The sequence below is a fragment of the Rhea pennata genome, chromosome 1 (assembly GCF_028389875.1).
Source record: "Rhea pennata isolate bPtePen1 chromosome 1, bPtePen1.pri, whole genome shotgun sequence".
Classification (NCBI taxonomy): Eukaryota; Metazoa; Chordata; class Aves; order Rheiformes; family Rheidae; genus Rhea; species Rhea pennata.
Genome location: NC_084663.1, coordinates 63,080,336 through 63,138,386, shown reverse-complemented (window position 1 = coordinate 63,138,386; position 58,051 = coordinate 63,080,336). Strand labels below are relative to the sequence as shown.

The 58,051-nt window shown below is 43.5% G+C and overlaps 3 protein-coding genes across 12 annotated transcripts in view; all 3 read left to right on the top strand.

Annotated features, from left to right (window-relative positions):
- Window positions 1–5,758, top strand: part of LOC134137185 (cystine/glutamate transporter-like) — a 17,298-nt gene extending 11,540 nt beyond the window's left edge. For 2 of the 4 annotated variants that reach the window (XM_062569865.1, XM_062569875.1), the window contains 3 exons: window positions 140–289; window positions 3,237–3,411; window positions 4,410–5,758. In XM_062569865.1, coding sequence (XP_062425849.1) covers window positions 140–289; window positions 3,237–3,411; window positions 4,410–4,474 — 390 coding nt within the window. In that variant the 3' untranslated portion in view covers window positions 4,475–5,758. Of the gene's footprint in view, window positions 1–139; window positions 290–3,236; window positions 3,412–4,409 lie in introns of those variants that run through there. The other 2 variants (XM_062569892.1, XM_062569884.1) reach the window with 2 other exon arrangements.
- Window positions 5,759–8,198: 2,440 nt separating this feature from the next.
- Window positions 8,199–17,065, top strand: LOC134137173 (protein mono-ADP-ribosyltransferase PARP12-like). Of its 3 annotated transcripts, XM_062569833.1 has the most exons (9): window positions 8,199–8,318; window positions 8,551–8,672; window positions 9,822–9,969; window positions 10,750–10,870; window positions 11,966–12,077; window positions 13,274–13,352; window positions 14,151–14,281; window positions 16,033–16,184; window positions 16,723–17,065. In XM_062569833.1, exons 3-9 carry the CDS (start codon window positions 9,910–9,912, stop codon window positions 17,001–17,003), a joined length of 936 nt encoding a protein of 311 aa, XP_062425817.1. In that variant the 5' UTR covers window positions 8,199–8,318; window positions 8,551–8,672; window positions 9,822–9,909; the 3' UTR covers window positions 17,004–17,065. The 3 variants fall into 3 exon arrangements, with proteins under 3 accessions (XP_062425817.1, XP_062425825.1, XP_062425835.1); XM_062569841.1 differs by lacking the exon at window positions 8,551–8,672 and having other exon boundaries at window positions 8,199–8,495; XM_062569851.1 differs by having other exon boundaries at window positions 8,199–8,672; window positions 11,987–12,077.
- A 3,392-nt stretch (window positions 17,066–20,457) lies between these two features.
- On the top strand, window positions 20,458–42,573 carry LOC134137155 (protein mono-ADP-ribosyltransferase PARP12-like). 5 transcript variants are annotated; one of them, XM_062569802.1, is made up of 18 exons: window positions 20,460–20,493; window positions 22,987–23,019; window positions 23,975–24,035; window positions 24,560–24,677; window positions 25,883–25,979; window positions 26,641–26,701; window positions 27,435–27,555; window positions 28,424–28,520; window positions 29,630–29,690; window positions 30,468–30,588; window positions 31,674–31,767; window positions 33,120–33,171; window positions 34,246–34,366; window positions 36,522–36,618; window positions 37,803–37,881; window positions 38,750–38,880; window positions 41,182–41,333; window positions 41,871–42,573. In XM_062569802.1, the coding sequence occupies exons 3-18, from the start codon at window positions 23,976–23,978 to the stop codon at window positions 42,137–42,139; spliced, it is 1,731 nt and encodes a 576-aa protein (XP_062425786.1). In that variant the 5' UTR covers window positions 20,460–20,493; window positions 22,987–23,019; window position 23,975; the 3' UTR covers window positions 42,140–42,573. The 5 variants fall into 5 exon arrangements, with proteins under 5 accessions (XP_062425795.1, XP_062425777.1, XP_062425786.1 ...); XM_062569785.1 differs by having other exon boundaries at window positions 24,557–24,677; XM_062569811.1 differs by lacking the exon at window positions 22,987–23,019 and having other exon boundaries at window positions 20,458–20,493; window positions 23,933–24,035.
- Window positions 42,574–58,051: the final 15,478 nt, after the last annotated feature.

Sequence of the window (58,051 nt, the reverse complement as noted above, 5' to 3'; positions counted from 1 at the left end):
GTGACCTCTGAAATGTTGGGGCTGTGAAGTAGCTGCCTGTGATTGCAGGGGGGCTGGAGGAGTTGATCCATATTACCCTTTCCAGTCTGAGGTCTGCAGTAAGGCTTTAATGACTGTATTTCATCTTCACAATGCTCAGTTCCCTTTGGTTACTGCCATGGTGTGTATCGGAGATATCTACCATTTAATGAACTTCTTCAGCTTTTCCCGATGGCTCTTCATAGGATTAGCCACCCTTGGGCTCATCGTCCATCGCTACCGCCACCCAGAGGTGCACAGCCCATTCCAGGTAATGCATAGCAAATCTCTAGAGGCCAGGAACAAGCAAGTTGTTGTGTCTTGCTCGCTTTGTCTTGCTCACTCTCATTTGGTAAGAACTGGAGTAATACGTAGCTGTGATCACATTTAGACTCTGAGGGGTCTTGATTTCTACTATTCAGTAAGCTGAGCCAGGGAGCTCTTGGGGTTGGCCCAACTATAAAAATGTATAGAGCTATAAAACCAGCTCCACATAGTGTGTTACCAATCATAACTATAAGATGACAACTTGCTTTAGAGGAAAGAGTATCAGGCTGCAACCTGGGAGATGCAAGAAAGACAGTTCCTCCACTGATTTCTCATGGTTTGGCGAGGAGAGTGCCTTGTCTGGATGTTATTTTGGTGGTTCATAAATGTCAGCTCCAGCAGGGAAGGACCTCAGGCTTGGGGGAAAAGAGTCATTGTCAAAGAGATCCTGGGTACAAACCTCACTTAAGCCTTACTTAAGCCAGGAGAATTGTCTCCTGGTGCAAAAATGTTGTAGAGCACACAGAGCTTGTGTGCAACCACTGCTGCTGCAGGCCCTGAGGCTGTGCACAGCGCGTGGGTACATAACATGAAACATTTTATTCAGCAGCCAGCTAATAGCAGCTAGTGGACTGTGTAGTTTGTGGTCCCGTGGAGAAGTACTTGCTCTCTTGGAGCAGGGAGACGGAGTTGCTTTGCAAGCTCACAGCCATGCATGAGCTTTGCCCGCCCTGCGTGTACTAAGATCACAGAAGGCAGTGGGGTATAAGGAGCTGCTAGCTCACCAATTGCTTTGCTGGTTGGTGGTGGGACACTGTGTTTTCTGTGATTGTTTTAAGCGCGGGATTTACTGCGCAGGCACAACCCTGCTCAGCTCTTACGTGTTCTGCACTGCTTGTACCTGTGGCTGTGGGCAACGAGAGGCGGTAAAAGTGGGCAGAAGGAGAGGGGGGAAGCAAGAGAGTTCAAATCTTTTCTCCTCAGTGGCAAACCGGAGGCTGCCCTGTCCTCGGATGCCTTTCCCCAGCTCCCTCGCCTCCCCCAGGGCCTCACAAATGGCTGGTGCTCCTCCCATCATAGGCCCCTGGGTGCAGAGAGGAGCTGGTCCCTTGTGTCAGCAGAGGGAGCTGGAGCAGGTGCAGGAAGACCTTCCTCAGCTCCTGCTGCACTCTAGGCACCTTTCCCACAGCTGGATAATCTGCAGAAGGCATTTGGTGAGGCCTCTGCTTAAACCGTGCAGAATTTGTGCCTTTTTCACCTTGTGCCTGTAGGATGCTTCCAGCTGGCTCCTGCAGAGGAAACCTCCAAGTCCGCAGGCACTGGGCAACAAATCGGGGAGAAACTCGGGGGAACAAGATGCTTTTCATGCCTCCCACGTCTCCTCCCCAAGCAGAGAGAGACCTGATGCTTAGTCTGGGGTAATTTTTTTTCCTGGGGTTTGCTGGGGACAGAGTTTTTAGGAGAGATCTTGAAATGTCTCTGCTTGCTGGCAGGTTGCTGTCATGTTTTCATCCAGAACCACCTTTTCCATAAGTACTTTTTTTCTTTCAAACCAGGCTCCTCTGTTAGAGGACATAAATTAGTAAGCAGCACTGGTGATGCTTTCAGTTTCTGTAATTTTGTCTCATTGTATTTTAGACAGAGATTAAGGCTTTTAAAAGTTTCTAAAAGTGGATTGAGTGTGTGAGGAAAATTATGACATTTTGGTCAGCTCCTTCCCCCCCCCCCCCTAGTTTTTACTACCACTTCAAACTTGAACAGTTAGCTGCAAAAATGAAGCACTGCATAAACCTGATGTGTGCATGTGCTGCTCTCTAGTGGTCAAAAAAGTCTATTTATTTTCTTCTTTTGATGCTAGCCTATTTAGCTAGAACAAATTATAAAATAAATATAAGTGATTCTGCTTTTTTAACCTATAAAATTTATACTTAAAAACAGCAAGAAAAATTGATATGAGAAAGAAGCACCACTCTCACATAGCTCTCAAGCAGCTGCATGGCATGAGCATGTGCACGTCAGGGATGCCGGAAGGGAGGCAGCTCTGCTCCTGCTGAGCAGCTCCGCTGGAAAGACAGGGAGCAGCAAGAGCACGCCAGCCTGGGAGCTAGAGAGTAGTCAAGGTTTGAGCAAGCAACCTCTTCCATCCCCGCATGGTTAGCATCCAAAATCTCTGTTAGAAAGAGATTATCATCTGAGGCGAGATCAGGATTTCCCTTACTCTGTTGCTCATGTCGAAGAAGTGACTTGGCTGAGATTGGATCCATGAACTAAGAAAAGGTTTCATAGTTTTATTATTTATTACAGTCTTCCAACAACCCAGACGAATTGGATCTCAGTAGCACTGAGGCTGAGGTGCTGACTGCTGCTTTGTTCTTTCATCAGGATGTTATTGAAAATCATACTCCTGGGGCTGGTGCTATGGAGGTAGAGAGTCTGTTTTACCCTGTTTTGGCCACTTTAAGTCCCAGGCAGGATGGAGGCTGGTCAAAATGAGTCTGTAACATTATAACTAAATAACAGTTTGTTTCAATAATTGCCTTGCTCTAATCTTGTTTCCAGCTATTCCACCTGCAGTGGCCACAAATCACAAGTTTGTACATGTCCGTGAATTCGGGTACATTTAGAGAGCAGTGGGGTATGGTAGACATCTTCCCTCCTGCTCACATCTTGCTGTGAGTGAGGTGGGGTTTATACTCTGAGAAAAGTGAGAGGGAGGTGCACCTCACTGAGGGGCAGAAGTGCACACTGGGCTGCCCTTCCTACGGTGGTATGAGTACATTTTTTGCTACTTGCTAGCAATTGATTGTACAGAAATGGCATGTGGGACAGATATACAATTTTTCTTATCCTCTTTAAGATAGACATTTGAAGAGTGTACACTGGCACCTACGAATGGCAATTTGCTAGAGCAGTCAGTTTTGCCGGAAAGTCATCTGTGCTCTTTTCCCTAGGTTCCCCTGTTCATTCCTGTCTCTTTTACCATCATCTGCCTCTTCACAGTGGGAATGTCTTTCTACTCAGACCCTGTAAATATTAGTATTGGATGTACCGTGGTTTTAAGTGGCTTTCCAGTCTACTACCTCGCAGTCCACAGGCGAATGCCAGATCGTTGCCATAGCCTGTTTTGTAAGTATGCACTTGCCTTGTAGTATTTGGGACCTGAGCATGCTCAAGGGCAGGGATGTTGGTTTGTCTCCAGTGCCCGTCTCTGATACGAATCGTTCCCTGAGCGGTAGACCCAATGAAAGCCAAATCCCACCACACTGACAGTGCCATTCCCATGATACAGCCTCCGTGGCTGAAGAGATGGACAGTGAAGCTGCGCAGCGGGCGGGTGGGTGGTTGGAGGTCCCACAGGTACCGACAGCCAGCCTGTGCTCATGGGCTGGCGGCCCAGTTGGGAATATATGGATCAGCCACTCTGCTGTTTTGTTTTAGAAAAAGCAGGGCTCAGATCTACCAACGGGGGCATGGAGAGGTTTGCTTTCACTACGCAACCTGTTCTTCCCTAAATTTTACCATATCTTTAGGATTATCACCTCTCTGTCAAATTTAGTTGAGACTGAGCAGCAAGATCAAAATTTACTGTGGAGAGATTGATAGGCAGAGGCTGTAATCCCATGCACAAATATGTATGCTGAAAGATTGGGGAAAGGACTGGTGGGAAAAGATGGTGCAACCAGCCAGGAAAAGATGGTGCAGCCAGCCAGCTTTCTATCTGGTGATGAGACATCCCGATTTTGTTTTTTTCTTGCTTAAGAGTATGAATCTGGGTGCAGTAGCAGGTGTGTAAACAAGATGCTTGTCCTAACCATGAAATACCTAGCATAGATTTATTTCAGGTGTATTCTCAGTGGCAAAAATAAAAGTCTAATTTGAATTTATGATTTCAATTGCAAATTTTGACTTCTTTCAATCTGATGCTGGGCTGAGGCCTGTCAGGAACCAGAGACTAGAAGAAAACGTATACAGAAAAAAAAAAAAAAAAAAGGGGGGGGGGAAATAGATGCAGTGATCTGCTTACATAAAAAACTCCATCCATCCATCAGAGCTGGTGCGCTGATTTTCAGCCATAGCTCAATATATCTTCCAGATTAAACCTTCTTCCTTTTCTCCCCCTTCAGATTATCTCACACACAAATTGCAGGTACTACTGGAAGTAGTCCAACAAGAAATCAAGACTTACTGAGGAAACCATCACAACTTAAAGAAGATAAAATATACTTACTGCATTTTTGATACCTTTGGTCCCACCAAAAGCAGGTCGTGCTCTCATTCTTTTAATCACTGCAAATGAAGATGTTCCTGAGCCAAAATCTTGCTGCAAGTGTTCCCAAGCTTGCCACTTGGGATCTGCAGGAGCGTGTCACAGCTGCTCTTTTGCTCTCTCTCTCTCTCTTTTTTTTTTTTTAAGCAAATCAGTCTAGTTCATTGAAATAAGCTTTCTTTACCTCAAGAGTGTACTTAAAACCAAGATCCTAACTTCACTGTGTTTTTGGATTTCCTAACCTGGCAAATAGAGGAAGAGAGCCTGCTGCAGAATTTAAGGAAGTCAAACTCACAAAAGTGAGCTTGCTTCAAGAAGAAACATGGTAGTAGTCATCCAAAATGGTGCTGTGGACAAGTATTATAAAGGGAAGTGAGCATGGAGACAAAACATTAGAAATAAAGTCAATGAACTGGAAAGGAGGAGTGAGGGGAATAAAACTTCATTACCAGAAAGTGCAGATTCAGATTAATGAAAAAATACTTGGAAATCATTTGAAATTTAAATCGATAGCAAAGTAGGGTCAGAATGCTTTGCTTTGAGCATTGTGCAAGTAGAATGGCTTTATTTTTATTTGAAAAAATATTTCACGTTGAGTATTATTTTTCTGAAATGATATTTCGAAGTGTACCAACAGAAACCAGCTGAACACCCAGAAGAATGTGACAAAATATGTTCTCCTCTTCTTCCCCACCCTCCACCTAAACCTTGATCCTACCAGTCAAACTGAAATTCAAGTTTTGGTCCAGCTGCAGTGAAATACAGTTTTCCTTTAATTAGGCAAATTCTTCAATGAAATTTGGGCAGATTCCTTAAAAAAGTGAATTTTTTGGTGTGGTAAGAAGGCAAGAAAAACTTCATGCATGAGCTTTAATTTTAAACCTGTGGGCGAATGATTTCCTGAATGAGCGTTTAGATGCTCATTTGAACTACTGACGAAAGGAAGGTTTCCAGTATTCAATGAACATTACTAATGTTGTGAAGTTATGTCAAGATAAAACAGTAATTAGCTATTCACAATGATTTACATGTTAATCTTCTCTTAAAAGACCAGAAACAGTATATTGAAAATTGTCTAACAGCCTCTGGAGTGAGAAAGAGCAGAATGTGAAGCATTTTAAATATTTTGTATCATACATCTATGTACTTGGAGTAAAACCAAAGTAGCGTTTATAACAATTGATGTAATCCATCCAAACTTGTGAACCGCACTATCAAGATTTAGAAATAAATAAAGGTTTTCCAAAACAACTGAGAACTGCTTTTCTTATTATGCCTAATTCCTACTCTTGTGCTAGACAGAGCTGGGAGAGCAGTGTCTCCCAGCACTGCTTTTTTTTTTCTCTTTTTTTTCTCCTTCCCCACCCCCCCCCCAAGATTATTTCATATACAAGCTGCTGGATGTTGTCCAAAAGGAAATCTAGACTAACTGGGAAAACCACCACAACTTGCAAAAGATGACGCAGGCTTCAAATGATAGTGTGGTCTGAGGTGAGACCAAGCTGATGATAGACTCAGAAACATTCCCGGACTCGTAGGTACAGGTGAGCCGCGCAGCAGGGAGCGTGTGAACTGGCACCGCTTGCACTGGGCTTTGCACTCCTTCCTGAGCACCCCTCAGGCAGGTCTCCGGGCTGGGTGGTGGGGAACTACAGTGCAGAAAATGATGCCGAACAAGAGAGCCCTCATAGTGTAAATGCACCCTCAACCCCCTTAGACACTGGGTTTTGGTTTTTTCCACACCCCGAAGTAGAGCCTTGAGACACTGTTGGCTTGGTCCCGTGCTAAGGGTGCATGCTTTGCCTCAGTCCTCACGTGTCAAACCTTGGAGTTGGCCTAAGTTACAACAGAGCTGCTCTGCGTCTGCAAAAACCCACGTGGAGAGAGCGAAACATCTTTTTTGTTGTTGTTGTTCATTTGTTTCCTCTGAGGAGAAAAAAGAAAAGGGGCTGGAATTTGTGAGAAAAAGCAAGTAATCTTGCTTCCTGGATCACAGTTTGTTTATACATGATAAATCATTGGATAAATGCAGGGAAACCACACTCTGGTGCCTTTGCTGACTGTGCAGTAAAATGATCTTGCAGGATACAGGATATTTGTTCAAAGGCTCTTCAGGCGCTGGAAATGCAGACAGCTATAGTTCCTCTGTTATGTTGACAGTAGAAATCAGAGGTTCAGCAGAAACCACCACCACAGCTCCTGATGCAGTAAAAAGGGATAAAAATAAAATGATCAGAAGCTGAGTATAGTTTTACAATGAATTTAGCCTCCAATTGGTGGCAACTTGTTTGTTTGAAGGGAGGATGGTATGATGTTCCCAGCAAAGCTATGCAAATGTTCTCCACCAAGCTAGAGCATTTCTTCCTAGAACTGGTATCTTGTGTCTCCTGATGCTCTTGGCCTCAGATCAGGAGAATATTTTACTAGAGAGTTCACATATGCAAAAATAAACCTGCAGGATCTGAATCTATAAATCTCATCAGTCAAAGAGAAGCATAAAGGTTGTACGACTGGAGACGAGCGCCAGCTACTATATGGGAGGTCAAAAGTCAGTCAAAAGAGGCCAGATGGGGAATAAACAGAAATTTCAACTTTATAATCACACCGTGGGATTTTTTTTTTATATACCATCTCTATAAAACGTGCTCAGAATGGCAACTTTTCCGGAAACTCAGACAGAGAGCTGCTGAGCTGGTCTGACTAGATCATCAGGAAATAAAGCTGCTCCGGACAATTCAACTACATGTAATATGAAGGAGTGGGGGGAAAAATGAAGAGGCTTATGCATCTGAACAGGTTTATGTGGTTAATACTGCCTGATGTACCGCTAAGCGCGTGCTTCAGTGCTCTTCGAGGAGCCAGCCAGCCTCTTGAATACAAAGGCTGGGGATCAGGCTGGGAAAGCTCCTCACCTCTCTTTGCTTACAGTTGAAAGAAAAAAAAATAGAGAGGAGGCTCTGATTTCAAGGTAAAGGAATAAAAATACTCTTGATAGCCCAGAGCTTGGTCTGGGCTAACTTTCCCCTGCCCTGTAGAGCTCTGCAGTTAGACGGCTTTCAGTTGGTTTGGGTCACTTTGTGCTGTGCTGCAGACTGCAATCTCCCCCCTCGGAAATGCTATAACCAACATGAAGAACACATGTGAAGCATGCATTCACGTTTCTGCTTTGAGGTTAAAGGTTCACTTTGTTAGGAAATATTAGATTTTGGCTTCAAAGGAATGCAGTTTAGTAGAAAATGCTCCTGGCAGGAAATCTCAAAAGGAAAAGGCATGGGGTTTTCCTGCCCGTTTGAAAAATGGGAGGAATCGCAGCAAGGTAACTGTTGGTGCACAGTGGCAGAAATCGAGTGATGGGGCTAAACGAGGCTGGCTCGCAGGAATGCTGATTTTACTGACGCATCTGCCTATGCTGTGAGCCCCACTGCCCTTTCCGCTCACAGCTGGCAAGTGCCTGTGCATCCCTGACAATAACAGGCAGGAAACGCCGTTTAGCTTCGCTTCCTAAGCGGCAGCGGCTAGCGGAAAGGCATCTAGGACTTCTCAGGGAGCGATGCTTTGCGAGAGACCCCGCCGCACGGGCTCGTCGCTAGGAGTTCGTCTGAAGCTCCGACAGGCTGGTTGCAGTGCGTGCCCGAAGGGCACAACGAACACGAGGGACCCCTCGCACGTGGAGCAAGGGTTAAGAGGGCTCCTCTGACTCACGGCCACGTGACTGCCATCCCAGGCTCCCGGAGGTGGTGGCTGGGCAGCCCTGCACCAGGGCTCCGTGAGTAGACGTGCTCAGGAGGACGGCGGGTGCCCGGCTCTGAGGTTTCTTCTTTGCTCAGCGAAGTTAAGCTGGGAGGGGAAGGCAGTGAGGGGGGAAAAGGAAGTAAGAGTCTGTGGTTTGTGGACTTTGTCTTAAGGTTTGCTGGAAGGACACCTGCTTGCAGTTAGCGATACCGTAAGCTGTGTTTCTGACTTCATTAATTCTTTCTTTCTTCCTCCGTGTTGAGCAGAGAGCACACCAGGGAGATCGTGGCTTTTTACGTATAGAAGTTACAGCTATGGAGAGATGAAGTGCAAATTTGCCAGCGAGCTTTCTGTTGCACAGGACCAGATAGTGAATCTTCAGTAAAAGGTGAAGGATGCTACATGTCCCACCAGGGAAATATTTCTGCTGCTTCATTAAGTGCTTCCCCTCTGTTTCCTTTTGGTTGGAGGCAACAAGTTAAAAAAAAAAAAAAAAAAAAAAAAAAAAAAAAAAACCCTGAGGAGAGCTCAAGCTGCTAGCGGATGAAAGTGAAAGCAGCACTTACCTTGTGGTTTTGGAAAGCAAATGGCAACAGCTCAAAGTGGGAGCAGCGGGGCTCGGTGGGGCTTTAGCATGGGTTCACGGAGTGGGGAGAGAGGGAACAGGGGTGGAGGAAAACCAGGGAGAAAAACTTCAAATTCTTCTGTTTTGGCAGCTGTGTACGGGGTGGGGAGAATGGCAGAAACAAATTAGATGAAAAAAAAAAAAAAAAGACAGCTGCCGAGAATCTAGGATTTTGTGAAACTCCTGCAACTGGGATTTGAAAGAGAATTGGGAGCGTTTTTCTAGGAAGGGGCCTGGCTGATACTGTGTCCAAAGAGCAGCAGCAGCCTGGCGGGAAGATATGGAGCTGGCTGAAGGGCTGCACAGGAAACCCGTTCCTCAGTACTAATTGTTGAAACCCAGGTGGCCGCCAGGCCTTTGCGTGCACGAACCTTTGTACCGTGACAACCTCTGGCTGGGAACACCTCTCACTAAACCTCCCTTCCAGCATGACTAGCCTGCCGCGCGTGGATGAGACCTGCCAAAGCGCCGTGGGGTGTCAAAGGCAGCTAAGCATCTCGGGGAGAGAGCGCAAGGGCTTGGACTTAAGCTTGTGAGCGTTTTGTGCCCCCCCCTCTGCTTACTGAGTAACTCTGAGCAGCTGCTTTGCCCTCCCGATTGGTAAGAGAGGGGAGGCTGCGAGCACCCACCAAAAGCACAAGTCTTACTGCTGCTAGGTGGACGGCACCTTTGGCCTTAGTGTAGCAAACAGTTTGCTGTGCCAGTTGCATTTTCTTCAAAAAATGTATTCTAGAGAAGAATGGTGGCCAAGGTCCAAGCTACAGAACTGGTTGCAGTTGAACTCTAATCTCAAACCAGAAGGGATTCCTTTTCTGGGAAGTGATTTGAGTTCTGATCTCACTAGGGATAGCAAACAGTCTGACAGTTTTGGAAAACACCAGTACTGAGTCTGGATTTCTCTCTCAATATTAGGCTTGAAGCAGCCAGAAGCTGACTGACTCTTCTGCACCGGTTTTATCCTTGGACTCACCTGTCCACCTACCTGCCACCAACACCCAGAATGACATATGCCTGGTATTGGCTTGATGATTCTGGGCAGTGGATTGAGTATGGCAAACAGGTGAGAGCAATTGAGCTGATGCCAAAAGCCCTCATTTAGCCATCTGTGGAGAGTTATGTAGGGCACATTGTTTTACAGCTTGTATCCTTTACATAAATTGTGGATGTCCTTGCAATGCTCTTCTGATGACCTGGTGGAATTGTCTTGTTCATAGTCCCTCAAAGCAGTGCTGATGCTCTGTGAAAGCTTTCAGAAGACTACCTTTGAAAACTAGTGTATTTTTCCAGAGGTGATAGAACTCTTCTCATTGAAGCTGACCCCCACGGACTGAACGCTTCTTCCTGTTGTAGCTAGCAGCTATTCTCCGTGGTGGATACCACTATGATCCTGAAGAGCAAAATGATTGAAGTCTTAGAGATTAGTTTAAAATGGCATCCTGTTATTAACCTGCGGCCTTCACATCCCTACCCTTCCCTGTTGATACAGCTATCTGCCCAGCTGTATTACATCTCCCGTGGAGGCTCCTGTGTTGTGTTGTGTTCTCCATTAAGAGGGCTGCAAGAGGTGCCCTACAGGAGTTCTCAGGAAACAGTGAGCAGAAGGTGGCTAAACTGTGGGTCCTGAGAGGGATGGTGGTAAATTTTTGAATAAATATAGCTTGGTGTCTTTGGTACTTTCGACATTGTATTGAATGGTTGCACTCAGTGCAGAAACCTTATTTAACAAAGTCATCTAATAAAAAGGGAATAGGTTATGGGTGAAACACTGATGTGTACCTGCAGTGTCACCTCAACCAAAGGCCAGTTTCTAACAAGTATAATTTCTTTGTTCTTTTTCTAGCATCCGGATCATTGCTCTGCCACAGTAACATCTGCAGATCTGGAGAAAGCATTTTTAGCTAATCAGAAAGGCACTCTGTTGTTCAGGGCTGGTTCTCAGCAATATGAGATAAACTTTGGAGGTGAAGTATCTCTTAATTTAAAGTTCATTACACAGTGTAGCTGACTCTAAGGTAGCATCCTTCATACACACAACTGTCACCCTGTGTCTGGATTTCTTTGAACATGTTTTTCCCTTTTGTAAGTGTTCTCTGAGCAGACCATGAAAATTAAATGCATTTTTCTGCAATTTTGACATACCCTGCTCAAGCTTCTATACTTGTCCATCTGTAATCAAAAAAACATCTTTGGCAATGCCGTATATTCAGAACAAGAACAGAGAGTAAACTCTCCACAGCATCTGGCTTATGCATCAGGGCTTATAGGAGCAAAAAGGGGAAATAATAAAGAAAAAAATAAAAAGAACTGAAATGTCAAATGGTCAAGTGAGCCTGGTAGATATTCTTGCAGGCTAGTTATGGGGAGAGAAAACACCTAGCACAGCAAAGGAAAAATAAGGATTGATTCCAGAGAGAAGGAAGGAGAAACAGAAACGCTCTTCTGTTCCTAATTTTTTCATAATTTATTTAACCATCCTAAAATTAATTTTAGTTTTACAAAGTTTAGATCTGTTCCCTGGTATGAACAGAAACTGGTGTTTAAAACAGGAAGCCTTGGATAACTAGCTCTGTCATGCAGTGTGTGCTCTGTGACCAAAAAGAGAGGACTGCCTTTTTGCACCAAGTGACAATCCGGCACTGCCAGGAAAAATAGATTTATGACTTCTGTCATATCAAAAACACTTCTCTGCTGTAAGTCAGACATCAGATATAGTTTTCTCTGGCCAGCAGCCTGGATGTGAACAGCAGCTCCTGGAGGTAAACTCTGGGCCATGTGCAGGAGTAATTGGGGTGTTGCCTTCACAAGCTGTGCTAGCAATCATTCCCATTTCCTCCAAGATAAAGGCAGAAGGACAAAAGAAAACATCCTGTGAGCTTCCAACTGGACATTACTGATTTCCAAGCAGACATAGCACAAGCAGAAATTTTCTCAAGCTGTGAAGCATGGGGTGGGAAAGAATATTATCTTTCAGTATTGAGGGCTACCTTCATTTTCTTGCTTTCTTTTTTTTAACACACAGAAATGTGTGCCTGACAATAAATTGCCTAATTATTGAGTCATCATGTTTTTCTTTCAAGACATGGTCCAAAGAAATTTGATCTATGAAACTCGAAGAAAAGTTGTCCGATTGCCAGGATTTCTGTCTTCTGGAAGTGGACAAGAAAGAAGGTACAATATGTTAATTATTTAATAATGCCTCTAGATGACAGTGCCTCTCTACTGAGAAGTTTTTCCTGCCTCATTAGAATTCTTTTCCAGATTTCTTAAATTCATTTTTAGACATCTTTTGCTGATCAGCTTAATGTTAAGTTTTGCTATGATAGTATTTATAAGCTATTGCAACAACTCTGTGAAATGTGCTTGAGGGATGTTTTGCAGCAGTTTCTGGCAGCCATGAGGACCCCTAGAGTAGATTTGTTTCCTCTGTAAGGGCAAGGTCACATAGGGCTGACCCTAGGGGAATATTTAGTCCTAATGTTTGTACCCTAACAGTTCTAAACAGTGCAAGGAGTAGAAGCAAGGGACTGCCTGTCCCAGGAACTGTGGAGTAGATAATGCTATCTCTCAGAGAGCAGAGAATAAAATGAAATGCATAGGCAAATTCCCCCAAATAAAATGAACTAGATTCATTTATTTGGGATACACTTGTCATACTGCTTTTTAAAAGCAAGTTCAGCCTGACAGAATTGAGCTTACCTGCTGTAATAGTTAGTTGTGCTACTGCTTTATTTTAAAAAGAGCCTTTTGGGGCTTCAGAAAATCACCAGCAGGCAGGATATTTGAAGCCAACTGTTTGGCTGATTTAAACAAAAAACAAATCCAAGCTTCTGTATGGATGCTAATACTTCTGTACTTTGGGGCAAAATATTCATGCCAGGAGGGCTACTAAGGACTTGTGCTGGAAGTCGTTAAGCACGTGGTGACTAATGGAGGCACAACTGTCCATGCAAGACTTCCTGTACATCCCTCTGGCTGGCCTGGGAGGCTGGTAGAGGCAGGCCATGGATCTGACCAGCTGTTTAAAGATGAGACAGATGGAGAGAGAAGGAGCTCACCTTCTAGTTTCCTAGAGGTTCAAGCAGCTAGAATGGAGGTTATCTGGGATCAGTTGTACAAACCATCTGGCTATGAGCCTGTGTTACTTCTAGACTGAAGCTCTCCTACAGTGTCTTCACCTGGAAAGAAACACGTTAGTGATGCTAGGTTATTTACGGAAACCAAACTGGAGACAGAGCGAACTGTTATGTGGAGTGTAAAAAAAACCCCAGAGATGCCTGAAGGCTGCCATAGAGCCGTCTTCGTTCTCTGGTAGGGGACTTCATTGAAGTATCATCAGCTGAATTGCTCCTTTTTCTTCTCTGCAGCCAGTTACACACAACTCTGATGTGTTCTCTCTATCCTCCAGAATGGGACCAATCCGCACTGCCTGATATAGGGTACAAGGTACATCCTCTTTTACCTCTCCAATATGTAGGGCAAACTGCGTCCATAATCAATTCTTCTGAGAAGTAAACTGTATAAAATATGATACTCGGCTCCAAAGACTAAGGCTCTTGAAGCATGCCCAGCTTTTAAACCTGTCTTATGAAACGCACAGCTCTGAGAATAGATAAGACTGAACAGTTTCACATTCAGAATAGGCCTGTGTCTCCTGGGAGACTTTCTGAGGCCCCAAGCGTATACCACACGGGCATAAGGATGGCCTTTTGGCCGCTGCTGGTTTGACCTCTCCTTCGTGTTCTCCGAAGGCACCTGATCCTCTGATAGACTGGACGAATTGCGTATTGAAGGGGTTCAAAGTATTTCATTGGTATATTTGAGGCAAAATGCTATTTGCTGTAGTGAACCTACATTCCTGTAAGGAAACTAATGCAGGAGGAGCTAGGATGTCAAATTAAAGTGAAGTAGAGAGTCACTGTTCTGCACCCTGAATACTGTTGTGCATTTCTGTTCCAGGCTACTCTGAAGTAAAAGTAGTCTAGGTGCAGAAGTGTGTCCACTGAAACAAGCTCGTGTGGGGAAGCATTCATTTTCTTGTGCAGCCAGCCCTCAGTATCCGTATTTAAAATGAGAAGTGGGAGTGAACGAGGGGAGATGATGGTTAACTGGGGAAGACAGGAAAAATTTGTGAATGTAATGATAGGGCTTTTCCCTTTAATGAGATGAGGTTGATGAATCCTTTGGAAGGAGTGGTATGGAAAACCTTTGACACTTCATTTTTTGTATGTTTAAAAACTTCAGTTGGTAGAGCTCAGGTACACTGCCAGTGAATACAAAAAAATTGAAAGTCTGTTTCAGAAGACAATGAAAGATTACAGCATCCGCAGACTGCAGAGGATCCAGAACCCAGCACTTTGGCAAGTTTTTCAGTGGTTTGTATCTTGTTTGTTTGTTTTTGTTTTGTTTTGTTATTCTAATGGCAGAAAAGCACTGGTGGTTCCTGGTATAGTATTCTTACAGACTGCTGAATCAGGAGGCCTGACAGAGGTGACCAGGTGTCCCCAGGTCTGCCCAGTAGCGAGGCTGAGCATTTATTTCCAGCAGGCGTATGTACAAAGCATAAACATATATGCATGACCAGCCACACAGTTCAGCACAGACAGAAAACACAGCACTCACAAATGCAAGCAGCATCAGTGGCCTCATCCTGTTGTCCTTTCTGGCTGATCAGTATAAAGGCCTGTTAACGGGGAACACATACATACAGCATGGATCCCTGCAGCAGCTGGCCTTAGACGCTTAATCTAACCAGTTGCCACCCCTGTCCCCAGCTCCCCAGCTGTGTCACACACATGCAAACAGGTCTCTCAGCCAGGCCCCAGACCCCACTGTTTCTCCCATCAGGACCTCCTGGTCCCTCAGGTAGCCAGTTCTCAGACCCTCTGGTCTCTCTAGTATCTGCCGCAAACTTACGACCACTTTAGTGCCTAGCTTCTAGGCCCCTTATCCTACTAGCCAGGCTTGAGAGCTGCTAGCTCTCACGTACTGGCATATGTACTTACTCAGCTGCTGGCACCACAGACCTTCGTACACACACATGTACACAGAGTAGAGAGTCCCTCCAGACCCAGAAAAATAGTCAGAAATGCAGTTTTAAGGAGGAGACAGGACAGACTGTGGAGACCAGGTGCAGGGCATGGCCAGAAAAGCAAACTGACAAGCAGTATGTTTTCATGCAACTGCTCCCTTTTATCCCCTCATCTCTCCATTTTCCCATGCTTGTTCCTCCCTAGACTGCCTTGGTCCCTCCCTTTCCCCACAGTGATCCTTCCCCCTAACATCCTGTAAGAAGTCTTGTGCAATCTCCAAATGTTCTTCCCCTGCACCTCATAACAGGTTCCAAACCCCAAGGTAGTGACCATCCTTGGTCTGTAAGGTGACCTAGAGAGTCTCTCCCTTTGGCTTATGGTGCAGGGTGTCCCCCTGGCCCACAGGCTGATGGCTCCCGTGGGACAACCTGGAGAGGGGCTGGGGCAGGAGCTCCTTTCTCTGACAAGGTTATTGGGGTCTCCCCCCATCACTGTTCCTCTGTGCTCCTTTGTGTGCAAAGGGATGATCCTTTAATCACATTGCCTAACCAGTTGTATGTGTTGTTCTTACTAACGTTACTCAAAAAAACCCCTATCTATTCCTTTTATCTAGCATTGCGACTGAGCTGTGGCTTTTCACATTTGTTCTTGTTATTTCTTAGTCTCTTCCACACTGGATACTTTAAAAGCTGGGAACTTTTGGGATAGAAGTATGGATAGAGATAAAATCATTTTTATTAAATGGTCTCATGACTTGTGACTTCATACAATTTGGTTTTATAAACTGTGTTTATGCATTCAGGATTTATGTAACCTGAGAACTGACCAATTTGCAGTCAGGAGATGTTTGTCTTTTCATTCTCTGATATGGTAAGAAGTTACGGGTGACATGGTCTGTAATGATGCTGAGATCTTTCTGTTGTCTGGAAAGAGCCAGCTGTGCAGTAGGGTGTCAACACAGTGCAAAGCATGCAGTAAACCCACTTGGAGTGTTTTGTGCCACTGTTCCTCCATAATTCAAAAGGAGGAGGAGTTGGGTTTGGAAATTGCCCTCATTTGAACCAGGATAATTTATCTTTCATTTTCATCCGTAGGCAGAAGGAGCAGATGAAGAAGGTCAAGAATTCGAGATGGGTGGATGAGCGGCTCCTGTTCCACGGCACAAGCCCGTCCCACCTAGCTGCCATCTGCGAGCAGAATTTCGACTGGCGGGTCTGCGGGGCTCACGGGACGCTGTATGGAAAAGGTAGGAGGGCAAGAGCCTGTGTTTCAGGGCAGGTCCAGCTATGGCGAGGAGGCAGAGAGAGGTCCCTGAGCGATGGTAGGGTGCAGTGTGCTGAGGCAGGACCTCTGCTGACCCGGGAGAAGCTGATGCAGGGGCTGCAGCAGTAGGCTACCGATGCTGCGGGCTGCCAGTGCCAGCCAGGTCTGTGGGTTGCTGTGAGGGGACTGACTGGTGCTGACACCACTCTCCTGTCCATCTGCCTCCGTGCGCTCACTGCAGGTGGTGTCCGCAGCAAGCGTGCTTCTGGTGGGACTGGAAACATCCCTCCTTGCCTCCAGTACCTGCTGTTAAGCAGAACTTTTGGTCAGGGAGGGCTGCGAGGTGGATGGAGAAATGGCACCTGGCAAGGCTGTGTTTAGAGCTTTGTGGAGTGGGAACGAGAACAAGGTGCTTGCTGACTTGGCGGTTGTCAAAGTGCCAATAGCAGCTGTTTGTTACTTTGCTTAATATATTAATACATTAATGTATTTTCTTACGTGTGGCTTTCTCTGCTCCCTAGGAAGCTACTTTGCTAGAGATGCCAGTTATTCTCATCAATACTGCTCATCCGGCACTGGTCACCAGAGCATGTTTGTAGCTCATGTTCTTGTCGGAGACTTTGTTCAGGGAAACTCAGAATACCTTCGTCCTCCGCCCAGACCAGGGAATGTAAACAGGCTTTATGACAGCTGTGTGGATGATCCAGGGGATCCTTCCATCTTTGTGATCTTCGAGAAGCATCAGATTTACCCTGCCTATATTCTGGAGTATAGCAGAGAGTCCAGGTGTATGATCCTTTAAAGGACGACAGAAATTTATTTGGACTAACTCTGAGATACTTTTATAAATCTTTTTTTAATGTATGCACAATTTTAGTACTTGCTGTATAAAACATTTTTTCTTTGAGATGCTATAGAACATCTGTTATGAACCAAGACCAATCCCCTGAAGGATTTTTGAGATAGTTTGTTTGGCACCGCTCAGTGGAAGTGCTAAATTTTATCTTCTACTTTCTCTAGCCTGGGATGGGGCTGATGTGCTGAGTGGGAAATGCTGAAGGAAGAAAAGTGAAAGCACCTGCACCATAGTGTGTAAGGAAGGAGTAATAACCTGCTGTTCCAGTAAATGGCATTAAATTCCTGCATCCTGGAAACCTTATAATTAACCTTGGGGGTGAACTTTGCTTTGTTTCCTGATCACATTGCTGTCAGTACTGCTTACCCTGCCCATCCCACTGGTGACACCATATCCAAGTATCAATGTCCTTGTCCTGTCACCATCGGGTAACTCCTTGTCGCACAGCAGCGCTTCCACACGTTTAGGTCAAGAGAACTTGGGATATTCCAGCTACTGTGGCCCACAGGGCCACATTGTGAGCAAGGAGGAAGTCTATAATGAGCTAATTAAGGACCAACAGTGGGGCTGTGCCTGGCCTGTAGAGGCAGCACTTGAACGAGTGATTTGGGAGAAAACATAGCCATGTGAGGGATGGCTGGTAGCACAGCCACCCAACAGATTGAAGTTGGTGGTGGGTTGTTTTAAATGGCCTTGCAGTCACCTGGCACTTCTCTGGGTGACTCAGAAGCATCTCAGCTGTGTGTGCTCTGATTGGGAAGGATGGGGAGGGCTTGGATGACACATAATACTTGAAACCTGGGAGACACCAGGGTAACAGTTGGGATGGCTGATAAAATTAAGGGTTTATTTTAAAACAGCCTTGTTGTAAACTGTTGCAATTCAGAAAATAGTGCACAAGTGGCTCTTCCGTCCATGCCATGAGTGGGAGGAACCAAGAGCGTGGATGTGTGTAAGATTTCAACAGCTTTCCTAAATACTGCTATCTTCAGACACAATCAATGCCCTTAAAAAATGTCAGAAATGCAGTGTCTGTAGAGTTCTGTAGCTGCCACATTTAGTGTATTTCCATGTCCCATTTCTTCTACAGGGAGCTGAATGAATTACAGCTGGAACCTGAAAGTAGTTCTTGCACAAATTAGATATCTAATCTTGTCAGCCATATATAAGCAGAGAGTTTTCAGTGTACTCAGGGTAAAGGTCAAAGTCATGTAAACGTACTTTTCTCTGAATACAGTATTTCTTAATGGAAAGAAAGAAAGAAAGTAGTGGCAAGTTGTCTGCCTTGCACCTTCCTCAGTAAGGAAAGAAGTGTGCAACAGTCAATCGCTTTCCTCTGCTATCAGTACCACTGCATCTGAAAAGTGCAGTGATTCTGGAGTGCTGTTTGCTGAGGATATGTCCACTGCATAGAATTTCATCCTGTGCTTTGAGCAAACATGAATCTGCCCATCAGATGCACAAACAGTAACCGAGAGAGTCCCGTAATTGTCGTGAGACCATCTCCAAATCCTGTGTGCCTGTTGAGTGGAAACAGGAGGGAAATATCTGAGTTGGAAGAGACTACCAGAGTCCTGATCCCAGGTTCTAGCATTCACTGAATCAGTTGGTGGTATTAAGCTGTTAAAAAAATATAAATAGCGAGGATTAGGATTACATATGGCTCTTTTTCATTTTAAGAACTTGCTCAATTTCTATATACTTTATTTAGCCAAAAGTATAGCCAGAAGAGGGGGAGCTTCCTGCCCACTCTTCTGAAAGTCTGTTTCATTAGTACATATTACGCTTCACATTCCCATCCTTGCCTGAGGCGCAGTTTTGGAAGCTTTGCAATTGCTCTCTAGCTTTTAATCTCTCTCTGCCAGCGCCCAGCAGGTGCCCAGCAGGACTCAGGATGGCTCCCCTGTGGAAAATGCAGCAAGTGCCTGGAGAAAATGAATGTGGAGATGAACGCAGCTTGCTAGGATGGGAAGAGACAAAATAAAGGCCATTTTAGGCTGTTACTCTGCCTCGGTCCTTTCAGCATTGCTCCTGCTCCAGGGCCCCATCAGCAGGTGGCAGGGTGCAGCCTTTGGGCAGGAGGGGGGCTAAGAAATGGGGGATTTGGGAAGAGTTTTGCCAGTTGAAAAACACACACTGTCGAAGGACACGCTTATACAAATAGGCTTCCCTCATTCTTCCCTGCTATGAGAAAGAAGCCAAACACGATGTGGGACAAATCTCTTTATGGCAAAGGGGACTTCGGGGTGTGATGTCCACCTCCTCAGGAAGGCCAGGAGAAGGTAAGCAAGAGCTCACGGTGAGTGGCAAGCTGATTGCTGAAGAGGGGATTCATGTTAGTCCGAGGAAGCAGAATATGAAGAAAGAGGAGAAGATGAATGTAAGCAAGCAGAGAAGGGTTGGAAGAAACGTAGGTTTTCGAATAAGTAAAAATTGTTCCTGAGTGCAGAGGAAAGTCTCCAGAAATTAGATCATGAGAATTATTTTTAAAAGACCAGTAAAGGATCTGTTGTATGGAACTGTAATGTTGCATTGAAATTTGTGACTCTACTGAAAAGTAGCTATTTCTGACTTTGTTGGTCAAATGAAAGTGGAAGTGCTCCCTGAGGAGCTCACACTATTTTGGGGTCCTTGTAGGTAAGTGTAAATTTGAGGCACTACCAAAGGGGCCTTCCTACCTCTAGATATGCATTCCTGTGGTTTCCCCAAAGCCAGTGCAAGTGACTGTGTTGAGGTGGAGAAGATCATATCCAGGACGTTCATCTAGTCAAAAACTGACTTAAAAAAAAGGAGGGGGAGGCAAACAAAAAAACCCAAATCCAAAATACAATGTTCAGGAAGTTTTGGGTTCAGAACAAGAGTTCCCAGCTTTGCCTTCTTACACAAGTGCTTGTGCCAATGCTGATGATGAAAAGGGGAGAGGATGCAGCATAGTCTTTGACTGCCATAGTCTTGGATTGATACTAGACCTATAGCCTAAGCAGGCTTTGATTTGAGAGTATTTGATTTGAGAATATTCTCAGTAGGTGAGGGACTGAGATCAGAAACCACTGATGAAAGTCCTTGTTCACGCCTTTTTTTTTTTTTTTTTTTTTTAATTATTCTTCCACAGCTGAACTTCCTGCTAACTCTGGAGTGCTTGTGTGTATCGTAAAGTGCTGAAACTTTGAACAAAAGCACTCCTGAACATCCTTTTAGAAGAGAAATACTGGCAAACAGGCAGTGACAGGTGGAATTGTTGACAGGCATTAAGTGTGGATTTGACAGATTTACAGGTTTTTCTTTTTTTTTTCTGAAAAAGTATGTATTTTAAGTGTTCTCTATCCTGATGAGAAAGGGTTAAATGATGTCTGACTCAGACACATGTGACCAGCAACTTCAGAGCCACTAAGACTGTGATGGAGAAGGTCTGGTGTGAGGAACTGTGAGGAACTCTGTGAGTAGCCAAACTGCTTTCTGTGGAGCTTGTTGTTTTCTCTTGCAGCAAAGCTGAAATTGGATAGTTGGCTGTAGGGGTGGGCTTGCCCTTGAGCCTGCCCACTTCGGAGACTCTGTTTTGCTGAAGGGTAGGAAGGAAAGTCGCCTTCTACATGAAATGAAATGAGCCGGTGGCATCTTCACTCATGGATTTACCACCTTTCAAATATGCTGTCTGTTAGGAGAACACTGTAGCTTTAATCCATACGACATGTGCCAGTAGACCTCTGTGGGGAGGTTTGCAGGACTGGGGCAGATGCAGGGGGACCGAAGAGAGAGAGCTCTGCTGAGGGCCAGGCATCTGCTGAGGAGCCCTCGAGCAAGACCTTTCGGTGTGTTTTAGATAAATATCTAGTCTGTTTTAGATAAATATCCAGTCACTCACACTCGTAAAGCAAATCGTCTTCTGCTTGTGTGAGAGAAGGAAGAAGAAGCAAAGGCAATGGCGATTCTGAAAAAGAAACTAAAAGTGCCACGCTGCTTCTGGGGCAGGTGGGGAGGGTGGCTGCCGAGGAGGAACCGGGTCAGCGTGCGGGAAGCTGCCCACTAACCCCCACACGGGGAGCACAGCAAGGGCAGAAAGAGCCCTGCGAAGAAAGGTTATTTTTATTTGTTCTGATCCATGTGGGAAACCAGTTGGATGCAGCTGGGAGTGGGACGGGGGAGAGCTGACTTTGGGCGAGCTGGAGGGGGATGCGGGTGGCGGGCACCTCCTGGGAAGGCACTGGGGCCCTGGATCCTGCTGCCACAGCGTGACCCTTCCTCATCCTCTTTTCGTGATCTTCCGGAGAGGCTGCTTGAGGGCTGCCCAGCTTCTCTGGTAATTTCTTTAGTAATTGCCTCAGAATGGCAGCAACTTTATAAGAACCAATTGCACTCGAAACACATACAAATAACGTATTTCTTACTCATGCTTAGATGTGTGCTGTGTTTTTCTATGCTTGAAAAGATGTTAGCTCAAGGGATCTTTTCCTCATAATGTATTTCTAATTGATTTTCTTGTGACGATCTTACACCTTCTCAGTATTCCTGATTTTAATATCACTGGTTACATATTAATTCAGCTGTTCTAAGTTTTCTATTAAGTAACAACTCAGCAAGTTTTCAGGCTTTCTTTTTTCAGTGGTGTCAAATTAGACTTTTCAGCCTTTTTAAGAATTCTGCCTTACGGGTGGCAGGTGTAGAAAATGTAGAATTTTTCTTTTTGGCATGATGTGTCCAACAGTTGCATTACTTAACAATGCTATTTCTAGATCAAGGGAATAGCAGTCCCAGAATCCACAGGTATTTGTGGCAGTGATGGAGCTATTTTGGGGCTCTCGGCTCGGGGCTGCAGAAAACATATCTGTAAGAGCCAGGCTCCTACTGCTCTGGGAACAAATTTTTCTAGCTGTTCATGTTCTTCTGCAGCCCTGTTTCTTGTGATGAAACCTCCTATCTGGCACATTGAGTCCTGGACTTGACACTCCCCTTCCCAAATCAATTCCAAAACAAAAGGTGTCTTTCCAAGATCACCTTTACATCTAGCTCATGAAAACGAGCAGGAGTAATAGCTGGCCTGGCTCTTAGCTAACTGCTTAATAAGGTTAGATTTTCCTTCCAGATGCTTTTCTACAATGTCAGAGGACCCATTAATAAGGACACATGCCTGTGTCCAACCTGCAAATATTTCAGAAGCATCTACATATGACATTTCAGTCACAGGTGGAAGTTGTGTCTTTACCATTCCTAAAGACAACCTTCTTTTCACTGCGTGATCTCTGAATCCTTATTTCTTGTGAAGCATCTTGGTCTTTTTTTTTTCTTTTTTTTTCTTTTTTTTTTTAAGATCTTAGTCCTTTTTTTAATTCTTTTTTCTCAAAATTGTTTTCACTTCACAAAGTCCAGAAGAGATGTTTCTTAGTTCCTTAGGTCTCTGCTTTCTTCTACGCTTTGTGCACACTCTCACGCTTACTTCTTGCAGACTTGTTCTGATTGCATCCTGCAGCTATCCCCTTGCACCTTCCGAGTCGTTTACCTTTTGAATATTCCTATAGGTTTGTGATTGGTTTGGTTCACCCCCCACTCAGGCTCTGTCTAAAACCTGTGCTCTGTTCTGCCTCTGCTCTGAAGGTTGCCATCCTCCCGTTCTTCCCGCTGACGACAAGCAGGTTCTGACCTTCATCCCTTTGCCTCTCTGATCCTCACACAATCGGATCCCCTATTAGAGACTGCGCATCCCTTCCCTTCACATTATGTGTTTTGACTGAAAGCTTCATAAACAGCTCCATTTTAAAAAAATTTTTTGGGGGGTTTCTCGCACCGAGCAGCTCAAGTTCATTACAAGCACAGTTCTCTTCACATTTCATTAGTGCAGTCTGAGGATGTAATTCATTTGCTGCACCAGACTGTAGGCTACTAAGCAAACCCAAACTTTGTGACAGCAGTATTAAAAATCAGTTTTTTCCATCAGCACATCCTCCAGTTCCTGCCATTTCTGCATACGGTGAGTAACTCTATGACGTTTCCCACTCAGCTGCTTTTTTCTTCCTTCTCAGATCTGCCTTTAGATTTCACTCTCCCTCTCTCCCTCCCCCCCTCCTGTCTTTCTCTCTCTCTCTCCTTCCCTATCACTCTCTTTTGCTCTCTTTTGCTCTTTTTCTTGCTGTCTTTTGCTCTGTCTCTCTCCCTCTCTCTCTTTCTCTCTTTCTAGCATTTCCCATTAACACGGGATGTCTAGGGAGTTTCCTAAATCTGGACCATAACTTAGAAGACTTGTTAGTAAAGCAAAAACTTCATAACATAAGGGCTAGGAGGACCATCCACAAGACTCTTCTCTATCTAAACTGAGATACAAAAATAGCAAAATTCTCTAATTAGTTGTAGTGTGAATTCCTGAGAGGTGCATAAGCTCATCATGGGAAGTAGCTCATTTCAGTGGGCAGCGTAAGGGACGTGGACTTTGCAGGCGGGAGATCTATTCCACATTTGCTTAGGTTTTGTTGAGTAACACAAATTAAAACAGAAGTATTGATTTCTACAATGAAATACTCTGGATAAGAAATGAATAATAGTATTGCTACTTGCCAAGTATCAGGTGTCTACTCAGTGGGAATACCATGGGCTGGCACACTTTGAGCACTGAAAACAGTACATCTGCATTCAAGCACAGGCAAAAAAAGAAAGAAAAAATCTTTCAGAACTTATCATCGGGGAGCATGTGGAAATCAGATGATTTTCTGGGCTGTAAAATGATGAGGACAACAGCTCAGGAACTCCTACTGAGTTTAGATTTTGCTCTCAAGGCTACTGTTAAGCAATCTGCCAGAAGCTGAGCTTTTCTTTCATTTTCTTTTTCTTATTTTCCTTTCCTTCTCTCTCTCTCTCTCTCTCTTTTTTTTTTTTTTTTTTTGAGATAGTTCTGCACTTTTGATCATTGCTGATGCTCACAAATTTGGCAGCATGGAACCTCGCTGGTATTGGTTGGATGATTCTGCACAATGGATTGAATATGGGAAACAGGTAAACTCCCTGACACCTTGGACACCTAACTCCTTGTCCCAGCCCCTAGTGGAGAACTTCATTTTGGATTTCTTCCCTTCCCCCCCGCCCCCCAGGATTGCTTGTTATATGACAGACAATCCTTTCTGGCTTCTGATGGCTTTCTGATGTCTTTTTGTATTCCTGTAGCACTCACCAAACCTTGATTTTTTTTTCCGTCATACTTTCAGGGGAGCTTCTGAATATCAGCTCTAGACATTGTCGTATGTTGTATGTTCTAGGAGGGGTAACATCATTTTCAAGACTGGTCATGTGTGTGTGTATTTATATATATGTATTTCAGGGTGAGGGTGGGGAGTGTTAGTAACTCACTGGTAAGCCAACGAAGCTGCATTCAAAAGGCTGCTTCTCTAAAGTACAATGCAGCACTATTTTGGCTACTAAACACCCAGCTTTTGATGTAATGATGAACCTGGGTGTATTAACAGCATTCAGAGCCAACTACATATATACATATATTGTCACTTTCATCATTTTTGTAGCAGTCAAACAACCCTGCGGCCACTGTAACATCTGCCCAGGTGGAGAAGGCATTTCAGGCAGATCAGGAAGGCACTCTGAGATTTCAAGTTCATTCACAGAGATATGAGATAAACTTCAAAGGTAAAATCTTTGTTTATAATTTAACACATATGATGTATTGCTGACTCCCTAGTGTAGCTTCACTCCTGAAAATGCCTCATGTATCCTCATCACTGGTAGAAGTAGCTGTCTTAGTCAGAAGAAACACTGATGTTTGAAAGAGCTTGCTAGAAAATTGCTCATCTGTAAACTGCAGAGGTAGAGGAGATGCTGCTTGTGTCTGAAAGAGTCTAAAATGGAGAATTATATAATAATTTCTCATTCTTTTGTTTAACTTTGAGGATTCAAATTGCTGGAGCTATTAGAGAGCTGTACAGTTAAAAGAATAAGAAAAAAATAAGTCACAGTATTCAACAACAGAAAAGGAGAAGTATTAGGATGATAGTTTGAGGTTAATACCCAGGACATGGTGCATATGCAAGGGAAGAGTTGTGAAAGAGGAAAAGCAAAATCTGAAAGAGGCTTGGATTTGCTGAGGTTGCTGCAGGAGGAGAGCTGCATGAGAGAAAGCCTGTGATTCTCCTGCCATTCAGCTGTGAGCTTGTTTCCAGAGAAGGACATTATTTGGGTGGTTCATTTTTCACAAGCAAAATACACGAGTGCCATTCAGACAAAGGAAAGAAAAGAGCTATCATGCATAGGTAACGTTTTAAGTGAGCACATCCCTTTTGAGCCACGGAACTGTGTTAGCCCAAAAGTTGCTGTGCGACAGAATTGAAAGAGAAGCCTTCGCAGGCTACAAAGAGGATGTGTGTCTGCCCTGCTCGTGCTGCCAGTCCAGATTTAATGTCACTCGCAGACAGCAAGTCAGAGAAGGCACCGGTTAAGGCATTGCATAGCTGGGTTGGACAACAATTTCTCTTAGGGATAGTGTGCCTCACTATGCAGGAGCAGCTATACAGGGTCAGGCTGATACGTACTAGCCTGTCTCCAGCCATGGTGGATGCTGGATTCCCAGGGAAGAGGAGAGGGCTAGTGGGGAGTGGTACTTTGCTGGCATCCAGGGACTTGCAGCTCAGGGACTTCCTAAGTCTGGGGTAATGTCTCCGCAGTTGATGGCCCTGGCTGGATTTCTTTCCTTCTGTGGGTTTTTTTTTTCCCAGTCTTTCTTGACTTGTGTAAGCTTAAAGCACCTGTATCATTTTGTGGCAGTGGGTTCCACAGCCGAGTTACACATTCCTTGAATAACCACTCTAAGTCTGGATGCATTCATGTTTTCTTTCAAGGCATGATCCAGAGAAACCTGCACACTCAGACGGCAAGACGAATCTGCCGGCAGTCACATGACACCTCCAGTGGAGATGGGAGCCAGCAGGAGGAAAGGTACCAAGTGCTGCATTTGCTCGTTGGCAGCTTTTTGCTACCGTGTCTCTAGATGGCGGTGCCTGTTCAGTTTTCAGTATCTGTTCCGGGGAGAGGGAGGCTGTGGCAGTGGCTGCAAGCTGGGCAGAGCGAAGCTCCTTTTGGGAAAGGTCTGACAGAGAGCGAGCTGAGTCTAATTCTGCTGCTGGTCTCCTGGGAGAGCATGTCGGCCACCGCAGTCCCCAAAGGGCTGTGCCTACCGCTAGCGAGTTGTGCTCTGGTACACGGGTGGTTCACGAGGTGGCTGGCTCGTGTGTTGTGCCAGACCTAAGCTACTCCACCTGTTATGAGGTGATGTGACTCGGATGACCAGCCATGCACTTTGAGATGTTTGCCATCCCTTCCCTCCTTCATCATCAGTGCCACAAAGAACAGCTCCACTTTCTGAACTTGTGAGGTGAGGAGCAGCAGATTGGAGGTACCTTCTAAAACATGATCATCTTGGATAGGAAGTGGGAACGCATTGCAATAGCAGCACTGGGAAGAAGAGGAGGTGTAGGTGGGAATGGAGGATGGAAAGAGTGAAAAAGCAGAGGCTAACCAGATGCCGATTTACTTTTTCATTCCATGTACATATCTTACTTCTCTGTGCATCATATGCTGATGCTCACCCTGTGGTCAGTACGGATAAACGCTGGTATTGGTTGGATGAATCTAATCAGTGGATTGAATATGGAGAAGAGGTAAGCATCTTTTTCTTTTGTGTCCAATGCCATGTGCTAGCCACCTAGCAGAGGCTACTATTTTTCTTTCTTTTTTTCCCTGCGAGCAGTGCCTTTCACATATGTCTTGGATATTCTCTCAGCATTTCCACACAGCACATGTGCATTTGACATACTCAGCTGCCTCTCTTAAATATAGTCGTACCCTTCAGGAGCCTGTGAGGTCTGGATCTAAACACTTTATTTTTTTGGCCAAACCAGAACCTTTCAGATTGCTTTTGTCTAAATAATTTTTATGATGTGTGTTCATCTGTGAGGAAAGTGCTCTTTTCTCTTGGAAATCCTAATAACTCACTGAGGAAGAGACTGCCAGAAAACTGTCCCAAGCACTGACAAGGAACAATAACAAAATACCACCCTTTAGGAAGCCCTGGTGATGTTCTCAAACCTGATTTGTAAAGCTGAGAAGGAGATGGCATGCATTACAGTCCACAGAGCCCTCCCTGCAGTCCTCCCTCCCTGCCAGGCTTAGTTCAAGTGTGCTATGATGAGGAGCAGTGACTGGGAATAAGTGGTGGCAGAGTACAGAAAACAGATTCTGAGGGGCAACACGGGGTGGGAGCTTCTGCACTGGCAAAATCCAGGTTGTAAGCAGTTGTTCTTGCCTATCTCCTGGTTAGCAAATGAAATGCTACTCTCTAGGCCCATTAAGTGAAAACTTGCATCTGATGAACAGTTTCCTTCACTTGTCCAGTCTCCAGACCACTGTGCTGCCACTGTAACCTCTGCCGAAGTGGAGAAGGCATTTCAGGCTGACCAGAAAGGCACTCTCCGGTTTCGAGCAGGTTCTCAGCGCTATGAGATAAACTTCAAAGGTGAAGTATCTGTTTGCCCAGTGTCTAATGCAGTTGTGATGTGACTGGCACTGTAGTGCAGCTTCTCCTTGGGGAGGGCTTGCAGGCATGAGCACAGAGAGCAGTGGGGGCACCTTGTGTAATGTCAAACTGAACGGGATCATAGGACAGAGTGGATTGAAGTATGTGTGCAGATGTTCAAGCAGACTAATCAGTGCAGGGCACAGCCTAACTGGAGGAAGCAAAAAAAAGGTGGAGAAGTAACTATAGTCATGGGGCAATAGTAGTGTAATGTGGTGTTGGAGTGTGTGCTGCAGCCTGCGGATTCCTGCCCCCTGCATCCAAAAAATCCTGTGCAGAAGCATGATGTACAGGAAAATATTCTAGCTGGGTCTAAGTCTGTTCATCTGCAGATCATCTGCGCTTGAGAAAGAAAGAAAGACATGAACAAGATCTGAGGAGCATACACAGAAGTTCTGGGAGTTTTCTCAGGTGGGAAGTGGAGGTGTCACTGTGAGCCACACTAATGAAAATGGAGGGAAAAGACATTTCCTCAACTCCCAGGGACAGTCCTGTGCTGGTAGGAAGGCTGGATTACTGATCTAACACATCTTGAAGTTTTGGTGTAGGCTTTTGATGAGAAGAAACCAAGAGGTAGCAAGAAGCAGCTTGATGGCCAGCTGGCTATTAGAACATGTACAGAGATTTGCTATTGTTGACAATGAGATATCTCAAGTAGAAGTATCAGAGTAAAAGATAAGGCAGAAGGGTCCCCAAAGTGGAGAAGAGACTTGGAAAGAGATAGCACTGGGCTGTATAAGATGACTTCTTTTCTAATGGATAGCAACATCCTTTCCATAATTTTTGGTGCATTGTGTTTTCTTTTAAGACATGGTCCAGAGAAATCTACTTACTCAGCAAGTGAGGAGAATCTGCCGGTGGCCACCAGATGCATCTGATGGAGATGGGAACCAGCAAAGAGAAAGGTGCCAGGCAATGCATTTGTTGTTTACTTCTGTCTAGTAAAAAGATGGCAGTGCCTACTCATTGGGAAGATCTCCTCACTTTGGTAGGATTCTTTCATTCAGTATCTTCTGGTAGTACGATTATCTTCTGGTAGTACGATTATAGTATCTTCTGGTAGTACGATATCTGTACTTCAGATATCTTACTGGTAGTAAGTTCTGCAGCAGCTCTATGACATGGTTTGTTGGGGGTTTTTTGGTGATGCTGCGGAGGACTTTCTCCAAATGCCTGAAAACAAATTAAACAATCTTGTGCCATCTGAGTACCAGCAGTCTGTGGCAATCAAACACTGATGGAAGTAGGAAATGCTCATCATCAGTACTGGAGATGCTATGCTTGTCTGTATGGGATTTCTGTACCTCTCTCAGACAGGACTGAGCCTAGTCAATATTAGAGGGAGGTCATTTGCCTGGACAAGTTTGCTACTGTGTAGATCTTCTGTGAATATGTGTGAGGTCCTTGAAACATCCTTGGTTGCCTGCTGTCTTTATTGCATAATTTGTTTGGTCTTTCACTATGTTCTTGCAAGCTGGTGTTTGTCTGGGTAGTTGACTCAAGTGTCATGTTGGTTCTCTGCCAGACAAGCCAGTGGGTGCATGACCACACTCAGTTGTCAGGCCAGGCGCTGAGTGCCAACTGAGTGTGTAACTGCAGGTACCTCTACACTACGCATCCTGTCGACCTCCCGACCAACACACAGCAGGGCTCCAGTGGCTGGGCCTCCATGGGAGAGGGCAATAAGAACTCTAGGTGTGAGAGGCACTGGGAGAACTGCCACTGGCTTGGGAAGTGGGGTATCCCAGTGGTGTAATTATAAATAGGATTTCTTGGCTCCTGTGCTTTCAAGGCCTATCGCATATGGTCAGACCGGTCTTTTCTCTGCACTAGCTGCTGGCTATCAGTGAACTCAGCAGTAGTAGGGTCCAGACCCTAACCCATAGTGCAGGGGAAGGGGAAAGCGACAGGGAGCATGAGTTTGGGAGCGTTGATAGGAGCAGGTGAAGATGGAAAAGAAAAACTTCTGCTTTCTACTCTGTATGTCACTTGCTGATATGCTCTTGGTGGACAGCACAGGACAACGCTGGTATTGGCTGGATGACTCAAACCAGTGGGTGGAGTATGGGGACGAGGTGAGTGTCTCTTGCCCACACACCCAACACTGTGCACCAATTGCTTCTCAGAGGCTATTTTTCACAGTCTTCATGCAGAAAGTGCTGTTTCCATGCTTCAGATTTTACCTCAGTGCTTTCCTAAGTGACTTGGGTTCTTCTGGAATGTTCTTGTCCCTTGGGATTTTATTAAGACTTTGAGGAAATAACTCTGAGGAAATTTCATAATTGTCATATCTGAAATCCCTCATTTGCTAGGGCAGATTGAAATCTTTCTCAAAATTGGCTTTGACTGAACAATTTTTATCATTGTATTTGTACATGAAAATTGTTGCTCTCCTTGGAAAATCTTGACATTTGATTTAAAAAAAGGGGGACTACTTTAAAAAAAATTAAATTAACAATACCCTTAAAGATGCCCTCGAAAACTTCTCAACTCTGTTAGAGATCCCAAAATGTCTTCTGTGATGAAAAGTGCTCTGGCTGCATCTCAAGTCTCCACGCTGTGGTCTGCAAGGATGGGAGTAGGAGGATTCTGTGGGGCTGCCTGAGTACACAGCACCAACCCCAGTATTTCTAGTTGGGCTAAGGGAGGGAGCAGTGGATTGTGGCAGGATTTCCAATGGAAAGCTTGTGGCAGACTAAAGCAAATGATGAGACCTGAATCTGGTGATGGGGGAAAAAACCCACCTCAGCTTTTCTCCTTGCTATGGGCTAAATCCTGCTCTACAGTATGCATGCAATTTCATCTTCACCAAAGGCTCCTGTCTTGGATCATGTCCCTCTTCACTTTTCTAGTCTCCAAACCACTGTGCTGCCACCATAACCTCTGCTGAAGTGGAGAAGGCGTTTCAGGCTGACCAGAAAGGCACTCTCCGGTTTCAAGCAGGCTCTCAGGGCTATGAGATAAACTTCAAAGGTGAAGTATCTGTTTGCTCAATGTCTAATGCAGTTGTGATGTGACTGGCACTGTAGTGCAGCTTCTCCTTGGGGAGGGCTTGCAGGCATGAGTATGAGAAGGCTGGGAAGAGTTTTGTGGGTTGTAGGAGGTCACTGCTGTGGCAGCATGGAAGGGAAGAGGGAAAGGATGGGATCCCAGAATGGAGCAGGCTCAAGGACGTGCACAGATGGTGGTGCAAGGAAGAGTACAGCTCTAGACTAAGCGGAGGGAGGAGGAAGGGGTGCGAGCTAAGGACAGGTTTTAGAGCCTCTTGACTGAGACCACATGGTGCAATGTGATGCACGACCCACACTGAGCCAGGCTTTTCATCTGTCTGGCCAGGAAATCCTGTGTATAACACTGCTAGCGCAGTGCAGAGCACTGGATGATAGTACATTTGCTGTGTTCTGAATATATCTGACGTACTGTGCAATGAGACTACTTACTTAACCAAAATAAATTGTTGAGCAGAAATTTCTGTGCCTGAACTACTTTGTCTGAGGCACAAAGAAAAAGAGGGAGTCACATCTCCCACATCTCGGGGACCTCTACAGGTAACACTTTATCCCAAAATTTGTTTAGAAGGAAGGGATTGCAATGACCCTATTCTTACTTTGTAATATTATTACTCGAACAAGAACTGAGATACCAAGTAACAAGCCTTTGTTGGTAGAAACAATGTATATAGCCATCTCGCAGATCTAGATCTTTTTGTCAGGGTAACTCGAGGAAGAAAAGAAAAAGAAAAAAATGCCCCATGATAGAAAGAATTGAAATCAGGCAAAACCAGATGATGATGATGAGGTGTTCGTCAACTGTCAGACAGGTCCTCCAAATACTTGTACAGAGTCATTACAACTGACAGTGAAAAGAAAATGGCACAGGATAAAGGGCAGAAGATTAGCCACCAAAAGAAATTTACCCAGACTTTCTTGCTTTCCAATATATGATGTGGAGGAATTTCTTAAGGCACATTGGAAGACCACTTGTTTTCTCATGGACAACATACCCAGGCGCCAAAATCCATTCTTCCAATTATGAATGCATTCATGTTTTCTTTCTAGACATGCTCCAGAGAAATCTGCACACACAGATGACAAGACAAATCTGCCGGTGGCCAGACAGCGCCTCTGATAGAGACATTCAGCAGAAGAAAAGGTACCGAGTGCTGTATTTTCTGTTTGGCAGTCTTTTGCGACTATATCCATAGATGGCAGTGCCCATTCAGTTTTTGGTAGGAGGGAGCCTGTGATAGTGGCTGCAGGCTAGGCAGAGGGAAGCTCCTTTTGGGGAGGGAGGTGAGCCCATGCGTCTCAAGCCACCTGTCATGGTGCTGGCAGGGAAGGAGATCCCAATTCTGCGTGGCTGGACGGGGTGAGCAGGTGAAGGTAGGAACGCTCACCAGCACTCGCCAGAGCCACGGCTGTCACCAAGCCATCTTTGTGGCACCAATATTGGTCCTTCTGCTGCTCCAACAGGTCAGAGGGAGGGAAAACCAGATCTGGCCTGGCTGCCAGTCCCCCAGCAGGCCTATTTTCTTCAGATAAGATAGGTATGGTTGTGTTACCTGGGCTGCTACAGAAAAGGAATAGTGAGGAGCAAGTAGAGGGGTGCATTTTGGTGGAGCTCTAGGGCACCTTTTGTGCCTAGGGCACTTTACCACTTAGATGTCTGTGGAAGGGTTACATTTAGCGGTTTGCCTGTATGTTTTGGACTCTGCTGGGTAAAGCAATGTGGCTGCATTCGCATGACTTGGTGACTGCCTGAGACATGAGCTGTACTGAATTTGCACAGGGGATAAAACCTGCATGCCCTGCCAGGTAGCCTATGCTTGTGGGCAGCCAAAAGGGAGGGAAGCAGGACTCACCTGGCACCTTGGATGCTCAGGATGTTTGTTAACATAATGAGCTAGGCTGGCACTAGGACCTTCTCTCAGGAGAGGATTGACAAGGTGGAGGAGTGCTGCTGTGGGAGACAGTAGGGGTAGGAACACTGGTAAGGTTGCAGGTTTGGGATCAGAAGGAGACAAGCAGTTGGAGGAAGAAAGAGCTGAAGGTGGTTGTGATGAGGTGTGGGACTGGTGGAGAGCTAAAGGAGGGAGATATTGGACAGGACATTGTCTTATTGCCGTTCACAGAAGACAAGCCTTAACCATAAGTAGCCTATAGGATCTGTTCGGGCCTATTCTTCATGGGTGCCTTCAACGCAAGCGGGTTAGATCTTCCTCCCCCAAGAAATCACGGTGTAATTACAGGTTGCTACCCCCAGAACAAAGAGCTGGAGGAGGGTGAAAGGAGCAGAGAGTATGGATTTAAATACCTTGGAGCACACTGAAGGGCTGCAGCGTTATTGGTCACATTAATTGACATACTCGTTGCTGAGTTATTGAGTCTTTCTGGGACTGCCAGAAACTGATCTGTCTTTGTTGTTGTTGTTGTTTTACATGGTTATGTTTCTCATCTTTACAATCTGTCGATCATTGATGCCTGCTCCATGACTGAAATGGGAAGCTGCTGCTGGTATTGGCTGAATGGGCATCGTTGGGTTGAATACGGGAAACAGGTGAGATCTCCCTCTTATTCCAACACGTTATGCTGGTTGCTGCCTTTCTGCTTTCCCCTTCCCCAAAAGTGTAGTGGCCAAACTATGTCAGAACAGGTACATCTAGTTCTGGAGTCTGTCTCCTTAACTGGATGACGTTTTTTCCAAGAAGGTACTCACTGCCTACAACGATTTTTGACTTGTGGATCTCCTGCATCACAGATAGTATCTCTACGTATAATAGCCCTGGATGCATTTTTCTTTCAGTAATTATTCCATCAGTTTTTTAACCTCTATAAACTTTTAGCAACCACAACATCTTTTAACAATGATTCCCACAGCTGAACTAAATGTTGCTTGAAGGAGAGCCTCCTTCTACTTGTTTTGAACTTCTCACTTGCTACTTTTATTTAATAAACATCACTCAGATATCCTCCCAGTGGTTTTTTTGATGTTCTCATGTATTTCTGTAATTTTTGCTGATTTTCATTAATGCTCCCAGGAGATGCAGTTCTGAAAACACGCTGCCTTTACAAGTGGCTGAGGGATTTGTTGAAAACATTTCAATTTGAAAATTCTGCATGTGTGAAAAGGATCTTTTTTTCTGCATACTTTTGCTGAAAAACAAGGCCCTGGAAAACACCTGCTTTTCCTCCTTGGGGCCCTGGGAAACACCACCATTTTTAAACTTTGCTGGAAATAACCCAGGAGCCTTGAATCGCACCTCCCCCTACAGGGAGCCTCTACTCTTTTACCCCTGGGCATTAAGAGGTGGGTGAAGGAGCTCCAGGGAGTGAAGTGGATGGTGTCTGCACAAGGCTGGTGAAGGGAGGTGACATGCACAAGTAATCAAACTGGGAGATAGAGAGGAGATGTGAACAGGAGAGAGTCCCTCCAGTCTTTGGTGGTGGAGAGACTCATAAAGACAGTGGAGAGAACTGGCTGTGGGATAGAGATGAGTCTGTTATCAAGAATAGTTTAAATCACTGGCTTTTCTCCATGACTTGTATAGATGCTAAATCCAACTTTGCTATGTGTGTGCAACACCACCATAGCCCAACATGCATTTCTAACAGATATCTCTCTCCTTTATAGCACTCAGACCAGTGTGCTGCCCCTGTATCTTCTGCAGAGGTGGAGCTGTTATTTCAAGCTCATCAGGAAGGCTCCTGTGAATTTATAGTTGATTCACAGAAATACAAATTTGATTTCAAAGGTAAAAGATCTGTGTGCTTAACACTTGAAATACTTATAGGGAAGCTAATTATAGTGGTTCTTTCCCAGAAAGCCATTGAAGCTGCTCTTATGCACAAGTACAAGAGCTGTGAGGGAACATTTCATGGGGTACAAACAGCATCTCTTAGGACAGTAAGAAGAGGAAGGCAAAATAACTTAAATGTAAAATGGATAAAACATAAGCAGCATTGCAGGAGAAAATGGAAATAGTTTTTGAAGACTAGTTGAAACTGGGGGTGGCTCTGGTCTAAACAGGGCGACTTGGATTTTAGAGTAATATCTCTGTCTTCTTAATGTGACACCATACTCTGCTAAGGCTGTAAATATGGGAACATTTTTACATGTTTATAACTAGGAAATCAAGGTCTGAAATGCATGCATGTGGAAGAAAATGATAATGAGACTAATTGATCTTAGATATACTGGCCCTTTTGTACATACACAGTATAGGTGATTGTTGCATGCTTTGTAATCTTGACTTTTTGTATGAATGCAATTTACCATGATGCACAGTGGATATGACAAGCTAGTGACTCTGCTTTTCCTTGTGTGTGAATATGCCATACAGCTAGGTCCTTTTCAAGTAGAAAAAAAGTTCTGCAGCCTTGCTTTGGGGAAAGGAACAGGGAAAAAGAAATAGAAGAGGCACCAAAGCACAGGGTAATTGTGAACTGTATTTGAGTTTCTATGGCATAAATTCTGCACAAAGCTTAAAAGGAGATTGTGTGCAATGACTGTTGCTCATGATATATCGTATTTAAGGTGGTTGCAAGCGCTGGAAAGCAGTCTGATGTTAAAATGTGTGCATGTCTTATGCCTGAAGAAGAGGGTGTACATTGCCACATAGTATCTTGAAATCCAGTCTGAGGGAGCAAGAGTTAGGTAGAATGTCCCCCTTCTTATGTCTGGGGCTAAAGAAAGAGCACAGCTGCTTTGGAGGCCCTCATCAGCAACTAGAAAAAGAGGGAAGCTTGTCCAAGATCTCTGCAGGGAAGTGAGCTCTAAGCAGGCCGGTTAATTAAAGGGCTCCAAAGGTGGCTGAGCACAGACTCAGTAGCTCATTCTGTAGTTTTCTTCTCACAGCTTATATCCTTTACTGTGTTCTTATAACTAAGCATATGGGGGCTTTTCTCCTTATGCCTTCCCTAGTGATAAAGCTAAGTCTGAGTAATCTGATACAAACCAGGCATATCACTGTGTGGGGGCTGGTGAACCCAGTATTCACAGGAAAGGCTGCGAAACTCTTAGTGTGTCTGTATGCAGCAAGATCAGGGCTTCCTGAGCTTCTGAGACATGAATCGTCTCTGAGCTACAAGGTCTTTGCCTGACATGCTTAGCACAAGTTGCTAGGTTTGTGGAGAGCAGCAGGAATTACCATGAACATTTTTAGCAAACAACAAAATAATGAGAGAGCCTGAGACTGGGAGGTCAATGTGAGGCACTATATCACTGTTGGAAGACAGGAAAGCAGGAAAGATGTAGCATGAGTAAAGTAGATTCCAGATACCCAGAGAAAGGGTTAGGTACTTTAAAGAGTCCTTTTCTGTGAGGCAGATCATAATTCTATAAATGAGATGAAAAGTCAAATGGCTATTGCCATGCTTTAACTACTCTGAGTGAGACGTGGTTGAAAAGATGTCCGCAAACCTGCCCAAAACTTTAAGTGCCTGTCAGCGTTTGCCCTGTGCTGTCACTCTGAGATCAGAAGAGAGGAAGAGGGATCTTTCTTTTAGCATGACAAGATGACCTTGTGCTGGTCAGAAGATAGATTAGCAGCCTATCAAATCTTAGCATTTTTGGAGACAGACTATGTGAAGGGAAGAAGAGGTGAAATCAGATGATGGTGATAACTCTTCAGTCACCATTAGAACATGAAACCTCTGCACAGATCCCTTCATGCTGTCAGTAAAATGCCTAAAGCAGAAATGGCGCAGAGTAAAGGAGGGGCTCCCTGCAGGAACAGCACGAGCTAAGCTAATCCTGCTGTGACACATTGGGAATGTGCGGCAGAAAAGAAGCTCTGGGAAGGGCATTGTTTCACTGTGTTGCACAATGACTTCTGCTTTCCTGAGCAACACTCCCAGATGGCAAAGGTCTTCTTGCTAATTCGTGGTGCTTTTGTGTTCTCTTTCAAGAAATGGTCCAGAGAAATCCGAATACTCAGACTGTGACAAAAATCTGCAGGAGTCCAAGTGCTGAAGTGAGTGGCAGTAGCGAACAGGACAAGAAAAGGTACTGGACATTATGTTCATTATCTCCATGTCTGTAAAATACTAGCTATTTACTGAGTCCTCTCCTGCTTCAGTGTAATTCATTTATCTGCTGGTTGTAGCTTCATGCAGGTAAATAGGATTTGACAGTATGGGTAGGTTCTCACTGTGACAGGCGGGGGAATGCACTAAGGCAAAAGTCTCAGTGACCTGGATACTACTAGAGCCATTCTTCACAGCTGGCAGGAAGTTAGATGACTGAGGGTATTCAACTAAATCTATCAGAAATAGAAATTTCTTAGCATAATGGCATTTCCCTTTTTTTTTTTTTTTTTTTTTTTTTTAATTTTTGTACATCCCTCCATCAAGGCTGGTCCTGGTCACTGTGTGAAACATGTGGTCCAAAGTAGACATGTGTAGCTATATAGGCTGTGAAAAAATACCCTTTAGTCTGCCACACAGCCTGTTACTGAGCTGGGGAAGCTCAAGGAATAAGCCTGGCATCCTGATTTGTGGATGTAGTAATCCATAGTGAGAAGAAGATTGAGACTGGAGGAATGGCACCTTGGTTTGGGAAGATGTGTGACATTGTTGGAATAGGCCTTCTAGCAGTCAGGAGAAATAAGAGATTGGAAGAAAGCAAATGCGTTGGTTAAGGTGCAAGGCAGACGTTGATAATTTGACATTTTTAGTTGACTTTTCCTTCTCTCATTCCTCTCCCAGTGGGTTGAATTGCATGGTCCTGCCCTAGGCACCTAAGCAGAATCATGAATAGGAGAGATGTACTAATTTCTTAGGCTCTCAGCGGGTATTGTGCGAACTGTTTGTACCATTACATTTTCCTGTACCTCATGGCCAGAGGAAGTTAGTATGGCCTGGCAGTGGTAAGGATGGGTGATGCTATTTGAAGGGCTATTTGTACTTTCTTCAGGCACACTTATGGGCATGCAGCCAAGAATGGAAGGAAAAGATAACACTTTGCTGAAAGCACTGTGTGATGCATCCTACTGCAGAGCATTGCTACAACATACATGGAAGTTCTCTACTGGTGGCTTGTATCAGCACGGGAGAAAAATTTATACAGAATATAAAGAGCTAGGATTTTCTGAGGCAACCCCTGAGCTGCAGTTTATATCTCATGACCAGGAGACTGCCTCATGGAAGTCCTTTGAGTTTTCTAATCTTGTTTAAACTTGTTTTAAACAGACAATCAGATGCTATTCACACACATCATCTGTTTCCTTCAGACTGGGACCATTCAGCACTACCAGAAACAGGATATGAGGTATATATATCTGTTCACATCTGTCCAGGGTTTGATTCTGTTAGTTTTCAGCTTGCAAACATGTCACTTCAATATGTACAGCTGCAAGAGGGACAAGGATAGATGTGCCATAGCTTCCAGGAGACACAGGTTTTACTAAGATGGTTCACTTGCACTGTAGGGGCTGTACATCTAAATGGCCATTGCGTAGAAATGTTCATTTGTCCATTGTGCTTTTGATTTGACCAAGAAGACCACTGATGATCTGGAGGTTGAGTTCAATTTGCCTTGGCAGTGGTCTATTCACAGCACTGTTTCTCCTTTAAACTCAACTCATGTGCTAGAATTTCAAATTAAAGCAAGTGCTTTAGGGTGATCATCAACTCAATATTGTTATTATGAGATTTAGATTTTGTGTATATTTGAAACATCAGATGGTGTCATGACAAAGCTCATTGATGTCTCACTACAATAACATTAGGACTTGCCTACTAAAGAGAGCTAGTGCACGAGAAAGGTAGGTGTGACTTGATGTGGAAGAACTATTTCACTTTCTCCTCTCCAGATATCTATTCTGAATCCAGAGTGTCTTTGTATAGCTTTTTTAAGCTTATTTTTGACAAGGATATCTCTGTGTACAGAACAAACATGCTCCACAGAAAGCAATAGTTCCTTTGGATTATAGACAAGACCTTGGAGTAGGAGATCAGAGCACATTTGGGATAGGGGTGAGAGCAAGGAAAAGATGAGTAAGTGAGAGAAGGCTCCAAAAAGTCTTCAACAGTGATAGCAGCCACGAGGCTTTCCCTCCTCGATGGATGGGAAGGACTGGGGAGGTGTAACTTAAAGCTCTTTAATGTGTTGATCTCTGTTGTGTTAATATTTGCAGTTAGTAGAAGTCAGCCGCACTGCCAGCAAATACAGAGAAATTGAGAACCTATTTCAGCGGACAATGAAACATTACAGAATCCACAGGCTCCGGAGAATTCAGAACCCGATGCTTTGGCAGTATTTCCAGTTGTTTGTATCTGCTTTATTGCATTCTTCTGGTGGCAGCAGAGCCGTTCTGATAACCGCTAGGCCCTATCCCTTGCTTAGCTGTGTGGGTGGTTCCCCTCTTGGCAAAAGGAAGACCACTTCTCTCTCCGCTCAGCACCATATCCAAACCATCATGGGTGTAGACTAATTTCTCAGGAGTGCATTGCTCTGATTCTCAGATTTATGAAAGCAAAATAAACAAAATCTAAAAAGGGTGGGAAGAATGAAAACATATTTGCAGTCTGTGAAATTGGACTTGAAATTTACATAAACTTTACATTTTATGAGAAAAAGGTAGTAACATAAAAACTTTTATTATGAAGATGGCTTTTATTACTCTAGATTTTATACCTGGAGTTCATACAGATCCTGTTTTGTAAATCTGGCATTGTAGAAGCTATTTAAAAAATATTAGGAAAAAACAACAACACAAAGTATTATAAATTCAAACTATACATAACAGTTTCTGGAGTTTCCTCTCCATTGGTAGAACAACATGGGCAAATGTTTCCTTTGCTATTGGGTTTCTCAGAACTGCAAAAATATTCTCATTCAAAATAGAGAAGACCAGAGTTTTATTCTCATGAAATTTGAGATGTTGATTAACCATAGACAGAGGAATGGATGCACTATTTCCCCAGGACATGGGAGCCCGACATTTAATCCTAGACTTAAACTGAACCTAAGTGTCCCTGTTATGGTTGTCTGTCCTTGTCATTGCACTGATGGAGTTTGGGACATGGGAACTTGGTTTGAGTACAGTAACCAAAGATGCTATTCTGGATTTGAAATTTTCCAAAGAAAATAGTGCCAAAACTGGAATATTTCTGCAAAAAGTGGCTCCAGCTGGCATTAACATTTTCTAGCAACTCAACAAAAAAATTTAGTCAAAACCCTGCTGGAGAGTCTTTTTGTCTTTAGGTGTAGAATCTTCTCATGCAAAACATTGTCAGAACTGAACAGAGCATGAGGAAGTGATGGATAGGTTTTACTGACCAGTAAGGGGATGGATAAAATAGGTTAGTTGAATTTTACCCCTTCAATAGAGACAAGAGCTGAAAACTTTTTGATGCATCTAACCAAGAGACTACTTGAGCTCTTCTCTGAGAATATAGTCTGAAATTGCAGAAAATGTGGCCTGATTAATGGCCAATGTGTTATGTTTATCAGCAAAATTGAGGTCCAAGACCAAAACTTAAGGTGCTAACCCTATTAGGAATTAGTGGTGAAGGCTGCAGAGGGAGAGATTGCTCTTTGGCTGTGATCTATTGCCTTATCTTTGGAAAAGGTGAGAGTTGCACGAGTTTGCTACATATTAGAAATTCCATTTTCTTGTTTTGATTCTTTTCTCCATCATCAGGATGATCTTGTATTTCTGAAATCTCTCCTGCTATACTTTCAAAGTTTTTTGGGGAAATATCTAAAGCTCACTGGTAATTTTTGCATTTGTGATGGCACAGGGATTCCTGTTAGCTCCAGCTCAAAATTCTCCCAGTTCTGCAAGTTTGGCATGGAAGAAGGTCTAAGAGACTTTCCTGAGGATGGAGGCAGGGAAGGAAGGGGAACGACTGGGAGAGACAGCATGATGTATAGTAGTCATTTTAACCTTCTGGCACTGATGTGAGCCAGGAAAGAATGGAAGCAAACTCTCTTTGAAAGCCATCAAAGTAACAAGCAGCCTCTTCAGCCATGCCATCAATTCTAGTCATCTGAGGGTCCTAGTTCAATATTTCAGCATAAGAAATAGTCAGCTAAGATCAAATCTGATGTCACTAAAGAAAGAGGGGTTTTATTTCCCCTGCTGTATACTCTCTTTCTCTGGTAAGGAATACGTACAAAGACAATATTAAACTGAGACTGGATGTGAATATCTGACATACCTGCCTTCTGGTAGCGTGCAGGAAGCCACCATGCAGTTTGATTTCATGTGAAAGGCTCTGTCCTGACATGTGAGAGAGCGGAAGGCTTGAGTGAAAGAGGAGAGAGTCTAATCTCATCTCATTTGCCTCTTCTCATTTCAAACACCATCACCCCTGGTTCAGCGAGGCATGCAGAGATTTACTAGGGGAGGCTAAAGCAATGTCCCAGTGTGTGCAGTATGCGTGTTTTTCATCATTTGATGAAAATTTGTGGGAGAGGTCAAATGGCTACATATTCTTTTTGTTCAGCCATATGATTTGTAATCTGGTTGGAGCTTGGAACCTGAAGTAGACCCAGAAAAACAAGAGATGTTTGTATGGGAGTATATGAATCTGCTGAAACTTCAGATCTTTTTTTCTGTAGGCAGAAGGAGCAGATGAAAAAGAGAAGCCCAGGGCAAGAGGTAGATGAGCGGCTCCTGTTCCATGGCACAAGCTCGTCCCACCTATCTGCCATCTGTGAGCAGAATTTTGACTGGCGGGTCTGCGGGGCTCACGGGACGCTGTATGGAAAAGGTAGGAGGGCAAGAGCCTGTGTTTCAGGGCAGGTCCAGCTATGGCGAGGAGGCAGGGAGAGGTCCCTGAGCGATGGTAGGGTGCAGTGTGCTGAGGCAGGACCTCTGCTGACCCGGGAGAAGCTGATGCAGGGGCTGCAGCAGTAGGCTACCGATGCTGCGGGCTGCCAGTGCCAGCCAGGTCTGTGGGTTGCTGTGAGGGGACTGACTGGTGCTGACACCACTCTCCTGTCCATCTGCCTCCGTGCGCTCACTGCAGGTGGTGTCCGCAGCAAGCGTGCTTCTGGTGGGACTGGAAACATCCCTCCTTGCCTCCAGTACCTGCTGTTAAGCAGAACTTTTGGTCAGGGAGGGCTGCGAGGTGGATGGAGAAATGGCACCGGCAAGGCTGTGTTTAGAGCTTTGTGGAGTGGGAACGAGAACAAGGTGCTTGCTGACTTGGCGGTTGTCAAAGTGCCAATAGCAGCTGTTTGTTGCTTTGTTTAATATATTAATATATTAATGTATTTTCTTACGTGTGGCTTTCTCTGCTCCCTAGGAAGCTACTTTGCCAGAGATGCCAGTTATTCTCATCAATACTGCTCATCCGGCACTGGTCACCAGAGCATGTTTGTAGCTCATGTTCTTGTTGGAGACTTTGTTCAGGGGCACAGATCCTTTCTTCGTCCTCCGCCCAGACCGGGGAATGTAAACAGGCTTTATGACAGCTGTGTGGATGATCCAGGGGATCCTTCCATCTTTGTGATCTTTGAGAAGCATCAGATTTACCCTGCCTATATTCTGGAGTACACACGTTCATCCCAATGAAGATGATGTCAGAGGTAACAATATCTCATCTGAAAATGACACTTAAACCTTAGAATTTTTTGTTGCATATAAGAACTTTACTTCTGACTTCCAATTACTCTTCAGTTCTGTTTCTATTGCAAGAGTGGAAATACAAGTAACGTAAATTATGAAATGACTGGGTTCTTTATGAGAGTTGTTTTCCTCATAAATAGATGGTGGCAGTTAAATTGTAATAAATAATGTTATCATGACAATGTGATGATCATTTTCATGTAAGTGTGATGTAGATTTAAACGTGCATTATGATTAATTTGTAAAACAAATTACTTCCATTTATAGTGTGGTACATAACTAGATGTTGTTTAGGACATGTTTGAGAGAATTAATACAGAAAATAAGGAAATGGAGTAAAAAAAGCATACTTGAGGGGTGATTCTTTGGAACTGTTTTTCTATGAAGTGAAGCTCATCAGCCTCTTGTCAGCGTAAGAAAAGTAGACAATGGTCTGTAAGCTGTTTTTGTCTTGTGGTTTGGCTGCTTCGAATTTTGTGGTGCGAAAAGGTTTTTAGATCATATCCTAAAGGGGGGTTACATCATGTTCCCTTATGGCTGTGCTGGTCCCATTTGGTTATCTTGCAGTAAGAGTCATAAGGACTGCAATTCAGAAGAAAATTCCTGGAAAACAGAGAAGTGATTCATCGGTCTTCCTCAGTCTGCCTTGATCATTGGTAGTATGCTAAAGATGGAGTAGGTAATGCAGTGCACAACTAGTAAAGGGACTCTGCTGCACACAACATCTCTGAGAGAACTGGTAGATGTTATAGGCTATACTGATAGCCAGTCATGTCAAAAATCAAATCAACAGTAATCTCTTGCTCTTTTAAAAAGAGCAAAGTTGTTACCCTGAGTAGTTGCGTCCTTCCTGGCTGCAGGCTAGGAATCTTGGGATCTTGCTTTAAGGGAATTATTTTGAAGTTTCAGATAGTAAAATGGGTTCACACCAAGTGAATTCTTATTGGATTCGTAGTAGTAGCAAATTTGTATCACACATTGCTGCAGAGATATATGGCAACCTGATGTCTGCCTGGCCCCCAGTGTAGGTCACAGCACCAGCAGAACTGAATGTTAAACCTGGAGCTGAGAGGGAGCAGAGTCATGGTGCCTTTGCAGTGAGCTGTTGCTTAGTGTTTGCTTCTGATTAGGGAAGAGCAGACTCTTCTGCACCTGCATCAGAGTTGGTCACATCTGTGGGTCAGCTGGAAGCAGCTCCTTTGAGCTCTTTCCTGGTGCCAGTCCTTCCTCTCAGACACCTTCTCCAGGAGCAGCCCCGTCTCCTCCGGTGCCAGGAGCACTTCAGCCTCCAGCAGCAGCTCAGGCCTGTAAAGTGGCTGAGAGCACAGGGCATTGTGGTTGTTCTGAATGATCTCCCCTCCCCGGGGATGGTGTCTGCTGCCCTCTGCCTAGAAGATGAGTTTGGAATCACATTGGAAATGCCAGCTGGACACCAGGAACCACTGTGAGGAGCAGTTGTGCAGCTCCTGCCAGTGAGAAAACCCTCCTTGGGGGATGTGGGAAACCAAGGCTGGGAAACATCCTGGGAGCCCCATAATTAACCCTGGAGACATGGTTTTCATTATTTGCTGATCATACCGCTGTCAGCACTGCTTATCCTCTTCTACATCAAGTCTGCTCATCCTGCTGGTGACACCATATCAGGCTCCTTGCCATGGGATGACTCCCTTTGCCAGAGCAGAGCTTCCTCAGGTTTAGGTCAAGCAAACTAAGGATATTCCAGCTGCTGAATTTAGACCATCACAAGGCCATGCTATAAGCAGGGAGGAAGTCTGAAAAGAGTGGAATAGCAGTCCACAGTGGGTCTCTGCTTGGAGCACAGAGTCAGCACTTGGAAGAGTGACTTGGGAGATAATATGGCTTTGTGAGAGATGGCCAGCAGCATAACCACCCCCGCTTCCCCCCTACAGACTGAAGTTGTTCGTGAGTTATTTTAAATAGCCATGCAGTCACCTGGCACTTCTCCAGGTGATTCAGAAATGTCTTGGCTGTGTATTCTCTGACTGGGATGGATGGAGAGGGCTTCCTAATTCTGCCATCCCAGCTTGTAATTAGCAGCTGTAGGAAATACTTTAAGTAAAGTAACCCCTGAAATGAGCAGCTGCATTTGATGCTTTTGCACCTTGTATCATTTCTGTGGGCAGTTTGGTGACTTGTCCATAAACTCAGGGTTTTTTCCTGACTGAGTGAGTGAGTTAATGAAAAGATTTTTTTAAAAAATCCTCTTCTACATTAACCAACATACCAAAACTAAATCTATTCTTGCTCCTCCAAACCATCAGTCCTACTAGGTATTGTATTTGCTGGGATGTTTGCTTCTCCCTCAGGGTTTATCAGATTTCACATACCAACCTCTGGTGTGTTCCTGTCTGTCTGGACAAAGAAACCTGGCTGAAATAGTTCCATTGATATGACTGGGATATGAATTTCATCTTTGTATAACAATCCTTGAGCCTCATTTTAATGGAATACTAGTTTCCAGTTCAGGGGTGGAATTGTACATGTATCTGTGCATCTGAGATGAACTCTTGCCATCACTGGGTACAAATATTTCCTCTACAATGCAGAGCACTCCTGAGGATTTCAAGTGAACTACTTCCTGCGACTGACCACATACATACTCAGAAGTCTGCAGCTATAATTTTTGTGGAAGCCACGTTTCAGATTCCCAGTTTAACAAAAATACCCTGTGTCAACAGGCTTGTAACAGAGCAAACACTATTAGTTAAATCACAGACAGGTAAATAGCTTATTTCCTTCCTACTCTGATGTTAAACATCATAAATCAAAATCTAGTAATCTCATTCCACATTTTTGATGGTGAGGCAGAAAGGAGATGACTATACTTTTATTTCACAAATGTATTGCTCAGAGCATTTTGTTTTTCTGAATGCTTGAAGACTTCACTTTTCTAGCAAGTACTGCTAAGCTGAACGTAATGTCTTTTCCTGCTGTTTGCTGGGTATCTTTCTCAACTCTCCAGCAGGCTTTAGCACTGTGGGTGCTACATCATTAGAGCACATTTGCCGTACAGGTGGACAAATCCCAAAGCAAAAGCACTCCGGTGCACTTCTGTAATTCAGTTGCATTTCAATTTAAGTGTATGATAAAGGGAAACAGTGGCCTCCATTGACATGCAGGAGGAAATGATGGAGATGCACTTTGACCAGTGGTGGAGTGTACCTACTGGTCATAGACAGCACATTTGGCTTCAGCATATACACTGCAAGAGGATTTGGTATCTGCCAAGTAGATAAGCTAATGTTTAACCATCTGGAAAGCCTCATGTAGTTTAAACTGATTATTATTTACTCACACACAAGTGCACTCACTGTGTCCATATATGTAAGGAGATGAGTGTAATAAATGTAGCTATTTTCACTGCTTGGAATTTCTGACTCTCATGGGAAGCAGCCTTTGGTTCCTGACGGTCTAGATCAAGCCCATAGGAAATTTCCCATTTCTGTATTAACTTTGGGGTTGAGGCTGTCCCAAAGTGTTTTTTTTTCCCGTGTGCAAACCTTTGCCCAATGAGGTTCCTAATTGAATCACAGAACAAATAATAGCTGTAATATCTTTCCTTAGGAATCATCCTATGCAATAGGAAGATCTTGTCTGTAAATGAATACATTTCAGGGTGACAACTTTTCCCTGGGGAAGAATCAGCTTGTTGTGGGGGTAATTCACATCATGTCATATGGAAAGGAGCTTATAGGGAAGGAGGAAACTAAGAATTTGGTTTGGTGCTGAGGAAGAAACCAGAGGAGGAACCCATCTGCAGACATTCAAGCACACGCTCAAGAATAGGGGGTGCTGGATTGAAAATAAAGGAAATACTGTTCCACAGCTGAGTATTAAGCACTATTTCTGTTTTTAAAACTGTTCCCAGTGCACTAGAAATCTTGGTTCTAGTCGCATCCCTTCATTCACTGCTATTTATTTCCTGTCTTTGGCCTCAAAATAGCAGAAGTTAGTGCCTACCTCGAGCTGTGGGGCACCCCTTCCCTTCCAGCAGGGTCACATGTCCAGCACCTCAAATTACCCCGGTTTCCTCAAATACTACTGGCAATAGTTTAAGCTACAAAAGCCAATGCTTTCAGCCTGCTTCTGACCATGGGAAGGATCCTCCTAGGTCCCCAGATCCTCACAGGTCTCTGAAAATCAAAAAAGCTCTCCCTTTAGCACTTCACTCGCAACCTGGTACACAAAGTGTAACTTCTGATGTAGACAACCACCAGATTGTTGAGGACCTTCAAAACCAATTGCTATTCAAAATGTCAGAGCTAGAAAATCTATTGACAGGATGACAGGGAAAGACCTTTGTTAATAACTTAACATCAGCTCCCAAGTCTATTCGGTCCCATGTACAGAGATGTGGCATATTCATATCCTCAGATGATGCATATGTGACTCAGGGAACAAGTAGTGAAAAGTAAAAGCTGAATATAAACTATGGTTAAATTCAAAGGAAAAGAAAGCTCCCTTTGGCTGCTGCTGCAACAGGTGGGAACCTGGCTGGATTCCCAAGCTATGACCACAGAAATAGCCAGTTGAAGATCCTTGATCAGAAAGGCAGCAATAGATATTACTATCTTCCAGCCTGCAAACAGCAGTGAGACCCAAACCATGGTGCTAGAGAGCAATAAAGCAGGAGCTGAAAGGGACCCACAAAGGAAAGATACTGCAGCTAGTCCTTCAGTGACATTTTTATGGCCTTATAGCCATGGCACTGTGTAAGCACAAGGAAGGACCAGATAAATGCTCTATGAGGCACAGGTTTAGTGCATGCATGGGGAAAGAATTTAAAATTATTACTGATTGTTGTACCCTAGGATCCCTCTGAGAAGAGCACTAGCACTTGAAGTTGACTGCATACTCCTTCCAATGGTGAGGAGTAATTTACTAGTAGCTAAAAAGGCAAATGAAGGCTCAGATACTGCATAGGAGCATGTGAGCTTATGCTCCTACACCAGCTAGCACGCTAGCGTGACAAACTTGCTGTACGTATGTGGCACCCAGGCTGCCACCTGGGTAGGTAAAGTCCACTGTGAAATGGATGGACAACCACAACTTGCTCACAGTCTCACAAATAAGGGAAGTTTGGGCAAAAAATGGCAGGTGACCTGATTTTGAACATCAAACATTTTTTGGGGGGAAATACATGCCCTAAAGAAAACAGCCTACTTCCAAGAGAGCCAGAATTTACTTATCACAGGCCAAGGGGTTTCTTATCCGTTGTCACCCACAGATCCAGCGCTGGGATTGTGCCACGATGCTCATACCTTACCGTCACTTCTCTGGCACTAAATACAGCTGGGTGTTCAAAAGTCAGCTTAAACCAATTAAAATTGCTTTTGCAATCCTTCTGAAAAGAGTAAAGGCACTTGAGGGAACTAGAAAAATAAGGCAGAACAAGAGAGGAAATCGGTGGTCCTACCATGTATTTCAGGTTTCACTTTTTCCTCTTTAAATTGTCTTAATTCTTTACTGTATAACACATCTCAGCCCCAAAGCCAGAGAATCAAAAGTTTCATAATAATGTGCTATAGCCACATGGCAGTCAATTGCAAAGTAATGGGATTATTTAATATTAATCCTTTCTGGTTTTATTAGGATTTATTAGCAATTGCAGCATAGCTTTGTACCCAAGACCTGTTATGATATCATTTATCAGTGGACCCCATGCAAAGTGGAAACCAGCTTTATCTCATTTGACTCGGGCTAGAATTTCCAAGCAGCTACACGTTGCTGCAGGTGACAGAATAAAAAAAAAAAAAAAAGTGCAGGATTTGTCCGTTTATACTAGCTTTCTCCTGCTCTCTAGTATTTCTTTGAACATACAGGTTTTTTTGGAGCATACCCCTCGATCCTTACTGCTGCTCATCGTTCATGGATCAGTTCGTTGTTCAGAACTCCTTGAGTTCCCCAGAGCAGAGGCTTGGATTCAGCTGACCCTTATGCAGGATTTCAGTGCAGCATCTGTACAAATCTCAAATCCCTTCAGTAGAAGTGGGATCTAACCTTGCTTAGTTTTCTTCAGTGGATAGATTTAATTTTCTTTCTTCTTCCACCGGTTCCGATCTCTCACACTTTAACATGAATTTCCTCTGTGCCTTGTTTCTGTCTTGCACTGGATAAAAACACATCCTCTTTACACAATGTTTACTGTAGCGTCTTTATTTTTGTAAATTAAAAATAATTTTTTGTCAAACTGAAAGTATCATAAAAACGCTGTAATTTATGAAATTAATTATGAACTAATTCTAAACAAATCTAATTTGAATAAATTCTAAAATTGCTTTTGCTATGTAGTGGCATGCATAACCATCTGGATTTCTTGAAAACTACTTGTTATTGAGCAAAATACATTTTATCTGAAGAAACTAATAATTTGATTTTTTTTTTCATTCTTGTAACCAAGCATTATAATAATGTGTAGGCCTTAATAAATGCCATATAAAAACAGGTATCCTTAAATAGCAACAATTCCATTTGTCAATAAAGTTGTTTCTCTTGCCCAAAATTGGGCCTTGACTTCACAATGCACAGACTGGGCACGCAGATGACAGCAGGCGGGAGGAGACCCTTCTACAGAGGCTGGAGATTACTGTCTGGCCTTCTGCTTTTGTTAGAAACTGAGCCCTGATGAACAGTAGAAAGGTACGTGTGCTCAAAACACCAAAACAACACAGCGTCCATTCTCCAGCTGAGCTTTTTTTTTTCTTCTTTCTTTCTTTCTTTCTTTTTTTTCTTTTTTTTTTTTTTTTTAAGTATTTTCAAATATTCAATTCCTTCTAGGAGTACCTATATTTTTTGCCTCATTAATTGCTCTTATTTTTCAAAGTTGAGTGAAAACAAGTCCTACGGCTTTAGGTCAGACTCAGCTGGATCTTGTTTTACTAATGTTCCTGGTAAATAAATTAGCGAGTGCTTCTGTACTGAGTGAATTAACTAGGTTTCCCAATTCACTATGCATTTACTGGGCTAATGTCTCTGTTTGCTCTGTGTTTCCTAATGTGGGCAAGGCTCACAAAAATGATACCAGTAATCCAAATTCTTCTGTGTGGTATTGAAGTAATGCTCTGGCCACTTCCCTTACAATTTATTTCGGCTGCTTAGTAACAATAACAATAGTCTGTCAGATAGTTGATGCCTCCAAAGGGTATTGAAAATTCAGTAGTTTTAGCTTGATGGCCATATAGAATTCACTTTAGTGCCTAGTGATGCTTCTAGTTGTAATGTGTTTTTTTTTTAAAAAAAAAAGGGGGGAGAGTTTCATATTTCAGAAGTCTGACCTGCAATGCACTTAGTGTATTTTTCAGTGGCATATTTTGAGGTTTTAGCATCTCAGCAAAGCATCTTTCCTTTTCCTCTGAATTCTGAAATCACATCCTTTCTTACATTCTTCCCTCCTCCCCTGGTTTTCACTTTTCTCTTTCCTGAGTGACCGTTAAAAATATTATTTTTTCTACAATGATTCCAAAACCATGTATCCAGTGGTAAGCACACTTTTTTCTCAACTTCTTTAAGCAAACTTGTTTGTAGTTATGCACACATACACTGTGAACATGAGTTCATGTTAATGAAAACTTTTATTTTAGCTAAAAGAAGCCTGAACACCTTTAATTTGCAGTTTCGTTAGCAGAAATTCATTTACTGGTGTAGTGTTACAATTATTACATTTCTGTGTGAATGAACGTGAGAGCACAAGAGAACTTAGAATAAATCTTGAGATAAAGATTGAGAGTAATGCATTTCCTTCAAACCTGATAAAGGAGAGACTGGAAATTACACAGAGTAGGACAGTTGTAGGTAAGCCCCAAACACCCTTACTGTCTTAGGTTTCTCCATTAGCATAAATGAATGTTCTAGAAGGGAACTGTGACATTTGCTTCTCCGGCTGGTGTTGGAAGCTGAGAATTTCTGATTTCTGCCTTGGATAGTCAGAGGAATATTTCCCACTCAAGGTCCTGCGTTGGCCCCTCCATCTTTCCTGGAGAGTGATGGGACTCCATGAAGAAATGTGGATTTGTAACCACCTGGTAGTTCTTACAAGCTGCCATCTCACTGTAGCTGATTTTCTTGGTCAGAAGCTGAGCGTACTAATTGCGCTCTTTGACTACAAGCGTGCACTCTATTTGGAGATATCGTTGTCCATAGTGTCCTGGTAGGTGCAACAGGTTTCTGAAGTAAACTCAGTGGTGAAACCAGGGCTGCCAAGTTCACATTCACAAGGATAAGACACTGCACTGTAGGACTGATCTTGTCATCTGCCAGCTGGGTAGAGTGAATGTGATGGCCACATTCAAGGAAGATTCTTGGGCCAGACTTTATTCCAGAAAATAAACAGAAGAACTGAGCCACTCATTCCAGTTATCAGACAACCCTCCGCCTTCCTCTGGGCCAGCCAAAAGCATCCTTGGGGTAAATGTAGAAGGAAACCCACTAGCTACAAGAAGTAGTTTCACATTCAGTCAGTACCCAGATCCCCTTCCCAAGAAATGCACCCTTCAGGCTTTCTGCTTCCTCTTGGCCATGGTGCTATTCACACTGCCAAAAGGTAAAACAGGACCCCATGCTCACCTTCCAACTTTTCATCTATTTCATCTTTGAGGATTGGTTCTTACAAAGTCTGTATCCTGGCTATGCATGCTGAAAAACCAAAAGTACCCCACGATACTTCCTTTTCTGTAAGGCCCTCAAGGTCTCCCCGGCCTTGCAACAGCCATAGATTGGCTTCCTGGGAGCAGAAGTGAGAGAGAACAGCATGAGGTTGTCCTGCTGCAGAATGTCTTACAAAAAAAAGGAGATTAAGACAAAGCAGACAAGAATTATTTCAAAATAATCCGTCTCTGAAATCAGGCAAACTGCCAGAAAGCTCTTATGCAAAAAAAAAAAAAAAAAAAAAAAAGGTTAGAGAATCAGCTCTCCCAAACAAACAGCTTCCTTTCAGAGTCCAGTGCATGCAGGCACACATGCATATGCATGTTACTCCTTGTTGACAGGCTTTAGGAACCAGCTTCCTTTGAGTGACACCCCTTCAGCGTTAGCATTGCTGCTGTCACCATCTCCGGCAGCACCGCTGCTTGGGGCCTGTCTCGGATTTGGCACCATGGTAGAGCTATTCAGCTTAGTTCAGTAAATGAGGTTCACAAGCTCTGTCCTCCCGAGCAGGAGGAAAGGAAACGTTATCAGAAGGTGCTTTCTTCTGGAGGACAGCGTGCACTCTTGATGGCAGGACTCTGACTCCGCAAACACCCCCACACCCTTTGAACAGAAAACTAAATGTTCTGTATTCTTATGGCTTGGAACAAGTAAATATTTCAGCACAAGCTGTACATTTCTAAGCTGATCAGTCTTGCACAATATTGCTATGCATTGTGGCAGTTCACTATAATTATCGCTTTATAGTGTTTTGTACCTGCTTCTATTAAGGTAGTGAAGTTGCTAGTGTACTTTATTTGATTTTTTTTTAAGGAATTGTTTCAGAGTTTGGCTATCAGCCGCTGTATTCTTTATTTTATGCATTTTATACAAATATACATATATATTTAAATACACAGTCATTTTCTGCAGGGTGTCCTGATATTGCAGCTCACCTTCAGACTTAAACCCATCGAAATCCTTTGACAGGCTTTGGATTTGGCTTGCAGGTCATCTGTTATTCTAGTTTCTTCCCAGAGTCGTGGAATTTGGTCTTTAATGACAAAAGATACAACTTAAGCCCTGACAAAAGCAGGACAGTTCTCAGAGGCTCTCCTGCAGACTATCTCAGCATGCCCAAGAGCTCTCCCATCTCAGCCAGGAGCAGGTCTGCTCTAGGTGGGTGGTGAGATGTTTGCCTCGTTGGAGAAAACTGGTAGAACCTGTTTAATCATGCACATAAGCAGCATCAGAGCCTGCCGACTCCATGTGGTGCTCCAGATGAATTCTGTCACCTTGCTAAAATCTAGCCTTAACCAATATTAGACTTGAGAGTGTCAGTAGCTCAAGGTATATGTTATATAAACAGATGGGGTTAAAACCTACCACACAGTGACTGAAATGCAATGTACAATATATAACCACTTTGGTGCTTAGTTGAGCGTAAAAAGTCAACCAACAGGTTTACTATGTATTCCATATCATTTGTAGTAAGATAATGAAAGATTAAGGACCACTTATATTAAAAATGTGACACCTATAAGAATAGTGTCTTTTTAAATTCCAAGTGAGATGTGTTTTTCTACGAAACATTTTAATCTTTTTTTTAAATAAGAATGTCAGTATCCAATGACCAAACTGTATTTCTCAGTGGCAGTATCTCTTGAAAACACACTCTACTGCGAAGTTTCTGACACTAGTGTTCATAGGTATTTTTTTCTGGTTTCTTTCTTTCTGTGGTTCATCAGCTCATTTTCTTAAGCATGAACTAGTTACTTCTTGTGTATATTTTTCTGTCTAAGTTGTGCTGATATTAATTTAAGATGGCCCTATCCAATACTGTATATGGCCACAAACTTGAGCTGTCTGGCATCCGTTAACATAGATTTGCAATGACTCAGGTATTAGATACATGAGGGTGCTTGAATGCTCTGCATCGTTCTTCTCTTGGTGTTTAACAGCATTTCAGCATGGTAATTGAAAGGATGTTGATATTTGCTTGGTTCAATCATCTCGAAAAAATATCTGGGTGGTTATGAGCAGTTCAGACAAAAACAGAGATCTAACTAGCTCAGGTGGGAAAGTTGAAAGCTGTATGGGAAACCTCAATGCCCTGGGACACTGCTAACTGTTACTGCTGACAGGCTGCTGTTAATAACAGCAGTTATTAGTCAAGCAATGAGGCACAAGAAACCCACCGTCAAGGTATACTGTATTTAAGAATTTGCAGTACTGGGAAGGACACAGGCACCTCAATTTTAATATCTGAGTTTGTAAACATATAGTTTTGAGACTGGAAAACAACAAGGATAGCTGTCAGATATAAATGGGATTCCTTATTTTTCCTCACTACATTGGTGACAAAATGTGCCCTATACCTGTCAGGCAGTGAAGACGTGGGTCTCTGGAGCATCGAGGGTTAAGCCGAGGGGCCAGCCAGCCTGAACAAAGCCTTGATTCATGTATTTTCCTCCTTGAAGGGAGTGAGAAAAAGAAGCATAAGTGAAATATAGCAAAAGCTGTTGTGAAACAAGTCCATTGCTGTTCTCTGAAAAACAAGTATGCGAGGATTCATTTTTAAAGGAATTCTGAAGCAGCAGGAGAAACCGAACAGTGGCCACAAACTATATTCCGCCAGAACTTGTCACTGCCCCAAAAACGCCGAGGACTAAAATCAGCTGGGTTCTAAGAAGAGCATATGCTCCTAACCGTGTGCCTCAGAAAATGGCTGCTATACAAAACCACAAGTTATTTCCCACTCCAAAGCAAAATCTTTAGTAGTAGCTGTTCCTGCAGTATTTAAAAAAAGTTATTATGATTCCCTTTTCTCTGGAAAAAATATCCCTAGTTACAACTCATGCTCTTGAAAATCAGTCTAGGTGAGCCCCAAAAAATTCAAAATCCATTAGAATAAAGCTTAATCATTGGTTGCTCAGTCAGCTTTATAATATCACAGTCTACTATTAAGTGCTGATTGGGGATAATCAAATTATTTTCATTTAGTAAACTGAGAGATTTTAATTGATAACTTTTTTCTATTCCAAAAAGCTTTCTGACATCAATGAGACTAAGCAAAACATTTAGATATTTTAAGGTTGACCTGAGGAACATTTTTAACTGCTGTGATGAGATGAAAAGTAATGAGATATTATAACTGTAATTACTTTGTGAATAAAACTACTACTGGCTTATAGAAGGCTTTTTTTCAGAAGGAGAGATAGAGCCACTGCTTTCTATAGTTCTATATTATCACTCACAGCAGTAGAAAAATAGGTATATTGGTTAGTATTACCAGCAGACTATGGTAGCAGCTCCACAACCCCCATGAAGGTTAGGCTTCTGCTTTGCTGGGTACAACAGGAGTGAGCAGTAAGAGATGTTAGTTGAAACTTGACAGTCCTTTAGGAGGCTGCCTGTACAAATCTACAGCAAAATAGCATCATGACTGCTACGTAGCGTATCAGAACAAATTTGGCCAAATTATCCAGTCTCTTTGTGTTCTCCACTCTTGTGCTTGGTACGAATCTGAAGTTGGGCTTTGGCACTTCCTTTGTGGATATGAATGAGCCAAGGCGCCAAGGGACGACAGTGGAAGATGGGAAAGATGGGGAGCATTGACACTGCAGAAGATCTCCAGTCCTAAAAGTCCAGGAAGATGGGTCTCCAAAGAGGCTGATGCAAAAGGCAGAAGGTGTAGCACGACAACCATGGTATTTTTCCAGCAGTGTCTTCTTTGAACCTAACAGCTCAAACAGTCAAGACTTGATTTGCACTAATTCTCATTCCAGACTTGCACTCACCTCAAAGGAGCCGAGTATGTGGAAATAAACAGAGGCAACAGGAGACCTGCGGACTCGGTGGATGACTGATGTGGAAAGAGGTCTCTTCCTGTCAACATATATAGGCTCCCCAGGATTTGGAGCATGTCTGTGTTCTCAGACACACAGCTGTCCTTGAAGATGAATGTTTATCTCATGGCCAATTGAAAGGGCAATTTTCAGCTTACTATTTAAAAAACAAACAAATAAATGCATCTAAAGAAAATAACTGATAATATGTTTTTATGGTTCATAGCAATGCCAACAAATTTTACCACAGAGAACTAGTCTGTTGGTTTTGGCCGCCCTCTTTGATGGTCAGGAAAGTAGTTATTATAGTAATTTTTGGCAACAAATTATTAAGCAGCGGTTATTTTTAAAATGTTCACATTCAGTGGTTAAACAGTGAGAAAGGCATGGGAATGCTCTGCTTGCAACTGGAGAAATGCTATGGCACTGCAGGGTATTCCTCATACCTGCCTACATAAAATGTTAATGCATGGATCTTAGCTCAGATCTTGGGCAGTTTCTTGCAACTACACAGGAATTTGCTTCTAAACGTAGGTCAGGAAGCAATAAATACCAATTCTAAATAATCATAGCTAAGGTCACTAAAAATAATGCAGAATACACAGAGTTGTGGATTTGTGTATGTATAAGTGTGCTTGTTTGTGTGTGTGTATATATATACACACACACACACACACAGAGATACGTATATTTAGCATTGAAAGCTACTAAATGAAATTGCACTTCATTAGGCTAAATTCTATAAGAACACCCAAGAATATATATATTTTATAAAAATGTCTTTGTGGGAGGGCTACATTACATCTTTTAAAAAGACTTTTATTCTGAAAGTACCAAAACTCATTAACTTTTGATGAGATTTTTCAAAACGGGGTTTAAACTTTTCAATCCAATTGCAACAAGTTTTATTTGAAAATGCATATTGAAACATAAAATGATGAAAATAATAATTCCCGGAAGGTATTAACGAGTTGATCCATATGCATAAATTAAATTAAGGCTCTGGCAAAGGTGCTTTGCAAGCAAATAGACGCAGTATAAACACTTCATACTCCTATGGCATTTACTGCCAACAGCCTCTAATCACTTTAAATCACTTTAGGCTGTTATGAGATAGCCTAGCTGTACTCAATTACATACACACAAATATCAAAAGATTAAAGAAATTGTTGCGATTCCAAAAAAACGAGTGCTTAAAAAGGTTAGCAAGGGAAGGCCAGAATTAAGAATAGTCAAGACAGTATGAACTGCAGTCCCAAGGACTGGCTGTTTGAAAAGCCTGAGCAACATGCAGAAACCTTAGAGGAACATAGCTGCCAAAAAATCTAAAGGCATTTCAACAGCACATTTATGAAGTATAATTTTGAAAATGCTTATAAACTGGCTAAATTGGGCAGGTTTTCCTGGGATTAGCAAATGACACATCCTTGCCATGAAAGCTGCTCCTCTGCCAAACGTAATATTCTGCTACAAAGCATAATTTTCCTAACAGAATAAATGTTATAATGTTTCTTGGATATTAATGTTAAATTGCAACAATAACCACACAGAAGCAGCTGTCCAACATGGAAAATTTCAGTATTTACAGACAGCAAAACTAGTTGAACTGAAAATCAAGGTGTTAAAATAGGAAGGATGAGGCAACCCAGCAAAAGTTGCTGTTACCTCCTCCACCCGCAACGCGAACATGTTAATGTGTGTGTTTTGTTGCTATGCAGGCTAAAAGCAAGCACCAAAAACACACTTCCCATCTAGAACTACTTGCTTCAAATAGCTAACGGCAATTAAAAAAAAAAAAAGAAAAAAAAAAGAACAGAAAAGTGCATCAGAGGAGGAGTTTTCTGGCTAATAATTCATTAAAAAGGCAGGCGGAGAGCTCCGCTGAAATTCGAAAAACTGCTTATCTGAAGACCCCGGCTTGTTGGAGGTTCCAGACGGTTCCTGGCTCTCCCTCAGGTGTCTACTCTGCCCCTAGCCCTGCGACACCCTCCCTGCAAGGGCAGGGGCAGTGGCTGCTGGCCTCCTTCCATCCCATCCCCTCATCTCCACTTCAGCTGCCCCCCACAGTGGCAGTGGGCCACGGGGGTGCAGTGCTGGCTACCACTGGAGGCCACCACCTTCAGCACAGCAGGTGCCTGGCGCCAGCCCCGCGGTGCCCAGCACATGACAGGAATGCCTGCTGCAAACATCTTGGTCCTGATTGCTTGCCCATCACCCTCCTCTAACACCACATCATCAAGGCCCAAGGCAGGTTGGTGCTGGATTGCTGTTTCTCTCCTCCTTGCTCCCTGTGAGCAAGGGCAGCGCTGAAAGTCTCCCTCAGTGCTGAAAATGACATTGAACCAGAGGCTCTGACTCTATGGACAGTTCCTGTTATCTGCAGACCCTGACCTGAAAGACAGGTACATGCACCTCCCTCCCCATTGGTTTCTCCATCATGAAAGAGAGCAAACATTTGTTTCTCGGGTCTGATGCTGATCTTGGTGCTGTCAAGCTGTGTCCTCAAAGGGATATGGAGGAAGAGATGCTTGGCTCAGGTCTGCTAAACAAGAGCTGGTTATGGAGACATAGTCCTAAAGGTAGTCCTCTCCATGGCAAGACTTCAAAGAAGTTTTCTTCAAAAACCTTGTTGGCCCACTGAATTTGGTCATGTGAGTGTTTAGATGTGGTTATGATGACAGTCACACTTTGGGAGCCTGGGTGTAAATTAGGGTCCTAAGTCTTTGCCTACATTGTTCTGGTCATTTGTCCTTATTTTCTCTGGGATTCAGTTCTTTGCCAATCAGCTGGGGAGAATAGCATTGATCTGACCCAGAGCTGTTTTGTGGGGATACTGGGAAATGCACAGACATTGCAATAATAAGGAACCACCAAAAATAATAAGAATTGTTTGGATTATCATAGTCTCCTCATTGTTATAAAAGTGATTAGAGTGTACAAATGAAAGTGATTTAACACAACTCTATCTTTCAGTCTATATGAGGTTTACACAAGGTGCAAGCAGCTCCTGGCAGCAAACGTACAATGGATTGTGATGATTCTAGGCTGGGGAAAAGGCTCTATCAATGTTTTGCTTGATATATTTGGAGTTTTTCTCTGTAGCGCATCCTCCACAAATAATGTGCAGGGTACTAACCGCTGAAGAAGCAGCAGGACACTCCAAAATAGTAGGCAGATAAACTGAACCAAGAAGGAAAAAGGTCAGAAAAATTACTAACAGCCTATGTGATGGAGTGTGTGCTCTACAAATTTTGACTGCCTCAAACTAAAGCAAGAAAGAAAGATGGGAAAAGTTACAATGCTTAGTATTTTTTGAATACAAGATTATACTTTTTATTTTGAAACAATTTTCCCTTAAAGAAAGTCC

Excerpts from the sequence above, each read along its gene's own strand:
- LOC134137173 (XM_062569833.1), top strand. The coding sequence starts at position 9,910 with ATGACATATGCCTGGTATTGGCTTGATGATTCTGGGCAGTGGATTGAG. Across the intron at positions 9,970-10,749 it reads GGATTGAGTATGGCAAACAG|CATCCGGATCATTGCTCTGC; the intron begins GTGAGAGCAATT and ends TTCTTTTTCTAG. Across the intron at positions 14,282-16,032 it reads CTTTGGCAAGTTTTTCAGTG|GCAGAAGGAGCAGATGAAGA; the intron begins GTTTGTATCTTG and ends TTTCATCCGTAG.
- LOC134137155 (XM_062569793.1), top strand. The coding sequence starts at position 23,976 with ATGGAACCTCGCTGGTATTGGTTGGATGATTCTGCACAATGGATTGAA. Across the intron at positions 24,678-25,882 it reads ATATGAGATAAACTTCAAAG|GCATGATCCAGAGAAACCTG; the intron begins GTAAAATCTTTG and ends TTTTCTTTCAAG. Across the intron at positions 28,521-29,629 it reads GGGAACCAGCAAAGAGAAAG|CACAGGACAACGCTGGTATT; the intron begins GTGCCAGGCAAT and ends CTTGGTGGACAG.